We start from the raw sequence: 53,079 nt of genomic DNA, 5'->3' as shown, positions 1-53,079 counted from the left end.
GCCTGGGAAATCGACGCTCCTGTCGAGCACGTGCTGCATTCAGGTAGACAGCCATGCTGACCCAACCATTACTTCATTCCGCCATATGCAAAATTGCACGCTCATTTAATATCCTGCCGCCGGGTTGCCACCAGTTCTCCACCAGTTCACCGGGTTGCCACTAGCTCTCCTCACACCTTGTGCTCAGTGTCTTTGGGTGAAATGCTTGGAAAATAGACCTTTGACCCAAATTTGTATACAGTAAATCACACTTTTCGCCCAAGCTACCCTAACACCATTAGAATTCATCCTCGCCATCATCATTAAATTGCCTTGTTTTCTACGGCAATGTTCAGGCACTTACCAAGCTGCCGGTATCGCCGACACTAAGGGGTATTAGAAGGAGCAGCAATAAGCGAAAACTTACCAAAGAATACACTCCTCTTAGTGAGGAATTGCAGCGTGGGCACAAATACTCTGAAACTGTCTACTTATTCTCGAAGCCGCTTGATTCATTACGATTCAAAAATGCACTATATAGCGTTTTCTCAGCTTAATGCAAACGATTACATCTGGATTATTTGCAACAATGTCGCAAGCGCTTCAAGAACTTACGTTAACATGGCTGAAATGCTAATACAAATTTAATTGCTCTCTTTTGTATGTGATGCAATGCAACCTAAATCATATCCTGCTGCGACATACTTTTCATGATAGGCATTGGTGTCCATTTCGTAATAGATTATCAGTAGCTGCCTGCTATATTTAACTTCTGTTGTTAGAGTTCTTTCTTGCTGCCACGCGTGAATATTTCATGGAATTTGTAAGTCACTCGCATTCACATACTCAGGACTGAACTTTTCAAAAGTACAAAATTTTCGCCTTTATCCCCTCAACGCGATCTGTTCTAAGTGAAGCATTCTTTGTTATCTAGAACAATGGTTTGGGCAGTGTCATGCTCTAGCTCTCTTATGGCAGCGGAGAGGGTCGGCAAGATGGGAGGGTGGGATGGTAGCCTTCCAGGAAGGCTCACTATCGTCCGTCATGCGCAGGTCAAGGCGCCATGTTCATAGCCATGAACAGCTACTCGGTGCACTGGCTCTACTCCGGTGTCTTCTTTCTTCTGGTCCTCTTCGTGGGAGCCAACTCGCAGGCAAGCACTTTTGTTGTCAACGGAAGACAAGCGGACGAAATTTCTTGTTGCTCCAAACCTGTCGCTAAAGGGTATTTGCTGTGCAGTTCTCACTTGGGAAACTGTATGCACCAGCATCCATTCTGGACAGTCCTTAATATACACAGGCATGGTGCCTGCGGTTGCAGCGTAGCATCAGCTGAGCGTCGCGTGATGTCACTCCTTACCCATAGTCTTATCCTACACAGGCTGCCACGAGCAACATCGCGGTCTTTTGAGGGGTGCGCGATTCTATGTGCACAAACATCCTCTGAAATGCGAGGCCTATGCTGGCATGGGCAATTTTCTTGTATTGATATAATATTTATACTCCGATATCAGCGGTTCACCGCGACTAACCTGCTTTATGATCGGCCTTACTCCGAATATCGCGAAGCATCTGACGCCATTCGGGCATGAGCTTGAAAAGTAAAGTAATGCACTGGCTTCCTTTGTTATTCGATAGTTTATACCGGCCGTGTCATATTATTCCCGACAGATTTTTGTTTTGAAAGCTGTTAAAAATATTTTTGTTGAGTCTATGCAGGTTGATTGTATGTTAGGGCGGATATTGTTTGCCTAATAGTGTACAACACAAATACGATTATATACTAAAATTAACTAATGAACTCTGTTAATTATGGTTTTAGGGCGCACAATTAAATCGCGAAGTTTAAGGTCGTAAGTTGAAAAGCGACAGCAGTTTTTAAGTTTTCTTAATTGGCTTTGCGGTTCACGGTATCGAATGTAAAAAAAAAAGTTTTTAAAAGCTGTTGAAGTTGTATTTCCCAAGTTGCATATTCATAGCATGTCGTTGCTTCAATGAAATACAGACGCATTTACGTTTTTGCGACGTAGAAGATAATAACGTAATTCCCGTGACGATACAATGGGCAGTGACGCCATTTTAACAACGCGAAATGAAGAAATACAACTTAGCCTGCTGTCAAAAGCGCATTTTCACGTTAAATACTTTGAACCACGATGCTGATAAAGATATTCTAAAAACTGGGCTCGCCTTCGATGCTGAATGCCTTGAATATTACAATATAATCTTCAACCTTAAAGGAAATTTTAAAAAGTTTATTAATAATTTAAATAATTCAATCACCTTTTATCGCTCTCCATAGCACATACAATGTACGTCTTGCAGTTAAATCCACCTGCGCATGCCCCGCTGACGTACCTTTCAAGGCTTTTCAGATAAGCATATTCATTGAATAACTTGAAACACACCGTATAACGGGGTCGTTGCGCTCGCCAAGTAGTTGGTGTTACAATGTACGTAATTTTACCATGTGTTTGCGGCATGTCGTCATGAACTATACGGTTGATTTCTATGTTAAATGGATGGGCGGCATGACTGGTCTTGAGTAGCAGGTTCTCCTCTCCTTTTCTTTTCTAGGAAGAAATTTGTAGAAAGACACAGAGCAAATTAACCCCGTCCCCCTCCTTCAAACGACTTCCTTGAGTTAGGCATGAATTCGCTCCTGATGAACTGTCAGTGGGTTGCGGAGATTCAGAACATGTACTACACTGTTAGGAAAAAATAGTGAAAAGTCAACTAACTGCACATTTTTGAAGAGCAAAAAGATGTGCGAGTTGGTTTCGCATATACAACGTAGCCCACGAAAATGAGGGCAACAGGCTAGAAAAGGCCCTTGACTCGTCTTCTATTCAGCTTTCATCGTTTTCATGCGCTACTATGTATATACACCTATTTCCTCTCGCGACGAATGGTCAGTTCGCGGGGAGATCAACTGTGCTGGGGATCTCTTTCTGATCAGCATACAAGAGACTAATGGTGCGTCATTTGAGCGACTGGTTGTCGTAGACATTGCAGTTGGTGCCATTTTCAGTTATTCCTTACTTGAGTACACACAGAAGCAATGAGCAGGTGCACATGCCACGCCTTCAGGCTACCCTAATAGAATCGGCGCTGGCTCACTGGACTGACACGTTTCCCGAGCTGGGCGGCCAGCGACCGCCGATGGCTATGGCCCACTGCGCGGCGGGCTTCGTCGCTGGTCTGCCGCTGGTGTCGCGACAGGCGGGGCTGCAGCTACTGCACCTGCTCGACGCCCTGGTTATCGGACCACTGCTGGCGTTCTCGGCGCTCTGCGAGCTGCTTGCCATCACTTGCCTCTACGGTGCGCTTTTCCTTCATTTCTTGCTGAAGCTCCGTCATTATCATCATCAGCCTGACTACACGCACTGCAGAGCAAATGCCTCTCCCATGTCTCTCCAATCAACCCCGTCCTTTGCCAACTGCATCCACCCTTTGCCTGCAAACTTCCTAATTTCATCCACCCACCTAACCTTCTGCCGCCCCCTGCTACGCTTGCGTTCTCTAGGAATTCACTGCGTTACCCTTAAGAACCAGCGGTTATCTTGCATTCGCATTACATGCCCTGCCCAAGCCCATTTCATCCTCTTGATTTCGACTAGGATGTCGTTAACCCGCGTTTGTTCCCTCACCCACTCTGCTCACTTTCGGTCTCTTCAAGCGGCCCGTTTATCCTCAATGCACTTTGCTCTCGTCATGTGCTTTAGTTACCAGTTGGGCATTGAATATCTAGAGCGCTTTATTTAGAGCCTTCTCTGTGTGCTTGGGTCGCATTCAACGCGACCGCCAGTTTTTGGTTCACCATTATGCTCACAACTCCTCGAAAAGAACAATAAGCATGGTATTATTGTCCTTTTCAATCGTGGTTCCTTTTGTTCAAAATCTTTTTCGCATAACCACATTACAGCTCAAGAACATAACCGCTGCACTGAATATGTGATACTAGTTAATTGCACTGCAGCAACTCAGAACGAAGAGCAGACAGAAACTTGCCGCTTCAATAAAACTTCCTGTTTGGCGGGTTGGTAGTTCATCCTAATGTCGAGTTTATAGCCAAAACAAAGACAAGGTCAAAAGAGACGACACCCAACTTGTGTGTGTGTATCGTCTCTCTTGTCCTTGTCTTTTTTGCGCTACAAACCTCTCTACATCAGGATGCACTTTCCACTTACTGCTCCGAGTTATACTAAGGACTGCTGCTGACAAAAGCTTGAAGCAATTTTGGCGTATACGAATTACTCCGGGCCATAAACGTTCAGAGTTTGTACGCCTGTGTTCCAAAAGAACGCTCGCATCTAGAGTTGAAAATATTGCGCTTGAAAAAAGAGGTGCGCGTGAACCTCCACAACAAGCAGACTGCCTCTTACACCCTTTCCCAAAAATATGCATCCATCGTGTCTGCTTCTGAGCCATGCTGCCTGCCTAGTTTCTCATTATTGGCGTTTCAAATAACTAGACAATGAGAGGCGCCCGACTTCGCGTCCTCTCCCCTCCGAAAGTTTTGCAAGAGGTACCCCCTACACAGCTTAGAAGCAAAACTTTTGGGCTATAATTAGTGACAAAACCTGCACATCCTTTATGACAGAGGAATCGGCTGCTATCTTCTAGTGTTTCGTATGCTTCGTAACCCAACTGAGAATACGAGTTAATCCCTCCAATACAGATGGAAGTGTGTGTGTGTGTGCGAGTGCAGGTCTGGAGCACTTCCGGCTAGACGTACTTCTGATGCACGGCGAAGCATGGGCTCCGGTTCTAGAGGCGGCGTGGAAGTGGTTCCTGCCAACACTGCTGTCAGTAACCCTGGCCGGTGGATTGCTCACTGGAGGCTGCGGTGGCGCAGAGGCACCTCAGGACCTCCCTGGAGCTTGCATGGCCGCCTGGCTGCTGATCGCAGTGGGCGTTGCACAGGTACCACTGTGGGCCATCAAAGCCGCCATGTCTAGGCACGACGTAAGTGGCAATGCTTCGCCCGAACAGAAAGACAACTTCGCTTTCAGCAAGCTAAGTCATCGTCATCAGCTTGACTACGCCCATTTCAAGACAAAGACCTCTCCTATATATCTCCAATTAACCATGTTCTGTGGCAGCCGCGGCTATATTATCCCGGCAAACTTCAACCTAACTTTCTTCCGCTCCCTGCTACGCTTGCCGTCTCTTGGAATCCAATCCATTACCCTTAACGACCATCGGCGATTTTTCATTCGCATAACAAGGCCTGCCGAAGTCCATTTCTTCCTCTTGATTTCGACTAGGATGTCATGAACCCACGTTTGTTCCCTCACCCACTGTGCCCTCTTCCGGTCTCTTAACGTCACACCCGTCATTTCTTTGCCATAGCTCGCAGCAATATCCTCAATTTAAGTTGAAGCCTTTTCGTTAGCCTCCATGTTTCTAAGCCGCCAAATACACGCGGCTGAAGCCCTCCATTTACCTGTGTTAGCCATGCCATATTTTTTTTCGTGTTAGCTTAGAGAACAATAGAGCGGATTAGTTAATAAACAAGAAAAAACTTCTACAGGGCACAGCGAAAGGTCAGCACACATTCGGCGCCTGTCTGGTCAACAGCTGTCGTCATTTCGTGCTACGCTACGTGTCCTCAAAACATTCCTATTCACAAACGTTTTTGTGTCGTCCTACGTAGCTGTGAAGTTTTATTTTCTCATACGAAATCGAAGACGCCAGCTGTGCTGTTTTTTTTTCTGCCGCTGAACATCGTGTGGCATTCACTGATAGCGCGTTGTAGTCAGCGCTTTATCTCGTGATTCTATGATGATCAGCGTATATCTTCTTGACACCAAGTGCTCGAACTTCAAGAACTGCGATAAAGGTCTTCGATTTCCTGAAATCTTGGGTTGTAAAAGTCTCGTCTTGTATTTCAACTTTTTCTGCTTTTTTGATATACAAATGAAAGTACAAAGCGTACTACCTTTTTTATTTATATTGCCCTTTCGAAGTAGATTTTGTTCAGTTTTGTGTAACAGTATTCGACAACGTGAACCAATGACCGGATAAACGTCTGCGTGAGAATGCTGCCTGGGTCTCATTTAGAGTGGATAACACTGCGGTAATACGACTTGTGAGGCCACATTAGCGACACTCAGCAACAGAAGTAAAACATGATAAAATGTTATCATGTATTAGAAAGCATTCTGAGGCTGATCGCAAATATGGAACTACAAGTTTCCTCCAATTCATGCCCTTCGGCTCGTTTATCGCCGATTACGCTGATTCAGGCGGTGCGCCAGTCTGCACTCCCTTCAGGTGAAATCTCGTCACCGCTTCATGGTGACCCACGTGCTCGGCGCCATTGATGTTTCTTGCTATATGTTGTTTCCGTCCTCAGCAATATGAGCGCTTGAAAGGAGCGGACTTGGTGCTGGGATCACCGTCACTCACTTATTCTGCGCCTACGAATTTGACAAATGTGGTCATGAAACTACTCAGTATTTACGGCGCTCAAGCGGACGAATCGCCGCTGCCGATCCGCCATGCAACGACTGTGGCAACGAAGGCATTGTCCTGATAAGATCAGCAAGGAGTGTGGTTTTATCCACTATATTTATTTTAGATTGTTTTCATTTTGATTCCCTCGATTCGCAAGTTGAGTTGAGTTGAGGTGTTGAATGCTACAGGTGGGGTTAGCCTTGCTTTATTTGCCGGCAATTGTTCCACCGCAGCGTCCCTTCTATATTAACAATGCCGCATCTACCCCGCTAAGCGCACAGTCTCTTATAATAGCACACATTCTCTCCCGCAGTCACTATCTATGCACACAATCAATCCACACAGTCCACATCACAGTCCACTCCAGAAGTCACCATCTATGCACATATTCAGTCACAGTAGAACATGGGTCATTGTAGTGCCACAAGTACAAGTCGCATAAAGGCAGTTTCCTGCAACATATTCATTGGACTTGAAATTCATGGGTTTCGTTTGTATTTCTGTACGCACAACTGCGATCGTTTCACTCCGTTTCGATAAAGGGCTAATCTCCCCTGTGGAGTGACCGCATGGCATGTTGATTTGTCCTAAAATTGTGTTTCTGACGCGGTATTTTCTCAATTCTCCTTTCTTGCTTAAAAAAAAACGTGGTAACAGCTGCTTTGGCCTTTCACTCTGTTCATACCTTATTTTTAGTGCTGCAGCGCAAGAACAACAACCATGCGAGTAAAGCTCCTGCATCGTTCTTACGCAGAGTGCAGAGGGCCGGTGCCTTGTGCCGTCGTCCATTATGGAGATGCACCACCTCTCGACGTCCGACGCCAGCCCGAGGGCAACGCATTCGCACCCTTGAGCTACGACGTCTACGCTCATGGCAACCTTCTGGGTTCCCTGGGAACGCTTGATTTTTATTTTAAACCTGGTCTCTAGCCCAAACTTGCCGTATTAGCTACGACGACCATAATTAGCAATATCTGCGATTTTGGTTTTAGTAATTAGTAGTTAATCTTTTACACAACCTTCTACTTATTTCGTCCCGTCGTCTTAATTCCGGGGAGAAAATAAACTTCCCAGCGAGTTGCCCGCTTGCACTGCTTACCCTTGTCTTGTGAATATTGTAGTCAAGGCATAACGACGCTCGTAAGAAGTAAGAGTGCTCGGTGGTGTTACAGAATTTGCCTTTGCCCTTCTGTGCGGTTTACTTGCTTTAGTGTTTTCGCTTTCAACGGCCTTTATAGCAAAAGGTGAAGCTCCAGCACTTAAGCCATGTTTCAGTGCATTTGGCATACGTGGGTAATAAGGCAATTCAGCCGCCTAAATTGCGTCACTGTATCTTACTGTGGTTGCTGTGGCTGTGCAACAAACGTTCTGTTCAGTTTGATTACATCGCAGGTTAACAGCCACGCCTTCTGCATGTACAGCTTTCCGAAATTTTAACAGTATCGCACGACTGTCGCCCGTGCGGCATGTCAACGCATTATAATGGCTATTGTCGTGTTAATGTAAGTTCGCACGAGCACACAAATTACGAGTGTCGTCTCCTATGCGAGGACACATGCCATACTAAACGCAATCGGGAAGAAAACGGCCCGAGCAATTTCATGTGCATGACTAAGATGTGTCACTGTAATGCGCGTTCCCTTTTTCTCTCGTATTACGGGACGCCATGCATCAGGAACTGAGTTCAGGAAAAAAAGCGGGAGTGCAAATTAATCAGCAGGAGCAGATTATTGCCTGCAGTGTGAACACTGGTTTGCTGTCTCCCGCTGCGAAGTGGAAACACCGCCACGGGGACGTGAACCAGCTCTATAATCAGGGGTACAGTACTAAGGAGATGTCTAGGAGGCGTCTGTCTTCATCTTCGCTCTGGTGTTCTTTACCCGAAGAGATAGTTGCAGGACGTGCGTCCTGGTGAAGAGAACAGGGTGTATTGCAGACTACGCTCACACTGGAGGAGCTGGTGCGCTTGCGGCAACTCTCGCCGATTTCCCCACTTATCTTCGTTATAAGGTTCTGATATGTGGTACGGTCTTACTGCTGCATTGATTTCTTGGGCCCTAGTCCCTGTGCGTCGTGACCCAGCAGTTGGCCACCCATAGATTTTCTTGCGTGCGGCGTCACCCTCCAGTCAGCCTCCGACGATGGCAATTTATTGGAACCAACAGCACCTGAAAATAGCAACCTAGCATGTGGGTTTTTCGACGGCTCTTAAAAAAAAAAAGGCCACCACCGTCTGGAAGGCGTTGAAGTAACGAGCGTTAGCTGTTTGGCTTACTAGATGAAGAAAGTGAAGAACGCGCCGCTCGTGTCGAGAAACGTAATGTAATACCCTTTGAAACGGGGTGGATTGCCACCATGCTCGGCTACTCGTGCACGCAGGCCACCTAGAGGAACGATCACCGCCTAGCACCATCTATCAGAGAAATTACGATGCACGTCTACCCATTGTCGAGTTGCACCCGCTCAAGATACGTCCCAAACGGCATTTGCTTCGTTTGGGGGGTCAAGGTGGGCCTAGAATTAGGCTTGCGGTGCGATATGGTAACGCTTCAATTATTAATTGCATGTATACAATGTTTACCTATTATGTAATTGTGGTTTCAATTCTATACCACAACCCATAGGGTCTTGTTTGCCTACCAAATTCGGTACACAACTCTCTCCCGATGGGTGCCCGTTGTTGTCAGAGTATATATAGCGGAACGAATGCGCCTTTTCTTTCTATCTTGGCTCTCCTATCCTTCAACTCTCCTACTTTCAGCACGCGGCAGCAAGCGTGGCTCGGCTTGAGCTAGTAGGCAGGACCGTGCACTTTTCTTTATTCGTATGAGCAAGAGCTGCAGCGAATGTATACATGTATAGCGGTCCTTTAACGGGACAGTTTTCCTACCCGTTTTATGATATCTTTTGGGAAGGGGGAAGGGATGAGAGGGTGCAGCCAATTTTAATGTCCGCATTTTCAATTCGAGAAACCGAAACTAGCTGCCATTTCGTCCCCTCACGTCATACTCGCATAGTTCCACCTCTATCCACCATATTGGACCGTGACGTCATCATTGGCACGTGGCGGGTGGTTGTTTCTACAATGCTATTGTAGATGTCGCTACAAGTCTCATTGCGAGATGCGCTGTTTTCTGGTTGCAGCCACAGATGGCGCTTTGATCTCATGGTGGTAGGAGACCTCACGAAATCTCGAAACGTGATGAGTAGTCGGTGCCACAGCTGGCGCTGTGATCAAGGGTCGTAGCAGGTCTCACGAAATCTCGAAACGTGATGAGTAAGAGCTAACGTTCCTAAAAATCTCACCTATCCCACGGCTTCATAGCGCCAATCGGTATTCGTGTAACGCAGCACGAATAAACGATGTGACCTGCCGGTAACATGGGACGCAGAGACTGCGTTAAAAAGTCTGGACGACTGTACAGCCATTGTCCTAAGTATTCTGAGCCATGCTGTGCAGCGTGTTAGCCACTCCCATTGTTCCACATCTCCTTAAGGTGATATGAATTCCCGTTCTGAACCCTCTGGTACTTGTCGTCCAGAGACGTAAAAGCCTTACTGCACGGCAGGAAACGAATTATTCGGCTTACTACCTCTGACAAAGATGAGCATTACACTATAATATGTCTAGTAATTTAATCAGCTAACGGATAGTCCGTTTGTGCTAAATGATTTCCACTCCAGCACTGCCCTTTCACTTCGTACTCTATACTACCATCGATCAGTCATAGCGCCTTTTCTGGAAGTCTTGGTCTGATCTATGGGGGACTTAGCTTCGCGAAGCTGCCTTTGCGTAATTAGGAACGAAGTAGTGGAGGTGTCCACATCATGTTCGACCACCTGAGATTCATTAACGTGCATTGAAATCGCACAGTAAACCACAGTTTTTGCTTCTTCCCTTTACCAAATAGTAGCCTACGCCGCCGGGATTTGGTCCCGAGCCTTGGACTCAACAGCCGAACGCCAAAGACACCACGCCCCCTCGACAGGTTTTTGGACGTCTGATCACACAATGATTGCTCAGTAACGTAGAGTGAACGCCGCTAAAAATCCTAGATGATAAGAACGTATCTAACGGTTACGCCAGAGGCTGGACAGGGTTCAAAATATTCACAAAATGAGGGCAAATGCTCGAGGATAGTTAAAGACGAGGAGCTGAAGTTTATAATATAGGAGGAAAATCTAAAATGATGATATTTGTGAAGTGGTACATTTGGGAACGTGGTAACCGTTGCTTATAGAAAAGGGCACTGAACGGTTGTGCCGATCCTTGTCTACAACTCGCGCGCGACACGTCTAGACGGACTTCTGAGCGTGCTGCCACCGCTTCGCCGGAATGAAGAGCTTGGAGTCCGGACTTTTTCTGGATGTGAAACAGACAGGCTCGTTTGCAACACCAGTAGTCCTCATGCACGTACTAAGCCCCTTTCAAGCCGGCACATTAAAGGGTGAGAGAGCAACTGCTAGAGTTGCAAGAACCTCATCGGATACCATTTTTATTTCAGTAATCCCTTGCTGCTTTCTTAAGATTGATGTTTCATTAAAACTTCTTTCTGAAGGACATCTTGAGAACACAGCGCTTGCAGACAAAGGACCAGAACAAGAAGGACACACACCTGCGCAGGTGTGTGTCCTTGTTCTGGTCCTTTGTCTGCAAGCGCTGTGTTCTCAAGATGTACCCCAACCAACTCGCCCAGCAACAAACCTTTCTGAAGGAGTTGGTACATCCTGATTCTAGAAAAAATAACAGCGTTAACAAATGCAACCGAACAAGGAGAGACGAAAGACTAGACAAGCGCTCACTGTCAACTGAGCTTTATTGACGGAAAGGGAGCACCTTATAAAGGCAAGAGAAAGATGGAAAAATGATTGGAGGGACACAGTCGGGGATAACGGGATCGAAGAACGCACGCGCGAGCAAGCAACACAAGGAAATGAAAACATACCAAAAAAAAGCAAGTTGTTGGCCTCTTCTGAACAGTCCACCTCTGCGCCAAAAAGCGATAATGACAGGGTGCTAAAGAACCTACTGCCATATTTCTTTATATGGTATGTTCCGAAGCTTACGCGCGCCGTCTTCTCGGCACTCCTGCTGAGGATCTTGGTCTCTCTAAACCTAGCTGCGGATCCTTTGCACTTAACTTGCGCAACCAAATGCGCGTACTTGTCCTTTAAATCGCTTAAATTTCGGGCATATTCCCTCATACATTCATTGAAGAGATACCGGGCATGTAGACAAGTTTCGCTAAACGTGACCACTCATCCATTCTTGAAGGTCATATGTACGAGAATAATGTACAGCCGCGGTCAAAAATACACGGCCCACGGCTCCGGCGCAAGGAGCGGCTGCGGGGCCGCACAACGGCGCTGCTACCTGCGTCGGGCGCTCAGTGTGAGGGTGTAGAGAGTGACGACAAAGCTTCGCCCTCACTGTTCCCTGAGCCCGCCACACGGCTGATGAATGTTAAGTGCAGCGTTCAACTGTTTCGCGGCTGACGGTCGGTACGAAAGAGGGCTCTGCAATGCGTGCTACGTAAGAAAAAGTAAGCGCCTCCATCACTATAGGATAGGGCGCATTTCATTTGAAACGAATACTGCTAGGTGTAGCACTCGAAAACGGCTGGCTCTGCTCGTAGTTTTATGCACAGCGCTTCAAAGGTATTCCGAGCACCATTTACGAGCCCCATTGAAGCGGAGAGGTAGTGTGTCACGATTGTGCGATTATGTCACTAGTGCGTTTATCGAAAAAAGTTAGCATAGCTCCAAATATAATGCAGAGGGAGTTCGCTAAGTCAGAGTCTAAGGCGGGACCTCCTATAAATATAATAAACATCAAAAAACTGTTTAAGAAACACCAATAATCTACTTTAAACGTGCCGTCTATGCTACTCTTCGGGTACGTGCCGTAGGAAAACATCCAAAATCAGCCTGGTATAAGAAAAAATGGCGGAAGACAATCTCTCTACCACCTCGTGGACACTTGACTTTATGGTGCTGTCTGTATACTTCTACTAGCGACGATTTTGTGGTTGCGCTGACGCCACCAAAGCTCGTCTCTTAAGTTCCAGAAGTCTTGTGGCTCCCGCACTATAGGAAAGGTAATTGCAAGATTTGGTCTTCTGAGCTGTGTACTCTTTATTTACATCACTGATAAAAGCTGTACAAAGTCTTCACACGCGGAATAAAAATTAAGTACATTCGATAGGAAAAACCGCTTTCGAACGTTTGTCGGCCGCATTCTGTGAGCACATTCTCGTTGAGTATGTAAGTACTAGGCTTTCTCAATCGAGTTTAGAAGATCCATGGCGCCCAGTTGCCGTTATTGTTCTCAGGATAACCCTTGGGATCAATTGTTTTATCGATCTCAGGATGCAGTGTGCTCATATAGCCACCAAGTTTCGCCAGCAGATTATTCAGCAGCTGCAAGTATAAAAAGCAAACTGTCATCATTCCGGCTTGCATCACGCTAATATCTACATATCTTTCAACATCTCTGCATGTTTGCGAACTGTACCACTGGTTACGATCTTTGACACAACACCTTTCTTTTTTTTTATAATGTCGCATGCAATAAAAATTGAAAGCTTCAGTAAACATGTCTGAGTAAAAAGTCTTCACGCACCAATTTTTTTTTATTTCATGTGAATTCAAAGGAAAGAAACCTACACTAACTTGTCAAAATACAGCAGTAGTAGTATTCTGTGATATTTCATGGCCGTTCGTGAGCATAACAACCAGTTTCTTGAAGAGAGCAAACGGACAGACTCCGCAGATATTAGCAGGTACACTCAGCTCGTGACATTAAGGCAGGAACGGCAGTTGGGAGTACAAAACTGATAGCACGTACAGTAGGGGAGAATAGTCTTTGGACCATGTGCTCCGTAAACGAAGCCAAGAGCACTGTTATTAGCCACTTACTAGAGACCATACTTGTACAGGTGGAAGAACGGAATATTGAATTTCACCTGCTCAAGTGGGGCCTTTGGCCACCGGCTAATAATAGAGCTAGCGGCGTTGTTTACGGAATGCCTGGTCCAGGGACTTGTCCGTGACTGTACAACATATGGTGCGTACAAAACTGCGCAGGTTTCTGCCTTCGTGACAGGAGTCTTTTCGAATGTAAGAATCGAGCGACACTACAGACGTCCCCGCTAGTCGTCAAATTCATGCCCCTCTCACCAGTGGGTTCCTGGCAGCCATGTTGCGCAGCTCACAGGGATCGGATTCCAGGTCAAACACGAAGATCAAGATGCCAGTGTCGAAGTTGGTGGGACCTTCATTGCACGTGACTGCCGCTCTGCGCCTCCAGCTCTTATCGTAACCGCGCTGGAAGAGCTGTGGCTTGCCGTAAAGCCTCTTCAGCACTCCCGCAGCCCTCGAGTTCCGTTGCAACGAATCCAGGTCATTGTTGGGGTGCGCTCGCCCGATAACCTGCGAGAGATTTACAACTTTCCGCAACTTTTACTCTTTAAGAATGCTATCCATATGCTCAATATATTAAGGAAGATTCATTCCTAAGCTCAGACGAGCGCTTGATGTTGGTTGTGCATGTTGTTCCGTGCAACGTTGCCACGACAACACTGCTAGTGATCATGTCTAAGGACCGGTGAGTTGCGCTGGGGAGTGAGGCTACTTTACAGCTCGCACTTCGCTTCAGAGGAAGCATTGATTAAAAAAAAATAATTTGCATCCCTAAATGTTTCAAACGAGCACAAAACTTACTTGACCACAGGAAAGTGTCAGAAATTTCTAAACAAGAGCGAATTTACCATTAATAAAGTTGTACTCCTCCTCGCAATATCGGCGGTTAAAGTAGGCAGTAACGTTTCGATCCATGCAGTAACCTTATATCCGCATCAGTTACTGTACTGTACTGCCTAATATCGCACGTTTAATCAAAACAACTTCTGATGCGTCATCTATTTATGCACTTGGCAAGCATTTATGGCAGAGTCAGGAGCGTGGACGGTTCACAGTTGAAGATACACACGTGAATCTTCAAAGCCAGCACACTACTAACATTATTATACTGAGTACTAGAAAACAAGACTTCGACAATATCAGTCCATAGCGGAAATATCAAGGAAAAACGAAATTTTTGATGCACTCAGTTTAAAGCAGTCTGGACTGTCCATACCGAAATTTCGGCAAGTTTGTGAAAGTTCATTATGAATTATAACGCGTAGGAAACACTGTTAGTGTTCCAGGCACGAATCTCCATTGTCCTGTGAGTGGGTGCGTTGGGTGGCAAGGCAAGCATTGTGTTATCATATAAATATATAGACAGAAATTACAAATGAAGGTAGAGCGATCACACTGAGGTATTTTCCGCACTGGGGCATTGGCAAAATGTGACAGTTGAAGGTGGGTACCGAAGAGGCTCGTATTTATCCTTGCACGTGGCCAATGAGCATGTTCACAGCAATGGTCTGAAGCCTGAACTGTGATTCAAATGCAGGAAAGCATCAAGTGATTGGTCAGAGTTTTCTCCACTGGTCAAATATTGGGTCTTCCGGTGACGGCCTGAATGCAAAATGCGCTCAGGAATTTAAAGCTACTACACATTTTCGCTGCGATACATGATGGAAGACAATGATAGCGTAGTTCATCACCTCGGGAACCTGGTTGGTTACACCGCTGAGAGAACCCTCACGACGAAATGCATAGAGCATATGCGTAAGCGGTAAGATGGATAAGTACGAGTGGTTAGCCAGAGGTCAAAGTAGTGTCAGTGGTGATCAGAGTTAAGGGCAGTTAATAATAAGACAAATTCTAGGCTGAGAATTTTTTCCTGCAAGTGCAATTCACTTTGAAGTTTCAAGCATTTTGATTCGTGCTTGTTTTATGTCATTTATTTGGTCATTCCAGCGCCTATAGGTGGCGCGGCGGCAGCACCACATGGCGGACAAGGCGGTGATGGTGCCGATGCCACAGCGTGCGTCTCTGCTGAAGCAAAGCGGCTTCTTTACATTGTGGGACATTTGGAGCGATATTTAGAGTAAATAAGCAGCTGTACATGATTTTCGGTTATTAAAAAGTGCCTATGCTTAAGTTTGGCTGCATTACAGGCGCGAATTAAATTTTTATCGATATGAGCATGGAATCGCTACTACAAAAGTGCCGCAAAAACTCCGAAACTTGCGAACTCAGCATAGTAAAGCGCGACAAACACTTTGATCTCTAATTTTTTGCGCGTTCACATTCTTGTTCTTTGGGCACTCACCCGAAAGCGGAAAGAAACTACTTTAACGACTCAAAAAGTGACTATATTTCGTGCCTACACGAGCGCGGCCCTTACCCGCATAAATACGGTATGTGTATTTATTGCGCGCTGATCTTATAAGGACACAAATGGAAACAAAAAAAAATCAGCAGTTGGCAACGCTGGCAACGGTCCATAGCGTATTATAACTGCACTTACCAATTACAACAGTGATCAAAATCAACTTTTTAATGTGGCTGTATCAATGAAGCCAGAAAGATCAGAACCCTTGAGCCTACAATTTTGACTCGTGATTGGCTGCTTGTATGGGTAAACAAAAGTTTTGCCAGCGGTCTCTATTTTGTCACAGAGGAATTCTGTTTCGGAATTTTGTCCTGAATGTGGGTGAAGCTTTAATGCAGATTTAATTGTACCTGACTACAGTAGCTGTTGTTTGAAGCGGCAGCCAGGGGGTCGTCCGAGCTTTATAATAGTCCAAATTAGCGCTCAAAATATGTTTTTGACTAGCAAGGAAAAACGCCTTGTTAGAGTGAGCAGACGACAGTTGCCAAGAAACGTTTGTGGTTATTCATCCACTTTGCGCATTATGTCCGAGAACTGAAGGTACAATTCTGGAGTTCTTGCCTTTCAAATCGCCATTTAGCAGTCACGTTGTGGCCAGAAAGTCGTGTTTAATCCAGACTAGAATGGACTGAAGCGTCTTTGTTTTCTGCAAACGTCCGCCTTAAAATATGACCAATATACTTCATATTAGCTCAGTGTTTAAGCACTGCACTTCTTTCATGCAACTAATAGGCTACGCTGGCCGAATGAGCAAATCTCCCAATAGGAATGCATTGACACACGGTGTCGTGGCGTCAGCAGAGTACGTCGCTGAGGAACAGACGGGTCACTGGGCTCAAACACGTAATCAACCTGCAGAATGCACTTAACCACTGCTTTTTAAACTCTTTACGTGTTTTCTGCTTGGAATGTTCGCACATCGTAGAACAATAGAATATGCTCATTTTTGACGTGTATCTCCCGCTCCTAACCACTGCGATTGCACGCGCTGCGCAGAGAGATCACCGGCTCGCCGCGTGGCGCCGCCACCGTCGCTGGAATGACCGAATATGCGTCTACGGATGTAGTCCTTCTCCGCAGTCGCCTACTACTTGCTCTTGCTACTCGATGCTGCTCACTTTTCTATGACATTTCTCTCTCTTTGCTGCTCCCGTAGCAGCTAATTGCATTCAATATCGTGGTTAATCCCATTTCGCGGAGGCCCCTGCGAGTCACTTCAGGTATCACGGTAGGGCATCGATTATGAAATCGCGACCAACGGTCTACCCCCTTGGCTGGAGGGCCCCTTGTCGCACTGTGTCCTTGAGTTTCATCTTACTGTGGTAATTAGGAGCGAACTAGTCCTTGGTCCTGTGGTTTCGAGGCCTTCACGTAGTTCTTTCTGCCTGTGCATAATCTATAGGGCGGGAAGATTGGATCAGGGCAGTTTTTTGCATGAAATGTGCGCTTACGGAATTGATGCAACACAACTGGTTTTGTGTTCGCTTAAAAGCACTTTTCTACGATAACGCTCTTGCAACGTGGCGGTTCCTAAACTTCGCCCCACGAAGTCTGCGACGTCATCCTTACATTTTTTCTTCACATTGTTTATTGCCTATTTCGCTTTGCCCTTGAGCACGACAACTCAGACAAACTCGCCAACATAACACAAGATATCTGCGTCCATGCAAGCAGGCACAAAGATGCAGCATGTGCATGCACGTGTGTGTAGGAAATGAACTGTGTATACTGCGCTTTTTGTTGCATGATGGAGCGCAAACCCGACAGCGTGATAACATCGATCCTGGACGCTCCATGCAATTCGTTGCGTTATGACATAACACTTCTCATCTACTCTACTCTTCGAATTCCTCCCCTTCCCCCTGGTGTGTAGTATACCACGGAAGGGCCTTGTTGCACTGGCTGCCTTCTGCCCTTTCCTCTCATTTAAGTTTTCTCTCTCCAGGGTCTCTCTACATACACACCACCATCGATTACGTTTATTTTGTGTTGGTTGAATCACAATATTGCACAGCTCCTACCGACCGCCCTAAACTCGAGCCCAAAGTAGAGGGAGAATTCAAACCTTGTAGCGCTCGCTCACTTCCTCCGAGTAGTTCCCCAGCACAATCTTGTAGTTAAGGTAGCGGAGCGCTGCGATTTCAGTTTCGGTGTTGAATTCCAGCAGCGCTTCGGTGCGTGGTGATGGCGCACCGGTGGACAGAGCATGCCACATGTCGGTTCCATCCAGGGAGCCAAGATTCTGCACATCACCTCCTACAGAAAGCAATTGAGTGTGAAGAGCTGCAGTCAGACCAAGTTCTCTTTCCATTCCACCGGTGTGCCATATTAATAACATATTAATTATGAAAAACAATGAGAAAGCACTGCAAGCCGCATCGGAGAACAACGGTGGCGTCAGTTCGTCATAGAAATAACTAGTCGAGGAGGTGTGACGTCCGAAGAATAGAACTTTAATAAACCTAGCACCTGCGAGGGGGATTCGAACTCGAAACGACGCAAGCTGATCACTTTCGCTCACTGCTGCACTTGACCGCTATTCCATTGCCACCTTTTAGCTTTTTTTGTTTTTCAACATGGTACTCATTACGGGGGTACAATGTTCTATGTACATGAACTACGTACGAACTATGAACAAGTTATGAGGAAAACAATGGCAAATCAAAAAGATGCATAATCCGACACACCTAAATAACTCAGCATTAGGCGAAAAGGCCATGAAGAACACAGCACTAAAAGTGAGTGCCATTCCAGTTCGAGCTCGGTCTCAGCATAGACTTGCTTTAGATGAACAATCATTTTTCTGAAGTTGCCTTTTGCAGAAACAACTTATTCATAATGTCGGTCCACCGTGCGTGTTCTCTAGAAGCTGTGTTGTCCGATTAGAAAGAATATGTCTAAGGGTTCAACAAATGGCAGTGCAGTTAGATATCATATAGAATGCGGTGTCGAATGAAGTCGTTTTCAATGTCCGTTTCAAGATATCCCAGAATAGTAGTGCACCTTTGCTACTGGTGATTATGCCCAATCTTTCTGGAGCATCCCACAGAATGTAGATTACCGATTACGCCATTTTTTAACCGTATTCTAACCGTATTTTAGCTGGAAATGATTCGCTATGTAGCTTATGGAAAAAGATGCCTGTACACGGTTTGAGGGGCGTTTTGCGTATCCTTTACTACGTCATGGCCCGGTATATGTAATACGTCATGGTAATACGTCATGGCCCGGTATGCCGAAATACACAGCGCATCCACGCGTACATGCATGGAGGGCACAGCATACGAATTAAATTATTCTACAACCATTTCCTTCGCACTGAAAACATGAACTCAGTGGGGAAACGAACAGCTAAGTACACCTCATGCATTAACCTCACCAACACGTACTATCAGAAACATTAAAAGACACAACGAGGTTCGGCAAAACATCAACTAAATTCACTTGGAAGAACTAAAGCACGATATGGTGTGTAGTGTCGTGTAAAAACATGAAACGTGAACATATCTGTTGAACATACAAGTGATCTAAACCAAGCCCTGCCAGCGCTTACATGCAGGAAAAGGTTTTCACGCCTCAGATTCAAAAGACAAATTCAAAAAAGAGGTAAAAACTCTGAAAATGATTAAGGAAAAGTTTTGTACAATGAATATTTTAGAATAAATAAGGAATTATAAAGGCGAGGAACTGGTTACGTGCAGCCGCCCTGCCAAAAATCAAGAGACCATGGGGGTCACAGGTCTAAGCGTAGCGCTGAGGAGTTGACAGTGATGTGCACTATGCTTACAGGCACTCAGAGAGACGTCAAGGTACTTGGGCGGCCTACGTGTCCATTGCATACCAGTATAATCAGCAGGTACCGATCCCCACATTCCAAACAAGGAACTGAAACTCTCAAAACACTTAACCCCATCTCCTCAAACTGAATAAATTTCTCCGTTAAACGAATAAGCTCATCGGTGCTTGGTTTATGACCAAGAAAAACGAGAGGTGATCTGCATTAGTGACCCATAACAGAAAAACCACAGACGGCTGTACTGTTAATGATACTTATGCAAGGTGGCTACAAATTTAGTGAGAAAAGCAGCGGTGACAGTGGGCAACATTGCTTCACAGCGCACTGAATGAAGACTGGTTGCGAGAACCATTTACAATCAAGCGCGTGGAACAGTTTTTGTACCAAAGACGTATCCCAAAATAAAGAATTGAACCAAGACTGACGTGGTTTAAAAGAAAAAATGAAATCAATTGCACACTCGCACGAACGTCTTTGTCAGATCAATCTGCTGCAGTGCTGGTTCATGAGTGTCACTGCAATATACTGCGACTGCATTGACCGTCTCCTCAAGCCACATGTTTAACGAGATCAAATCAAAGTAGACATTGAAAGCTGTAGCCGATTTCAGAGTACTTTGGCGAAAATGTTAAAATTAGAAAGCATTATAGGCCTGTAGCTTTCTACAAATCGTAGTTTTTCCTCACCAGTTTTTGGTATTAAGACAAATTGGCTTTTTGTAAACGACGGCGGCAAAAATCCCACATACCGGTCACAAAAATTTGGAGGCGGCCATGGGAGCAAACAGATTTAAATGCCTTATAAAATTCTGAGCAGCTGCCACCTTCTGCGGTTTTCGAAAGTAGCAGTCGATCAATTGCATCTTCTAATTGTCCCAAGGTTAAAGGACAACCTATTAAGGCGCACTAGTCCTCAGAAAACGACGCAATCATAGACACTGAGCGCGCTACATGAACGTCATCAGCAGGGCTTAAAGGGGCCAGCAAAAGAAGGACTGACTTGCGCGCGGATGGAAGTTGATGTCGGCGATAACGTTGCAGGCACAACACGAGGGGCTGGCAGTTGAGCACGCGGTATATTAGGGTCCGGTGATGGCATATAGTTTGCAAATCACTACAGTATGCCATCGCTGCACCCTAAAATCCCGCGTGTTAACTGCCAGCTCGTCACGCTGTGCTTTCGAAGTCTTCACCTTCATCAACTTCCATCCGTGCGCAAGTCAGTCCAGAATCAAAAGAACGCGGGCACTGGCACGTGCAAGCGCAAGTTCGAACGCGTCGCCGTTTTAGTGGATAAAAAGAAGGCGCTTGGAAGTGTCACGTGACGAGCATGTATTCAATCACGCGAAAGATTGGGAGATTTGAACCAATGACTGCACTCATTATTGGCGCGAATGAAGCAAGTAAAAATAATACTATACTATTCACAAGAGGTAGTGATAACTAAGCGATTTTACTTTTATTCCCGAGGGTAAAGAATCTCCAGTACTCTGCGCAGCAAGCTTCCCGAGATGCAGCGCCCCTTTCTCCATTGCGCAAAATTCTGACATAGTAGTAGCTTGTGCGTCCCGGAAACAGTATATAATTATTCCTGTTGCTCAAAGAGCGACTTTCAGTGCACAATCTTTGGCATTTAAAAAATTCCTGACTGAACTAGACTGCAAGCAGGCGAACGATGCAGAAGATTAAGCTTTGCCTTTGGAAGATTACTTCACCTCACCGTAACAGAACCAAAATTATTGTGGGACTGTAAAAAGAACAAAAAATAGTGCCCCTGCCCGTGCAGTGACACTTACTGTGCCTTTCCTTTCCTCATTGCCAATTACTATTCGGCCCAAAGTTATTTCCTGAACGACTCATCAGCTCAGTGGCCAAACAAGTAATTTATTAAAGGCCTCAAACCCTTCGTGGTTACGGTACCATCGTTATATTCCTTAACCACCTGCTCCGCAGTTCTACCTCATTACAACATATAATGGGGTCACGTTTTGATAACCGCTTATAGCACAACGGCCAGATTATTACTGCAAAATTACGCCTACAAACGACTGCAACATGCGCCCTGAAGGAGCCAGTTAATTCATTGCCGGTTGATTCATTGCGGCCAAAAGTAGAAGACAGAATGCTTGTCTTGTTATCATGGTCCCGTAGAAGTTGTTTGCAAAGAAGGGCTTCCATTTTAAGAGCGCCAGTTTCGCAGACAACTACCGTGCTGTGTATCTGCACTACGTCTCCATTGCCTATCGATGTGGTAAGCTGTGGACTATGGGTATTCGTAATAGGGCCACCGCTTCGCCTTTTTACACGCGTACTTAGTCAAGGCTAGCATTTTAGATCTTTGATAGCCCTCATCGTGCGCAGGCTGCCACTACTTCTTAAAGGTCATGTATTTGTGTATATTAAGTACTAAGATTACGCTACTTTTATGAACCAGTACCACTAAAGGTTCTTCCTTTAAGGGGCGAAAAAGCAATAGCTGCTGTGTAGAATGTCACTACGTGATGATGATGATGTTTAATGGCGAAAGGGAAACTTTGGCCAAAGAATGTCATGGCACAAGGTATTCTTCAAAAAAATTTGGGTCTAAGACCCATTTGCAAGCATTCAACCCCGAGAATCCCAGCACCAGGCCTGGAAAAAGCCTGTACCGACTACATCACCGATGGGTGCCAGGCGTCATTGGGAGTCAACACTCCTTTAAACACACAACGAGTCCTTACCTGCGGCAGAATAAAGCGTCGGAAGCCAGTCGGTAATATGCATGAGCTGGTTTGAGACCCTTCGAGTTACTTTAAGGCGTGGGCTCCATACGAAGGCTGTTCCACGAATGCCGCCTTCCCAGACTGTGCCTTTAATTCCACGCAGGGGCCAGTTGAAGCCCCGGTTAGGGTCGTCGCGGGTGTACGGGTGTCCGCCGTTGTCCGTGCTGAAAACCAGCACCGTGTTCTCAAGCATGTTTGCCTTCTCCAGTTCTTCTATGAGAGCTCCAACGGACTGGTCCAAGGCGTCCACCATTCCTGCAAGAAAAAAAAGGAACGGAATCCATTCTGCTACGCTAAACTGCACAGAGACGAAAAAAAACTTTCAAGTATTGCTGTCCCGAAATGTTTGGTATGGGCTCCGCGCTTATGTCTTCATCAACCTATGTGCACTACTCTGTAAAGGAGGCTTACAATAACCTAAGACTAACCTGGTCCTGCGCGAGCTGCAGCCAGCAAAGCTCATCTCATCCACCCGCCTAATTTCATCCACGCACTTATGTGCCATGTGCTGAAGAGACAGTAACAAGGAAAACTAAGATTGCAATAAATTCAAGGACGAAGACACACGATTCAAACCCGCGCAAAAGTCTTGCAAACGTCTTGAGTTGTTAACATGGCAACGTATTTGCTGTCGAAGTATCCCATGCTTGTTGACTGTGGCAACTCCCAGCACAATTGACTAGTTGCCCCCGCGGCTCGGTTGGTATAGTTAGCGGGCGAGCCATATAAGAAGGTTTAAGTTATGGTCAATTTTCAGAACAGTAAACACAAGGGAGGACGTGTAAAGGTGCACAGAATACATACAGCCTTTGTCAAAAGTTTTCAGTCCAGGAGCTTTGCTTCTGAAGCCCTATTGTGAGACTCCTGTTGTGTTTGTAGAAGTCCAACCCACAGGAAGGTGCAAGAGACGATATCTTACCTTCAGGAGATTTGAAACGCTGAAAGGACATTACGAGTCACCCAGCGGGCCACAGAAACACACCCCACTGGGCTCAACTTTTGACAAAGGCTGCATGCACATTCTTAAGAAATGCGTCCACATCCACATACGCTTCCTCTGAACTCCGCTTTCCTGGAATCTAGCAAATGGATAGAGCTTAGTTTGAAGAAAATACTCCGAATATTTTACGCAAGCGAAATTTACACATCGCCAGAGAATGATTAGGAAACCTGATCGCGCGCCAACAACTTTGAAGTTCTTTGCAATATCACAACGCGCCAGAACAGGCATTTTGTTGCTCTTAACTGTGCCGTTTCTTCAACGTCATGCACTCCATGCAAAAGGCAAGAGTTATTGTTTTATTATGTTGAAAACTAATACACTGACAGCGGCGTAAACCTTGGCCCATAAAGCCTTCATTTACTTCAAGGGTCAAGCTAAACTGCGGACTAAAGTGAAATAGCATCTCTTCGGCTGACAGCACATTATAATTGTTGGCTCTTTTTTTAGAATAGCGCTAGCTTGAAATTTAAGGATCACTGTTCGTCAAGATGTATTTTAGTGGCATCATCTTACTGCCAGCGTCTTCACTTTCAGCTCTGGAACAGTTTCTGCACTTCATCACTGATCTTTATCACTGATCTCTATTCAGCATCATTGGCTCAGTTTAAAGTCGTGTCTTACGCACCTGCTAACAGTGTCCTGTTTCGGTCTCCAATGTAGCGAAACTTCTTCACGTTATCCTCCGGAGCTTGCAGGAGCTCTGGCTCGTATGCACTGTGGGCTGCTTGGTGGGCCAGGTACAGGAACAAAGGCTGCGTTCAGTTCGTGTAAAACCAAGTTGAACGCCATAAATGAAGAACGATATCGGTGTTGCCTGTCACATAGTGCTTTCTGTTGGCAACAACGAATAGACACAGTTCTCTAACCGTTGAGCTGAGTATTTAACCACTCCGAAGTATCGCACACCACGCCCATGGAGTCTCCACTGCGATGGTAATGTTGAAGGGACATTGAGGGCAAACGGAAATTGGGTTCTATCGTTAGATTACCGCGCACTAAGGACAAAGACGCTACTCTCACTAAAAACAGGCCGTGTTAGGTATAAAAGTCCCGAATATTACGCATACGTCTTCCTATCGCCGGCATTTTCGCAAAGGGACTGCTGGACGTCAAGCCAGTTCAATGCGCCCAGATCGATTAGGCTTAGCGCCATTCATTTCCAAATGATGAACACGGAATCTATCTCGGTATAAATGTCACCAGTGTGAATTGAGCAGCAGAAAAAGATTCAAATTCCATTTTGTCGACAATAAATGACTTTCTGTCAGACAAACACCAAAATAGCCAGAAAGTCCGCGGTATACAACTAATTTTTATAAATAACAAAAACTCAATCGGTTAGTACTTGTTGCTTCTCTAACCAGTTTCTGTTTTCAATTTGTGGGTTTTAATGTGTCGACGAAGCCCACTTAGTGAAGCCTTCCCACACAGGAGGATTCCAAACTGGAGGACAAATATATCAAAGTTTGGCCGCCGCTGTAGGAAGTCTAACCTGCGACACTGTGTTCAGCAAGTTAGCGTACTCTCAACGTTCGCAATGGCGTGTAACAGTGCGGGTGCAAATGAAAAGCCTGCCCCGCCTCCGGAGTTTGAGATTCGATGCAACGAGCTCAATTCTAAGCTTAACGCACGCAGTTACCGAACTTCAGTGAAGACAGGGGAAATTACTCGAGAAGTTTTTATTTGCAGATCCAGAGAAAACATAACATAACTACATATCCTAACAAGCGAGAATCATGCACAAAAATAAGGATAAAAAATCGCGAAGAAATCTCCTTAATTCCTGCATTTATTAGAAGATTGATGAAAAAAATTCCTTTTGGCATAGCTTTCACCAAATCAAATCAGTGTCTATGCAAATGCTAAACGTTCCGTGGTGGCACTATTAGTGACATTATCTCGGCAAGGTCTGACGTAATCTACAGATGTTATGAACCACCTCTCGCTTCCGCTGCAACAATTTGGGAGGCGGGGGCTTTTAAGACTAATGGCAAGCACGCAATGTTTGTCAAAGAGCCCAAATTTTTGGCTGCTCAATGGACTGGCGATGATCTTATGTGACAGCGCATCTATTCTAAGCTGATATGCTCAGCATTGTTTACTCGGAAAAAGGGAGCCTCGATTCTAAGCAAATGTGTCCCGAACTGAACTGCATGGAAAATTGTCATATCTCGACGCCATTAAATCTTCCTCACTCCAGTCACCCTATGAAGAGTATGTTAACTAAGGAAAGAAGTTGTAGCAAGTCACGGAATTAAGTGAAAGGCGAAAACCTGCACAACCTGACGAGCTCACTGAAACAGCCCGAGGCAACAGTTTGTAAACAAAATGTGCGCGATTCATCGCCAAACATACTGCATAATGTGCAGGAAAGCAATAATTTTACATGATCGACAGCATAACATAGCACTGCAAGATTTTTCGTCTTCAATATTAACGCGTTGAAAACGTAACATTGCCTCCGCGTTTCCTTGACTCCTCCGTGCGGTAATGTAAACAAATTGGTCAGGCTGCAACGTGTGTCCAACACACTATTTCGTAACATATAAACTGTCCGAATAAAAACGGTGGCATGCTTTGAACTTAATCACTATTTAGTATGGCGGCCGCGTTCACACTAGCCAAAAACGAGCTCTTACCTTTGAAGTGTTCCTATTGGTAATGATCGACTTGGCCCGATCCTTGAATAGCGTAGTTGAATATATGCGCTGTTCAAGCGGGAGCGGATGAGTGCCATTCCAGAAATCAAGTCCTCTGCGGCCTTCCTGCAGCCGAAAAAAGACGCACACGATAATCAACTTTTCAGGTGAAAAAATGCATTGGTGCGCTATGCTTTCGTACTACACAGACAGCTATATTTTAATTTTCACACTTATGCAAGATCGTTGTAATTCAATCGTGAATGGCCATTTGTTACAGAAGAAACTACAACGTTCTCAGACCTTTGCACTTGAAAATCTGTCCACACACTGTAAACGAAAACGCCTATTCGTGTAAAAAGGGAGTAAATGATTGCAATGGAAAACACCGATACCGCATAGCCCCCAAATGTAGACGTTAATTTTGATTACTTTAAGTGACAACAACTCCACCTTGGAAGACGTTCCTTAAACACGGTGACCCGACCCATTAAGTAGTTAGGCGAAAGAATGTAGGATACCAAAAAAAAAACTGGTGGAGAGGAAAGGCTGCACATCCGACCAAGCTTTTTAGAGAAATGAGTTCTTAAATTTGCAACAATTAAAGAATTTAATAACCGACCACAGTCAAGTGTTACTGCTGCTCAGGTAGTTTTTTTAATACAAACTTATACCGCGGAGTTTCTTCCTCAGCCTGATGTCCCCTCTAGTCTTCCGTTAATTGGGCTTTTCTTTCCAAGATTTTCCGAAATAATGGGCAAATGTTGCCCTAAACGGCTTCCTCACCAGTTTGAAAGTAACTAAGACATCTATTTTGCCTTTAAAAGAGCAAGTGTCTAGGCTTAAAGCCTTTTGTGCCACAGCCAGGTATGACAACAGGATAATGTTATGGTGAGAAAGCAAGCCCATTATTGAAGTGTGCGCGCAACCGACGATTTTTAATCCCTTTTTTTTAGTCAAAAGAAAAAAAGAACAGCTATCGCCTCGCATGGCTGCCATACTGTGAAAACCAGCCCTTCAACGCTCCCATCAAAAGCTACCGATAGCTAACCAATCCCACGTTATGCTGCCAGAAGCGTGTTTTCGTAGTAATTTCGATACTATGGTCCCATTAGGTCTAAATGAGCGCTTCAGCGTGCTAATGTTATTATGTGCCTTACCAAATAGAAAACAGCCGCACACGCAGCCATTGTTTCCAAGCTTCCACGCCGCAGCATAAACTAAGTATTGCTCTCCGATTTTCCAGAGTGTTCTCTATTATTCACCATCTTATTTCATCATAAATTCGAATCCCTCGATTTAAGAAAGAACCGAGACCCTTCACAGTCTTCAGTATGAGCGAGTAACGTAGACCAATGCTCAGAGTTCCAATAAGCAGCTTCTTTGCTGGTTTAATATTCTACGTTGGAGAAGCGCAGACTTACCTCTGTCGTATGCATGATTGCAAAGTGCGGAAAAACAATAAACTGGGCAAATGATCATTTAGGCAGCGCGGGTTTGTTATTTTTCTGCCTGTACTGAAATCAGCAATCTTGCCTAGAATATTCATGCTTAACTCGAGGCGCACATCTCCTGTGGGCTAAGGAAAGGAAACAACCTTTGCCTCTACACTGGCTCGTTGAAAATATAACGATTTATGATAGTTCTGATTGAGGGGTACTTCTGTTCGTCGTTCGCACTTCGTTAACCTTGAAACAAAAACTGCCCGCGCCCCACCACAAGCCCTATTGCGTTGTCCAAATTGTGCCCGGTCGTACAATTCAGGCATCGCAACAACTTTTTTTGTGCAAAAGGCCGTCCATGCCGGCCTCAACTTACGTTCTTCAGAATTCCGTGGTAGTAGTCATTGGGTCCATTGTGGAAGCCGTAGAAACTGTCGAAGCCCCTGTATGTTGGTGTGTAATTGAAGCTCGAGTAGCCTAGATGCCACTGCAATAAAAAACAGGAAATGTGAGGAAAGTGCTGACTTTTTTTGTTATCTGCACCGCATCCCATCCTCAACTAAAACACACAATTCCAAAGCAACCCTGCCTGTCGGTAAATTAAAAGCACAAAAAATAATCCGTTTCAAAGCAAACAAGGTGTCCCCGAATGTCAAATGCATGTTCGTACTTCATGTAGGCTTTTCTGTTTCTTTATTCTCACCAATACGCTTCTTCTAAAAACAAGGATTACTTAGCAATATAGGCGCAGGTAATTGTGGAAGCAAACTCTCGTTTTAATGAGCTGAAAAAAAAGTGACTTCAAGCGTAAAATTTGTAGAATCCCCAAATCTTCAAGCCATGTTTACTGGTGCCATGAGCTGGTAGCTACAAGCAATGGTCATCATCGTGCACAGCGGTGGCTTTATGTTAACGTAGCCTATGACCAAAACTGCGAACTGACCATGCAAATTCAAGAACGGCCTGTAAGCTCTTCATCTACCCCTTCTCTCTATTTGTTATTTCCACATTGGGCCGAGTTTCTTCGGTATGTTCGGCAACTTTACCTTTCCAACGGCATGCGTCTCATAGCCCAGATCCTTGAGATGCTCAGGCAAAATCTTTAACTGCAGCGGCAGGCCACCCACTTGCGCAGCCATAATGGGCGCCCGAACACCTGCATCAAGCAGGGAGAAGACGGTCTAATTCAAGAATGTCTCCTAGAGGCATCTGCAGCGAATATCGTAGACCCCGTTAGCTTGGTAAGCAGTTTACGTCGCTTCGTTTAATTAGCCAAATTATTTAACGCGCATATCTCGCGCCAATAATACCGTCCTAATAGTATATTTCTGCTCGGCGCTGCCTAAAATCCTTTCCAGTCTTAAAATGCGCTCATTTTTTGAACTGGAATGGCTTTTAAGCGACGCCGAGCAGGGCTAGTGCAGGAGCACTTTGCTGCAGCTTGCCGGAATTCAAAATTCGAAAAATTAAGCTTCTATAGATATGTAGGAAACTTACCCGTCCACACCGGATTCTCTGAACAGCGCAATCCTTATTCGTATATGAGCAGCATCCCTTTTATAGTATACCCGCACCTGCTTCTGGAGTTATTGAACACGCGAGATGCTTCTTCACTCCAATGCCAAAGTTCAGAGACTTCGATGTGGAGCTGCAGCGCCTCCGATCACTTCGACGAAGAGCAGAGAGAAGATACATGCGCACACAGTCGCTGCACGACTTAAGGGCTGCAAGACGCACACAGAAGAGAATCCAGCGCAGAATTCAAATCTTGCAGGCTGACCGTTGGAAAGCATTCCGTGAATCACTCGATCCTCGAAAGCCTTTTACGCATCTGGAGTGTGGTGCGTGGTTTGCGAACATCTCCTCAGCAGCTCCTACCATTCAAGTCTCTCGCACTTCACCAAGGACGTAGCGAAGCGGAGATTGATGAAGCTTTTTGCGCAAGAATAGCGGGTCCCAGGAACCAATCCACAACTCTCATTTGCTGCTAAGTGCCTAGATCTAGGGATTCGCGAATGGACCTTCTTTTCTCCATGGAAGAAATAGACGCCGCCATAGCTGGTTGCAGACTCTTCATCGCAGGGGCCCGATGGAGTAACATACTCTGCACTTGCAAACCTTGGTCCGGAGGCTCGACGTGTTCTTTTAGCCCACTTCAACTCATCATAGTGTGCGGGTACAGTTCCAGACGCGTGGAAACCAGTTCGTTTGGTTCCAATCCTTAAACCTGGAAAATCGTCGCTTGACGTAGCATCGTACCGTCCAACCGCATTGGCTAGTTGCGTTGGCAAACTCAAGGAAAGGATGGTACTTACGCGAATTGAGTGGTATCTGGAGCGCTATCACTTATACCTAGATGTAATGACCGGGCTTCAGCGGGGACGTTCGTCTATTGATAGCGTGATTGACCTGGTGTCATCAGTTCAACATCAGAAGCATCTGAAGCGCTTGACCGCGGCGTTATTTCTGAATGTTAAAGGGGCGTATGATCACGTCACTCATCAAGCTATTTTGGACTCTCTGGAAGCTCCAGAACTTGATGGTCGCATGTTCTGCTGGATACGCAGTTATCTATCCAACCGATCACTATTTATGCTGACTGAAGACGGATCAACATCTTCACATTACACTTCCCGTGGGGTTCCACAGGATGGAGTACTTAGCCCAACGCGTTTCAATCTTGCGCTTGCCGGCCTTCTCGATATACTACCATAATCGGCGAGAGTCTCAGTCTATGCAGACGATATTTGCATCTGGGCATCAGGAGTTACACGACCACAAGTTCGAGGCTTCAAAAGGCGGCAGGCATTGTTGCGGCCTACCTCCGCCTGCAAGGTCTGTAGATTTCTACTGAAAAATGTTCGGTTGTTGCCTTTACATGCAAGAGCATGTCCCATTACCATGTACGCATAAATGGGTCAACAATACCCTACGAAAGAAGCCATCGCTTCCTTGGACTATCATCGATCGTAATCTAACATGGAGCCCACATGTCCCGTACATGAAAAGGCGACTGACACCGATCGTTCACGTTCTCGCCTTTCTCGGAGGAAAGTCGTGGGGAGCATCAGTGCCTCGATGTTCCAGCTGTACATAGCACTGGTTTGGTTTATGGTTTATGGGGGTTTAACGTCCCAAAGCGACTCAGGCTATGAGGGACGCCGTAGTGAAGGGCTCCGGAAATTTCGACCACCTGGGGTTCTTTTACGTGCGCTGACATCGCACAGCACACGGGCCTCTAGAATTTCGCCTCCATCGAAATTCGGCCGCCGCGGCCGGAATCTAACCAGCGTCTTTCGGGCCGGCAGCCGAGCGCCATAACCACTCAGCCACCGCGACTGTACACCGCACTATTTCTGGGATTCCTTCGGTACAGTATCCCTGCAATTGGAAACTTGATGAAAACGAACATACGGTATCTGCAAAGTGTTCAGGCTCAAGCTGTGCGGACGTGCCTAGGAATGCCAAAATGCGCGTCTACAGCCGCAACAGTACCCATCGCTCAGGAGTGTCCTGTGACTGCCTATGTCACAATCGAAGCCTTGAGAGCGCATATTAGCCACCTCTCGGATTCCCGCACACCACTTTGCCAGTCTTCCTGCTAACCGGCCGAGTTCATCGTTTGCGACAATTATTGATGCCTATTACGACTTCCTACCAACCCAATTTACACCGGCCTCTCGACCGTCGTCTCCATTATGGAGTCTGCATCAATCTCGTGTGCTTCTTTCCATACCTGGCATCAAAAAGAAAGCTGGTTTATCGTCAACAGCATTGAAACACGCCACTCTACAATACTTGAATGATAAACACGGACACCGACTGCACGTATACACTGATGGCTCAGTGACCCCTTCCAGTTCCTCGGGCTCCATGGTCATTTTCGTAAGGTCCATAGTTCAGAAAGTGAGAACATCACACCGGACTTCATCGACTGGTGCAGAACTTACTGCTATTCGTGTCGCCATTGAGCATATCAGTGAGGAAACACCCCACCAATGGGCTCTTTTCACTGATTCAAAGCCAGCCCTCCAAACTTTACAATTTGCTCTTCGCCATGGGTCCCATGAACAACTTGTGGCGGAAATCCGAGAGCTCCACCACACATCCATCAACAAAGGGCACGACATTGTTTACCGATGGCTGCCAGGACACAGCGGCATCGCAGGCAACCACCACGCGAACTGCTCACCTTGAGGGCGATTGTGTGTTCATCCCCACCTCGAGAGCAGACGCAGCGGGTAGGCTTAGACCACTGTCGCGGGACATCACGCTTGCCGCGTGGAATTCAGGCCAATTCTCGCATTCGCGTTTAAAATTCTTAGAACCAGGTCTGAAGCTTCTGCTTCCATCCGGCCTACCACGACGTGAAGCAACTTTGTTATGTCACCTGTGACTTGATGTAGCTTTCACCAAGCACTACTCCTTAATAGGTATGGCTGACAGCCCTGCATGTGCCATCTGCTGGTGTGATAAGACTATAGCACACACTCTTTGTGGATTTCCTGCCTACAGCGCCGAAAGACAGTTTATCTGCCTTGCACTGGAGCATCTAGACCTGCGCCCACTGACGGAAAAGAAGATTCTCGGACACTGGCCGTGGAGGTCGTCGGTGGTAAAGGCCTCCAGGGCACTGCTCCGCTTTTTGAAGACTGCTGGCCTGGACGATAAGCTGTGACATTACTGAACGCTGTGAATTTGCATAGTGACTAATTTCCTGCAACAAACTTTTCTCCATCATTTTTTCCCTCATCCCTTTCCCCCCGTGCAGGGTAGCAAACCGGCTATTCTTCTGGTTGACCTTCCTAACTTTCCTCCTCCTCCTCCTGCCTCTGGTGTAGTGCATCCAGGTTGCGCCAACGACTTTCGAATTTAGCAGTGATAACTCAGGATCAACAACGATCAGTGCATTTCAAATTTTAGGTTTTGCATATTGATTAATAATAATAATAATAATAATAATAATAATAATAATAATAATAATAATAATAATAATAATAATAATAATAATAATAATAATAATAATAATAATAATAATAATTGGTTTTCGGGGAAAGGAGACAGAGAGAGACTCTTTAATGAAAAAACAGAGAATTTAGCCGGCGTTTCAATATCGCTGGCATGCTACTCTGCGTAGGGGGGGGGGGGGGGAATTTGGGAGATAAAGACTGAAAGAGAGCAGCGTGAAGAGGTGGAAGGGAAAGGAAATGGCGCAGTACCTGTCTCATATATCGTTGGACACCTGAACCGCGCCGTAAGGGAAGGGATAAGGGAGGGAGTGAAAGAAGAAAGGAAGAAGAGGTGCCGTAGTGGAGGGCTCCGGAATAATTTCGACCACCTGGGGATCTTTAACGTGCACCGACATCGCACAGCACACGGGCGCCTTAGCGTTTTTCCTCCATAAAAACGCAGCTGCCGCGGTCGGGTTCGAAGCCGGGAACTCCGGATCAGTAGTCGAGCGCCCTAACCACTGAGCCACCGCGGCGGGTTTGATTAATCTGGTTCAAATTGATTCCGGGCGCCCTTGCTATTGCTCTCCGATAAATATTTTTTTCTCTTCAACCGCCCATTAGCGTGGGATCACATCATGGGTAAGATCACAAACATCAATAATGTGTTATATTTGTGAATTCGACGTGATATACGTCACATACAGATGGCATGAGTTTCAATGAGGCTTACATTACGAAACCTTTTTAATTCTTTGATTTTACAGCTTCGGTCAGCGTAAACGTCGACGAAGTTTATTTTACTCTGTTACAAAGCCTCTGCTCGATAACACTCTGAATACCCGAAAGCTCGTCTGTCCTGGAATACATCAGGATGCCTTAAATGCCTGAAGTGCATGTTTATTTTCTCATATTAAACGTTCTCTACTTCCGAAGAACCGTCAAGTTAGCGGAAAGAGCCACACAGTCTATTTTTCCGATGAACAAGAAATGAAGTTTAAGCAGAAAACATCTTTCTTGTACGTGGAGAAAAACCGGAGCTTATCCGCATTGGTGAAAACGTGTGTTCGGATGGTTCTTGCAATCTTCTACACAGCCTTACCGTTATGTGCTGGATAGAGTCCTGTCATCAATGCTGCTCTCGAAGGCGAGCAGAGCGGCTGCACGTAGTAGTCATTCAGTAGCACACCCATGCTGGCCAGTGCATCTAGGTTAGGCGTGGGGATCTGGGCCGATCCATGGAGGCTTGTGTCAGCCCAGCCCTGAAAAGTTTTGAATTGCGCGCAGAGGTTTCAGGTAAATAGCAGCCATAAGCTTTACCGGAGAAAAATTCAACGTTAACTCTGACCATGCAAAATATTCCAACTAAGCACTTGTACAAATATTTCATAGCAAAACACCCAACAATGCTTACACATGTACTTGCTTATGAACAAGAACTCTGACTGAACGCGAAATAGCCTATGGCTGATGGTATGGTATGGTATTTTATGGTATGGTATGGTATGGTATGGTACGGTATGGTATGGTATGGTATGGTATGGTATGGTATACGTGGGTTAAGGTCTTGAGGATATGAGACGTTGTGTGGAAAGCTGTGGATTTATTTACCCGCCTGGGGTACCCAAGAATATTGTTTTAGTTTGGTTTTTGGAGGTTAAAATTCCTAAGCGACCCAGGCTATAACGGCCGCCGTAGTGAAGGGCCGTGGAAATTTCGACCACCTGGGGTTCTTTAACGTGCAGTGACATCGCACATTACACGGGCCTCCAGAATTTCGCCTCCATCGAAATTCGACCGCTGCGGCCGGGATGGAACCCGCGTCTTTCGGTCAGCAGCCGAGCGCCATAACCACTGAGCCACCGCGTCGGCACAAGAATATTGATGTCACACACTGGACGCTCATTTTTGCATTTCGCCGCCATCCAAATGCAGCCGCCGCGACCAGGATTCAATTCCAACTCCTTTGGCCCAGTAGCCGAGTGCCATAAGCACTAATCCACTGGGAACGGCATTCCATGCATCACTTATAGTTTAATAATGGCCGGCATCTACCGTTTTGCAGTCGAACGAGGTGTTTTCTCGCCGTGGAAAAAACGAGGCTTTGCATCATATCCTAATACTAGAAGTCGACGTGGAGAGATCGCATTCAACTACCCTTGTGTGAATCGACAAAAGCGCCTGGCACGTGGCGTACAATTTTCGGATGCTTAGTACAAAGCTCTGGAAACTGTAGCTTGTCTCGTTTCGACAGCGGCAGGAGCTAATTTTATTGTTCCCGTTTTCTTTTTCAACGATATCCTTTCTAAAATTGGGATAGCCAGCCACGCGCATGCTAGCGATATGCACACAGCTTTACAATCGGATGACGTGGAAGCCACTCGCTCCTACCGCGTCCTGTTCAGCTGAACCCTTGCAACTGCCCATGCCAAATGCTGTAACCTACATCTGAGAAAGCAGACTCATGGCTGTGTGAAACCCAGGCACGAGCAAGCCGGTGCTATAAACGAAAGGATTTTGCCACAAATATTTGCAATTCATAGACACGTTACTCTATATGCTTGAAGCTCTGGCGATATTTTCTGCGCGTTCGTTTTGTGCTAAAGACGTGAAATTTGGGTGTTTTTTTATTTTATTTTGCGTGGAATTACACAGCAGGCTTCTCAGAATGTCCGTCAGTGAGGATAAGGAGCGCCGAAGACTTTTTCTTTTAATTAAGGCAGTGTGGTGAATAAGCAGGCCCCAAGTCTCATTCAGAACCGAGTACACGTGGTAGTGCCTCGAGAACAACAGATGACGGTTTACCGGACATCTACTGTGGCAGCTTTAGAGATTCCGTGCTTTGAAGCTGCAAACCGCTGCCAGTATGCACACCCTTTTAGGAGATAGCTGTTTTATTTAATTTTGGGGGGCATTACGTCGTCAGAATTTTATTTCGCAACCGGGATATTTTACATGTTTTATTGCTTATGAATACTGATAAATGTTTCATACCTTTAAAATTGTCCAAAAAACTGTCAAGAAAGGTTTCTTAATCGCTGTGCAAAAATGGTCGTTCCGTTTTTTTTTTTTTACTTTTGCAAAAAACTATTTCCTCCTACTTAAGGGATAATTAATTCTTATAAAAAGTTTTATAGAACGTAGAGTAAGCATCTGATTTTATTTTCTGCGAAAAATACATCCGATGCTATAAAAAGAAACTGGGGAACAAATTTACGAAATCTTGAAAGAAGAGTCAATTTTTAAAATGAAGCTGCGCGCCCTCTGCGCTTTCCTCCAGGCATTTTTAGGCACCTCGAAAAAAGATATTTCAATCTATTAAGAACTAAGACTGGAGAAACATATGTGCATGAGCGTGACAGTGCTCACGTTTCGGATCAAACAATTTTTGTACTTCGCGAGTTTTTCTCGACTAACAAGCGCATATTTCGTATTCCCATGTGTCCACAGGCGACAGCAAAAAAAAATTAATAAACGACGTCATGCAGCCGCTCTTCGCATTTTACCTGAAATGAAACCCAATCCTCTGAGACGGCTACACTATAGCGCTGGGCTGTTTTCCTTGTTTACTTAATTTCGGTGCATATATTTTGGTTTCACTGACGAAACAATTCGACTTTGTTTCAGCAAGCAGTTCTGTAGCTGAGGTTTCGGCTCTACAACAGAGTTAGACTCCCCTGTTACCCAGAAATGCTTAATATAGGCAATTCCTGCATTGACTTCCCGGTTACAGCTTCATAAAAAAACGAACTTGTAAAGGCCAGCCGAGGCGGCGGTGAAGCTACTGCGAGTGCCAAGGAAATCAATTGGCCGCAAACATCGATTGTACGACCCTGCAGGCAAAGCATACAAAAGCACTCCCGAAAAAAAAAAGCTTGCGACTGCAACAGTACAGAAGAGTCGCACGTGTGTCACGGACTAATAAGGGGAGAGGCCAGAAAATATAACGAAGAAAAACGAATGAGGCTTCCGCCTAAGACGCATTGCTACTCTGGCACCGCACCAACACGCGCTGCAAACCACGCGTGGAGGGTAAAGAGTCTGCTGTTTGCAAAGAACGAAGTAATACGAGGAAAGCGGCAAGCAGTTTTCCAAACTCTCAAACGATCACCTTGTAAACCGGCTTCCAACAAACAGATACCGCACGAGCAGGATACGACTCTACTCGTGTGCGGAAGGCTTAGGAAATGAGCACATACTAACAGCACGTATATGCGAAAAGGGAATGCGTGCTGTCCTGAAGCGCCATACATGTCTAACAGGTTATCGTCGCAGGAAACAAGTTCGCTGCACGATGGAAAGCAACAAGTGACTGTCTGGCGTAGAGTTGTGGTGTAATAAGGACCAGTCTTGTGCGTTTGTAGTTGTGTAATGAGGATAAATAAATATAACTAGTACTTAAGTAATGTGAAAGGCAGTGAAAGCGAAGATATGGGAATAGATAAAATAAAGAGTTGCCGCGATGAAACCGTAAATATTCATTTATTTAGTTACTTATCATACACCGCCACAAGGCCAGATGCACTACAGACAGTCACACGAATAGAAAAGGCAAATAGGAGAGAAAAATACCGAAGGCACACAGGATTAAAAATCGCCCAAATACGCAATGTTAGCGAATGTTTCATGGAACTGCTCATAATGGTCAATACAATTTCTGCGGGAAGATAATTTCTGAATGCAGAACGCTCGAGGAAAAAACTTACTGGTAAAAAGTTTTCACCACTGGTGAAAACCGGTGAGATTATTGCTGAGTGCGCAAATTGGGTAGAATTTGTCCATGACAGGTGTCGCAGACAAGGAATTAGACTTGATAGCAGTTTTTCTATAGCAGCCCGGCTATAGTGGTGAGAATTGAAGGGCCTCTGTTCAATTGCCCATTGCGAATGAAGTAAATATATTCTCATAGTTGAGCTAGATTCTAAGCCTTAGGGCTCCATAGATGTGTCTCATAGCCCAGTTCGGAGCCAATTAATATCATTGTAGCTGCTCCAAGGTTAAAAGAGCACCATAAAATTTTTAATTCAAGTGGCTTAACTGCGGTTAAGCACCTTTATATTTTCTCATTAAGAGGTGGCTACCTTAGGCTGGTTGTGATCTAGGCGCCAAAGTTGTTAACAGAAGTTAAGAGTGTTTAACAGTGGTTATTGCTTGTAGCATGCTGGCAAAGTGAATGTTTTCATGCACAATTGCACGAATTTCGATTTGCTCTTATTTACCTGAATTAACCATCCATTACACCTGTTTGTCATTGAGTAAGATTGGCTCTGGGCAGGGGGGATGTAGGCTATTATCGGTAGTTCTGGTTATTCATGGAAATAAATGCCGCACTGCTGTTCGTGTTTTCCTAGCAGACATAAAACGCTAGCGAACGAATATGCACTCAATCTCATGAATAAGCAAGTCAGCTGCCTTAACCAAATGAAACTACCTTTTCCGGTACACGTGATAATACTAACCACACGTCCGCCGGAACGGAACGTATGCTTTTCCCTGGCTACGTCATACACTACATCGGCTCACACTCACCGCGTTCCTGATACAGCGCGTTTACAGATATGCGTAGACACACAAGCTTCTACGATTACTTGTCCACACGAAACACACGACGCTTGATCTCATTGCATCACAAAACATTACCCAACAAGCACAGCGAAGGACGTTGTTGTGCACAGCGCCATGCAGCTGAAGGCGGGAAGATAAAACCGCCCGCCGTCGGCTCACGGGAAGGAGCACATGGGAACGATGCAAGGCCGCAACGCAAAAACTATTACAAAGCAAAAACCAGTATCTACTACTCAATCAGTATTTCGCTGTGAAGTGCTCAACGAAAACTTTGCGAATTCATAGTTGAGTAAACTCAAGGACTTCAGATGTTTCATTAAAAAGTCATTCAGCCAAAAACGGCTCAACAAAATGTCAATGGAAACTCAAGGCTCATTTCTGTAAAGCACATAGGAGGTTGCGGCAACCTGCGCAAGTATACGAAAGGAAAAATGCTTTCTGAGTGCAAGACCAGCAAGGTTAAGAAAAAGGCAAACTAAATTATTAAATTATTGAGCGGGAAATATACTGCGGCAGGATGCTACGATATCCAGTGACGATAAAAAAGAAAGACAATGTTAATTTAGCTCGAGCAAAGTTATTCGAAGCAGCGCTCTCGGTGGCAGAACTCAAGTTACTGTCGCAGAGCGCAGTAGCGGTTAAAATGGAAATAGTGTCAAACGATGGTGCTTGCTCACGCCACTCACCAGATCGTCGGCGATAACAACGACAATGTGTGGCGGTGTTGCCGGCGGTTTCTTCACGCCAATACCGGCAACGCACACCACGTTGATCACTAGCAGCCACAGAAGCATGGCAGAAAGTTTCGGACTCCCTGCGAGCGAAGATCGAAGCGAAATAGGCGGCACTGTCAAGCGCCGGCAAAGTTTTGTAGTCGCGGAATCGGATTTGCAAAGGTTTTCGCAACGCCAAAACCAGCTCCCGGCAAACCGACTCGTGGCGCGGTCTGGCCAGATGCCATTCTTAGAAAAACCCGGCTCACAAGGAACTGGCGGTACCTACGTAGAGCTTTAAAGGTTTCGTCCGCGTTTTTGTAGAAACGTTAAAAATTGTCAAGGCACAACGTGCTTGTCCTTCAAGATTGTTACCTCCAGCGAGGCTAATGCTGTAGTAGATTTTTTTTCCAATCCATAAGCGCTGGACACATGGCTACTCGAGCTTCCAGGCTATTCCAACATAACGCTGTCTGTGGCATCGCCATCAATAGTAATGCATTTCCGAGCTAATTCACTCCTCACCGGACACTGACGTAGCACGTTGCTTTATCCCCACCCACTTAGTCGTCCAAGCTATGCTTGAAGCATCAGGCAAACCATTTACGAACTAGCTACTGTGGTACATAGGAGTCGGTTCGCGTGATATCGCTTATGGTTTATGGGAGTTTAACGTCCCAAAGCGACTCCGGCTATGAGGGACGCCGTAGTGGAGGGCTCCGGAAATTTCGACCACAGGGGTTCTTTAACGTGCACTGACATCACACAGTACACGGGCCTCCAGAATTTCGCCTCCGTAGAAATTCGACCGTCGCGGCCGGGATCGAACCCGCGTTTTTCGGGTCAGCTGCCGAGCGCCATAACCACTGAGCCACCGCGGCGACGTGTTCGCGTGATATCGTTCTCAGCAAGCAGGCGTCCCGAGTTGCGGCAAATGCGCGGGCCGTTAATGAGGCAGATGAGGTTTAAGAGGGGCGTGCTCTGCTACCCAATAGGACATATATTCACTCCCTGTATAAGCAGTGACGACCGATGGGCCCACAACTGGCAACCACAGTGCAACTTGACTAAGCATTGAGGAGGACGCTCAATAGGCTTCCGCACGACATAGCCGCTATCCGCACATGAACCTAACTTTGGACGGCTGGGGAGCAGACGACAGCGGATGGTACCAAGGTATGTAGGGCAGGCGTGTTACAATGAGTGGCAATGATTCCGTTTTGTTCAGAAACGCTCGGAGCAGAAAGCGCAACCGCCGTAGAGTGACGACTGTGTTGCTAAAACCGTGAGCCGAATTGTGCCAAGGTACACACAGTTGGATGCAGGCCCTGCCTTACACTAAAGATAGCATCGTTTTTGCGGCGTAATTACCGACGGTGTTGGAACTGAAATCACACCTTTCTTGCAGACGAGCCTCCGCCTGTGCTAACGCCCAAAATTTCAAGAAAGGTAGACTTAACTACCGTGTGCAACTTAACAGTGCATTGAAGAGGTGCGGAAACAAGGTTGTTCGTGACCCCATTCAAATTGTAGACAATGTTCTTACCTGCGAAAGCGCTGTCGAGTTTGGATGGCGAGACCGACCAAGAACCCCCCGCACCAAGACACTGCTGCCGCCCGTCTGAGCAACGCACAGTGGGAAGAAACACCAATTCACCGCCTCGCTTGCATTCGCCGCAATCGGCTCTGCGTTGACGTCATCAGCAGCGTCCACGATTCAATGCAGTGGGTTGCGATGCCAAAAGCACGTGCTGTATTTCAGACTCGTCATCTGCAAGGATCAAAAATTTTATCGCAGCGGTGGTGCGCTGATTCTGTGCGAAAGTGTCCATGTAAATTCTGTTAGGCTGTATTACTTTTTAGGAGTCATGCGGTATTTTTTTTCGTTGCTTTTGCTGGCTTAGAAAGTATTCCGCGTTATAGGCGAAAACATTTGCGAGCATTAATAAGAAAACAACCCTTGATGTCTGCCAGAATAAAGAAAATTAAAGATTAACTCTATAAGCTGCTTTCTACGAAACTATAGGCTTTAGTATGTATGTCTATGGGTTCAACGTCGTGAAGCTTAATGTAAGTTAAGAAGCACACGATGTGGAGAGCTCCGAACTTGTTGCGAACACCCCTGGAGGTGTTTAACATGCACTAACATGGGATTTAAATACGGCATGCACAAGCATTACCCTAGTTAATAGCTACGAGTCACGTAGCTTCCAACTCTCAGTCAACCTCAAACCACTCCGAGCAGTAGGTCAGGAGTACCCGAGTGCGAACCAGACCACGGTGGCCGCGTTTCAAGGGAGGCGAAACGCAAAAGGCGCAATTGTGGTTTGTGGCTTATGGGGGTTTAACGTCCCAAAGCGACTCATGCTATGAGGAACGCCGTAGTGAAGGACTTCGGAAATTTCGACCACCTGGGGTTCTTTAACGTGCGCTGACATTGCACAGTACACGGGCCTCTAGGATTTCGCCTCCATCGAAATTTGCCCGCCGCGGCCCGGATCAAACCCGCGTCTTTCGGGTCAGAGCAGCCGAGCGCCATAACCTCTGAGCCACCGCGGCGGCTTGCCGCAATTGTGGTCTGCGATGTCAGTGCACATTGAAGACCCTCAGGTGGTCGAAATTATTCCGGAGCCCCCCACTACGCCACCTCTTTCTTCTTTCACTACCATCTTCCTCCATTTCTTTAGAGCGAGGTTCAGGTGTCCATCGATATGTGAGACAATTACTGCTCCATTTCCTTTCCTAAAAAAAAACTGATTTTAATACAAGGAGTATCAGCCGCATAGCGTTCAAGAATACCAGCAGGCTTTGAAAAAGCTAGCAGCGTCACGGTCTGTTCATGCGTATATCATTATGCTGGCTTCGTTCGAGCGTAGATAGAACTTTTATCAACGGCAAAGCTGGCGTTAGCAGCTATCTCAGGGGAAAATCAGCTTTATTATCGAAAAAAATTAGGGCTACATGTGCTCATGCATGACATTTTATAAACCCGTGCATGTCAGCCAGTATTAAACTGGACAAAATTTTTGAACAAAAGATATGGTCCTTTCACACGTGAATCTTTTTGCGTTCTGCATCAGCAAGAAAAAACGCGCATAAGAGAGCCTTAGATTATCTTGCATGACAATCAAGCTCTATTTTGGAATAGCAAATGAATCCTAGGCTATCACATGAATGAGTAAATTTGTGGCGCATGTGACGGACATTTAATATATGCGTGCTTCCGAGAAACAATTCTTGCGATTCGCGAGTCTTATTCCCTGCCTATGTCCTTGTCTATATGCCCGGTACTCAACCAACTCACCTACCCAAGGTAGATGTAGAGTGAGCGTTGCTTGCATAGAAGCGCATACATTTAAAACTTGGCGGCTTATGATAAGGGGGCAGCGCCGTCTTCGAAGGGTTAGCCGAGCTAAACAATGACGTCAAAAATACTTTACGTCATAACAACGTGTTTTCGGCAGTAAAATAAATGCTCGAATGACGCAAGGGTCTTTGCGATGTCGCAAGGCTGCTTCGACACACGATGAATGCCGACAACAAACGCCAATCTTTCGGCAGTTACTTGTCATTGTGACTTTTTGCTTTGCCCTTGCCTCGTGTGTCTCGCTGAATGTCAAGGTGTTAACGTACCAACAGGACCACCTATTTGACTTAATTCCAGAGAGGTACATTTTTGGTATATTCGTAGCTTATTGTTCGAAAGATGTTTTCTGCACCCAAAATTGCGAGCAATGCGTTGTAACAGTATTGTGTTGGTGTAGTTTTCCTCACATAAAGAGACAACAATAAAGTCTGTTTATTCGTTGAAAACTACAGCACAAACTCAGACTCTGAATAGTGACGCAATAAAAGTGGCTGATCTAACCCACAAGACAAGTTGCATGTACAGAGAATAACCTAGTTGCCTGGTGTGCATAACAGCCATAGGAATGCTGCAAATAGCACTCCACTTTACCAGTGGAATTACGGCTGCCTTTTAGTACGCAGTTCATCAGTACGATTGAAGACAAAGTTAGACTCTGAATAGTGACGCAATGAGAAGTGGCTGATCTAATCCACGAGACAAGTTGCATGTACAAATAACCTAGTCAAGGCAGTCCAAAGAGCGGAACCTGACGGCACGCCTTTTGCTCGAGTCATCATTCATCCAAACGACGCCTGATACTATGAACCTGAAGGAAAGGACGATGCCACCTGTGTACATATAACCATTACGTCATATTCTGCGTATTTAAGTTTCGACCGCTTGCCATTTTAGCCTCATTGTGAACAAGGAACCCGTACGGGTTCTGAGACGTCAAATAGTTTTTCTTTTTACATCGTCAGTGACTGTAATACTTTTGCTTCTAAAAATAACCTAGTTGTCTGGTGTGCATAGCTGGCATAGGAATGCTGTAAATAGCACTCCCCTTTACCAGTGGAATTACGGCTGCCTTTTAGAACGCATCGAGCACGGATATTATCATCAATACGATCAAAACCTACGCAACCTAGGTGAAACATGCAATCGAGTGTTTCACAATGAGGAAGCAAGGAGATGTACGGGGAAATTGGGGTGTACGGGGCAATGACTAAATACAAATAGCAACCACATGCTCCAGGTGAAAAATGAAGGTTTCAATAAAACGAGTGACCTCATTACAGACTGCTCTGGGCCTAACACATAAATAGAAATGATCTGTGGACATCCGAAATTTTGTAAAGGGCAATGATATGTGACATTCAAATTTCTTAAAGATCATAACTTTCTTATGATCATAAAGTAATACAAAATGGCAGTATCCCATCAACATGACATCTACTAACTTCAATGTGTACAAAATCCTTCGGAGTTCCAATTTTCAGCGCTCAGTAATATCTTTGTAGCGTAAATGTTCAAAGCAGCATTCAGTTCGCATTTTCAAAAGATAGGTCGATAGATATCTCCATTATCAAAGCGTTCTTCCATGTTTAGACGGATATTAATCTAAAGTCTTCAAATCACTACCTAGTGCACCTTGACCATAGCGTTTCTTGACCCCAAACAAATAATTCGCATGCAACATTTCGTCAGCACAGTCAACAAAAAGCACAATCATTCGACCCCACTGCAGATGCCAGCAAATTAACAAATTTCACTGCCGATCATACGCTTCCATACAAACTACAAAGCGATCATCCGAAAGTCACATCTGACACCTCCAACACAGTTGCTATAAGACACATTTATGGCTATAGTATAGGAAATCAGTCGCAACGGCGTACCACAGTTCAAAAGTGACTGCAACACCCTACCACTGCAATGTGATGCCAGTTGAGCAGTTTTCACTTTCCTATGCAGCACCAGTTATTTTGGGCGCTGTGCGCTCTTCGTATCCAGCTCGTCTGAAGGCAGCAGCGTCAAAAAAGTTCGACTGGAACTGTGGCTTGTGAGACACAAAACAAGCACGCACACGTAGCCGACGAGAACATAACACGAGGGCAAAAAGTAACCAAATACTTGAAACTAACGCTGATAAAAGGCAAGCAGCCACACGCAACGAAGTCACGAGATGACGAAATACACCGGCCAAGGGCGGCAGCAGCTAGTGTTAAGCAAGTCGCGGAATAGTGAAGGCGGATGTCAAAGAGCCGCTGCTAGCTGCTTATATCAAACATGAACATAATTTTTAATAAAAAAGTGGTGTACTTTCCAGTCAAATGCACACAACTAAAACATTTTAAAGCCAGTAAAATTAATGGCGTCTTAAATATATAGGTAAAAATGCCCTACATATATAACCAATTAGTTTTCTCTTGTTTCTGTCGTCCTCACCGACAATTTTCGCGCTTCAGTTCCACTCCCCAGCTGATGTCGATGGCGCTTGGTTCTGGACCGCCATCGAGCTCCACCTACGCGACCTATGTCAATTGATCCTGACCCGTCGTCGTGTCATCTAGAACATTCAGCGCTGACTATTAGCACTTTCCCAAAGATGGCGTGCCAACAGAGCAGCAAATAGCAGCAGCTGAGCAACGATGCGTCCGTCCCTCATTTCCTGCCTGATGACTTGGCTAATTAAACCACTCAGCTGTGAACCTCAGTCGGCAATGTTCCCGCTTTCTATGTCACAACGCGCTGGGGGAAGCAGTCATTTCCCTAGCGCGCTAAAGGATCTTTGTGAACACAGCATGCACCACAGTTTCCTTTAATGATCCCTGAACCAAAACGAACTAATTAACGACAAAAATAATTGCTTACCTTATACGAGGAGTGGTTCATCGCTCCAAGAACCCTTTCAAACGTAGCAACAGACATAGAGGGAATGCAGGATTTTTTTGTCGTTATTGAATATACCAACAAGCTCAATATTTTGCCCCATCTGTCCAGCATCTGCATGGTTCGACAAAGATGCATGGCCTGAGGTAACAGGCATCGGTCGTTATGATGTCATTGCATTTTGGTCAAGACGTTTCTCAATACACTAACCAGCCTTCAAAACGCGGATGATCTTTGGCGAAAGGCAGCCACCGTGGCAGGCATCGAACCCGCGACATCCGGCTCAACAGCCAAACATCGTGCACATTCTATTACCTACCACAATGGCCAGCCTGCCCCCCGATTTCGCTCACTGAATGTCATCGGTATATACTGTAGAATGAACTGTATTTGAGGGTTTAACGTCCCAAAGTGATTCGGGTCATGAGGAACGCCGTGGGACGGGGCTCCGGATTAATTTAGACAAGCTGGAGCTCTTTAAAGTGAGCTCACATCGCATCGCACGCGGGCTTTTTTTTTTAATTCCGCTTACATCAAAATACCGCCGCCCAAGCCGGGGTCTAACCCGTGGCCTTGGTACCAGCAGCCGAACGCCAAAGCCACTGAGACACCCCGGCGGGTGTGTAGCAAGAACTGTGGCGCACATGGGATCTGAAATTATTTCGGCAACGCCAGATTTCAGCTAGCAGTGCATTTCGAAGAACCTACAACCGACTGACTTTCTCATGGAAAGTGTCCACAAGCTGATTTTTCTCAATAACTACGTTCCGAACCAAGTAAAAAGTTACAGTATTGTTGAGTATGATAGGTTCAAAAACTTACTTCTGATGTCGCTGTGTGGCCCAGAAAAGTATTCGTGAAAATCATTTCAGGAGTTTTTAGCGGCACCTCGAAAGAGTTGTCTCAAGTCGTCCTTATTGAAGAACGCTCGAAGTTTCCCCACTGATCCTAAAAAAGATTGAAACCATATGAAAGCCATAATTTGCGGGCAAAATAAGTTGACTTGCTTGATTTTGGGGTAATAATACTACGAATTACTTAGATTTTTAACTTCGGATACAGTCCGGATAAACCGTCAAGGGCTCTTTAGTTTTCTGGCCTTCAATGAGTCTTCACTTTTTCGCCGAAGGCAAAAGCCCAGCTTACCAGAAAGCTGTCGAACGCGCGCTTTGTCACTGAAAGCAGCGATAAGAAATTTCACGAAAGCGCATGTAGGGAACAAAAAAGTGCTGACATGCAAAAACAGTGCATACAACGTGACCTAAGATCAAAGCAAAATGATCACAGAGCATTGATGCGCGTTGTCGAAAGAGAAACCAAGACTTGTCCTTATTGGAAAACAGCACACTTTAAATATCAGGGCGAGGCACAAAAGCGCATTGAAGGCTATGAAACGGCGGCCAAAGGAAGGACACGCCGTAAGCTTCGTCTAAACGCTGCATGAATTTCCACTGAACTGCGTCATTTCAGCTTCGCATAACTAATACCGTAACTAACTACCGTAATACCGTAATTGCGTAACTACTAGCGGGAATTTGGGACAAGCGCTTCTAGTTCTCTTGGCTGCCCCATTGTGGCGCATGGATTATAACATTCAGAAATAGCGCGTTGACATCATCCGTGACATAAGAAAGAAAGAAAAATGACCGAGTGGCATGCAGAACAGAACGTAATAAGCCGATAGGCTTAACGGCACAGGCTGGGCGCTGTCCCGTTCTCCTCGTAATAAGTAACAATTGAAGCTCATTAGAGCACCGCTGCAGGAGGATTTAGGCGCTGGATGGCGGAGCCGCTTAATTCAAAGGACCTTTGCAGACGCGTTCTTTCAGGTCTGCACACATTTAGCAGTTTCCGGCTGCACTTATAAACAGGCGAAGTTAATCATTTCTCCAAGTCTGTAATGAAAGCACCGCCTGAAAGCAACTACTAAAGCTACACCTCACCCCACAGGATGGAGAACACTTCCAGGGAGCGAGAGGCCGCATTTTTCTTCACTAGAAGCGAGCCCTGTCAATATTTTTCGGCACGGTATATGGGGCAACCCTAGCAGGGGGTGGATGAGTAGGAGAAAGAGTTCTCAATGGTGCTGAATGCTTGTTTCGCTTCATTAACAGAAAAAAGGAGGTAACTGAGGTTCCTAAACAGTATACTTTTCGTCTCCACCATCCTCCGTCCTTAAATCCCTCTCCAGCGCACATAGGAGAGGTCTTCGGAGCACTTTCAAGCACTTCCGCGCTACTAGCGTTTGTTCATCGCAGAGGCCTGCTTGGCTACAACACGAGAGCAGCTATTGATTTGAAAACCAACAATGAGCCTATACCTTTGCAGGTAAAGATAGTTCTTCTTACATACCCTTCTTAATGAGCTGTTTGTGAATGAGTTGAGTTATTATTCAATCAGCAAGTTCGCAACACCAGTTTTTCCGCTTGTTAAAATCAATGGCTCGCTGAAGCTATGCGGGCACTGCAAACTCGCAATGGGTCAAAATTCAGACACAGAGCATTACGCGCTTCGAGAGCTAACAGGCTCTTCTCCATACTTGCAGAAGTCAGAAGTTCTCGGAACTTTGCCTTAACCAAGAATATCAACACGTTAAACCAGACGACCTTCAAAGAGCTAAGCAACACTGAATACGCATAAAGAAATATATGTTACTAACCATCTCCTATTTTTCGTAGCTTCAGATGCTGCGATATTCAGAAGGGTAATAATTCGAAAACTTCAGAGTGAATACGATTCGTTTGGAAGTTTTTGAACATTGATTATTTGTTTCGTACAGAGAATCGAATACGAGAATACTCCATTCGATATTAGAAAACTTGAAATATTTGCACATCCTTAGCGCTTTCTCGATTAAATGAAGAGAGTTCCCCAACAACTCTTTGGAGTGTGCTCTAACCGGTCCTCGCTGCCGGTGACGCTACGCTCACATGGATCGCACTGGTCACATGATGTGTTGCGCCAAAGCTTATGCGAGTAGTGAGCCACTATTATGTCGCTGTAAAATTAGGTCGCTGAAGCTAGCATGTGGGCCCTTCTGTCGGCAGTATACGTAACCTAAAGCAAAACAGAAAGCATAGCTACATAGGCGCAACTCTTGTTACACCCCACAGCTCGTCCTCATGACTTGCTTATTTAGAGATATGACCAAAACATTTAATTAACGGCGTGTTCATTATTATTTACGTAGTTATTTTGGGGTCACTTGCTACGGAGGACAGCAAGCCAGCGAGCTAGCCATCATAAGGGGAAATAATATCGCAGCTTCGTGCTGCCGTTACATTTTGCTTTCAAGATTTCATGGCTACCCACATTCACAATAGCGTGCATGAGCCTGCGTTTGCTTTTCAGTGTTGTTCAGGCTAAAATCATTAATAGTAATGTGTTATTTGACGTCTCTTATCTATGCCATCTGACTTATCGTTTTCGCACTACTGAACCCGAGTCAAGCGCAAATACGGGAGCGCCTGACTCTGTACAATCCTCGCTGAATATAGACGCACTCGCGATGAGCAACTGACACGTGGGCTGGGTTCTTGCCTCCGTCGGCTTCGCCAGCTTCATCCTGAGCCTTCGTGTACGCAGCCGTCACTCGGCTCAGTCTTGGGATCCCTCTGGCGTGTTGTTCAACATTCTTTCATTCTTGCGCCTGCTGCCGTCCTGCTGTGCTTAAGTATGCTCGGGCAGGGCTTCTTTATTTTTATTTCTTCCTGTTAATCCAACTGCCAACGCCGACCAGTGACGAAGAATGACAATGCGTTTGGCGCCCCTGATGAGCATTATCGGCGTTAATACACTGGGTCACTGTTTGCCTGACCGATTGGAGCAGGGCGGTTCGCGTCACTCACCTGAACTGCATCCGACGGCAGAAGGCTGGTAAGATAGAGACGGCACCGCGACGAAATCCTCTCTGTATATGATTGGCCGCTTGCTTCTCCACGTGCTGTTATTTCGGCAGGGTTGACGTCACGGCAAAATGAAATGACACGTCCAACATTCTTGAGCAAAAATTTTTATTATTGAAATATTGTAATGTATTGTCATGGGAATATTGAAAGTATACTGGTTCATTCTTCGGATGTGTATAAAAATATTTCGTTTAGAGTGTTTCAGGCACTCGCACAAATGGGGAACACTTTTTAAAACAGCAAAAGCGTTAATAGCAAAAAAAAATTCAAGCCTGACAACAGGAGATCTGCGAATATATTGATTGGTATAGGGATGTTATAGTGATTGATTATCTTTCAATATATGAAAAAATTGCGTTCATAAACTGGCTCAAATTCAAAAATGCTTTTGTCCAGAATTGTTGCGTCTGTTTTTTTCAGAAAGGAACGCAGTTACAGGGAGCTGCTTCCAAAACTACATTCGATATTTCCAGCTTCTTCTTTTCACCGTCGACAGATAGCGCGGGTGGAAAAGGAAACAAAAACGACAGCGATGTCCTGATCGTCTGGCCAGCTCGTTTATTTGTTTGTTTGTTTGTTGTTCAAGGTTGTAAACCTTCAGTGTTTACCCTTGGTTCCCTGTTTGTAATGGCCTACAGACACGTGGAAAACTGATCTCCCGTTCCTCTCTTCCCTTTCTATCTCTCCCTCCATTCCCCTTCCTACGTTTACGATAGCATACTGTGCATCGCTCGGTTAACCTCCCTGCCTTCCCGTTCATCTTTCTCTCTCTGTTTGTTTGTTTGTTTGATTGATTGTTTGTTTGTTTTTGTTTTTTTGTTTCAGAACAGCAAAAAAAGAGCATTCTACATGCTTTACAATGATCGACAGGGGTTTAGATCTATGAATGTGCTTCCGCGATGGCGGATTTGAAAAGTCGAGGTTGATGACAGTCGAGGCCATTACAGTCGCGCTGCGGGCTTTAAAAAGAATTGCTGGATTGTTATGTCACAGGCCCGTTCTGGTTTCAAACCGTCGAGTAGGTTATGGCGGGAAATGCGTGTACGCAAGGGATGATTTGATTAGCTGCTCGAATGTTGGGAAAGGACTTTTGAACTCTGGTGGCCTGATTGTGAACTGACTCAATGGTATTAATCAGGCCAGTCTGATTGGGATCCAAAATATAGATTGCTTATCATATTTTAGGTCTAAAGTAGGCCTTGTAGTCCAGTGGTTTCATAGAACTGGATGCTAAAGCTAGTTTGCACCAAAGGATGCCAAGGGCGCCATTTTTGCAGATTCAGTTATGTAGGTGATTTGGTCAGTCTAATTTAGATCGCGTGAAATGCGAACGTCTAAGCACTTATAAGAATCGACGGAGGAAATTGAAAAGTTATGAATATTAATCGTTATCTTGCCGGGCCAGACACATTACGTACCGCGTCGAGAAAGGGCTCATAGCCGGCAGCGCGCCGTCCTGTCCGCTTTTCTCGTGTCCGTTTTATGTTGCGCCTTCTTATGACCAGAGAATGTGCAAACTAGCCCCAGCAACAAGTTCTAATTGAGTACCTCTCTTTATTGTGGGCCCTTTTCTATGTGTTTCATCGCCCTCATCTCAAGTGTCGGCCACTGTCACCCTCATCACATGGGCACCTTGCCGCGCCAGACACATTACGGGCGCGAAAAATTTAGGACGACGTTGAAAGGAAACGTGTGAGTTCTTTGAAATATTAATGAGAATTGAATATTGAATGAGATCCTTGGTGAATGAAACTGAATAAAATTGGTTTCGAAAATTAAATAACAGCGTTGGTTGTGTTGTCATTTGAAGCAGTGTATACTGAACTATACTTTCTCTTAGCTTTGTTTTGTCGCCTGCATTTATGTTCCAATATCTTGTATTTCCACCGGCTGAAATCCCTTTTTTAGACTGCAATGTCTCTAAGCAAAATTAAGAGACATAAGGCACGTGTTTACAACAATGTTGCACGTGTGAAAGGTCATTTTGGAGGATGATATATCATCTGATGAATTTCTCACGGGGCTGTATATGAGGCTGTCATCAGCAAAATGTCCAAAGTTAGAATTAATACTTAGTTGCAGATCATTACTATGCTAAGAAAACAACGAGATCAGTACAATAGCCTTGGGGCTCCAGAATTCACCCGTGAAAGGGATGATGAGCGCCGTTATCGATGGACTCATGATGGTAAGTTTAAAAGGCAGGGATTCAACAATGATCGATAAGTGCAGATTCGCAAGGGATAGTTTGTATATTAAGCGACCATAAGGAATTTTATCTAACGTGTTTTCGAAATTGAGGAATAGGGCCTCACATATAGTATTGCGGTCTAAGTAGGAGTGTCAATTTTTTAGAAGTGAAACGAGCTTAGGCACAGTCATGGACAAAAGTTTTCGGGATGCGGATTCGCGGGAAAAAAATTATTGCGGAGTGGATAGATACAACCGATCAATGAAAAGTATAGAAGCGTAAGGAGACATGCACGTTTCATCTGGTAGAAGAATACCGTCTGAATGGCCAGCGAGGCAACACAGATATTAATTTTTTTTCCGCGAATTTGCATCGCTCAAACTTCTGTCCATTACTGTACGCATATGGCAAGTGTCGAAATGAAAGCAGTAACGTCTTGCATGGCGCCACAACAGCGGGATCGATAAACTATTTATTTATTTATTTATTTAGTTAGTTAGTTGGTTAGTTCGTTTGTTTGTTTGTTAGTTAGTTAGTTAGTTAGTTAATTAGTTAGTTAGTTAGTTAATTAGTTAGTTAGTTAGTTAGTTAGTTAGTTAGTTAGTTAGTTAGTTAGTTAGTTAGTTAGTTAGTTAGTTAGTTAGTTTTATTACCACAATCTAGGTTAAAATAAATATCATGAACAAATTCAGATAATTGTGTTATTGTGCTAAACCCTCGTCTAGCCATGCTGAACACTAGATGAAATGTTGTTTGTTTCAAAAAACTGTGAAATGTTTGTCAATGATATGTTCCAACATTTTGCATGATGAGTATGTTAGCGATATGGGCCTATAGTTGCACAGAAGCTGTTTTTTACCAGATATGAATAAAGGGAGCACTTACGCCAACTTTAAACACGCAGGAATAGAACCAGAAGCTAAGAAGTATTGAATATGCTGCGCAAATAGCGAGCTAAACCATCCCCAACAGTTCTGGACAAAAACATTTTTCAACGAGAAGGAGTTTATGAACGCAAATCTTTCACATATTGTAAGGTTTCACGATAACAATCAACATCTGCAAAAATCTCTCGTCAGCAGGCTTGCATGTTTTTAGTATTAACATTTCTGTTTGTCAAAAAAGTTAATGGATTTCTATGGCAGTCTTACGTGCTCGATGCGAGCGATGGAAAAAGAAAGATTTTGATACGCATCAGAAAAATAAATTATTACCTTCAATATTCTATTAACATTACTTTACACTATTCCAATATTGAAACTTTTTGTTTAAGAATGCTGGACATGTGTACGACGCTCACGCGCAGAAATTCTGGAAACGAAGCCACGAATCCAGCGCGTATGTCGGGAAGTTATTGTGGGCGCTGCTAAGCGGTGCGGGTTGAACCACGCAAGAGCTAAGCGCTCCATGGTCGCGTTTCATTCCGATCCGGTATCATATCGCAAGCATCCATTCATCTTTCCTGATGACAATGTGGAGGCCTCATGAGCAGAAATTAACGGGTATATCTAAGTGTCCATATAAATATGAAATGGTCTCGTGCACTCTCAATGACCACAGTTTGATGAGGGCCTAATTTTTTTTAGTTTTTCTCAAATCGATTCCAGCTACCAAAGTAGGTACCGAGAATAATTTCGGCAAATGTCGATTCATATTGAGCAAAAAATGGCATTGAGAACAACGCACTGTCCCTACCTGCAGAAGTGGGAAATGCAGTGGTAAATCCCCGCCGGCGGGTCCGAAGAGAAGGCGCCGTGCTTTCTACACAGGACTCTCTTCACTTCTCGCGAGCGGGTGGTGAAAGGGAAGCGTTTAGACTCTGGAAAGTAACTTTCCTAGCCAATCACTTGAGTTCCAGGTCGTTTGCTCGCCCTTTGTATCTTTCGATCCTTGTGTGAAGCCCATCTCGTCTTCGTGAAATGCTTGTTACCCAGCTGCGAGCACAAAAGCCGTCAGAGCTTCTGACGATTTCTACGCATATCGTTCTGTATTCGCCACGTAATCGGAGTGAGTTAATGAAAAAGCAGGGATGTTAGGTCCTGGCTGACGCCGCCTCATTCGGCAAGCGTTCGAATTACTTCCATAAATGTTCTCTCCAGGATCAACAGCCATTAGTGCGTTTTCTCTGTCCACTGCTCAGACCCC

At 45.3% G+C, this 53,079-nt stretch overlaps 2 protein-coding genes across 2 annotated transcripts; one reads left to right on the top strand and one right to left on the bottom strand.

Annotated features, from left to right (window-relative positions):
- Positions 1-3,043: 3,043 nt before the first annotated feature.
- On the top strand, positions 3,044-7,479 carry LOC144118937 (sodium- and chloride-dependent glycine transporter 2-like). Its single transcript, XM_077651701.1, has 3 exons — positions 3,044-3,300; positions 4,690-4,946; positions 7,195-7,479. Exons 1-3 carry the CDS (start codon positions 3,054-3,056, stop codon positions 7,291-7,293), a joined length of 603 nt encoding a protein of 200 aa, XP_077507827.1. The 5' UTR covers positions 3,044-3,053; the 3' UTR covers positions 7,294-7,479.
- A 5,072-nt stretch (positions 7,480-12,551) lies between these two features.
- LOC144121736 (arylsulfatase B-like) lies at positions 12,552-40,239 on the bottom strand. The gene is made up of 11 exons (XM_077655103.1): positions 40,141-40,239; positions 38,568-38,695; positions 33,419-33,578; positions 28,414-28,523; positions 27,744-27,854; positions 25,926-26,051; positions 23,912-24,038; positions 22,242-22,538; positions 17,792-17,982; positions 13,620-13,871; positions 12,552-12,860 (listed from the first exon to the last, which is right to left on the bottom strand). The coding sequence occupies exons 2-11, from the start codon at positions 38,673-38,675 to the stop codon at positions 12,732-12,734; spliced, it is 1,611 nt and encodes a 536-aa protein (XP_077511229.1). The 5' UTR covers positions 38,676-38,695; positions 40,141-40,239; the 3' UTR covers positions 12,552-12,731.
- Positions 40,240-53,079: the final 12,840 nt, after the last annotated feature.

This window comes from Amblyomma americanum, chromosome 2, assembly GCF_052857255.1.
Source record: "Amblyomma americanum isolate KBUSLIRL-KWMA chromosome 2, ASM5285725v1, whole genome shotgun sequence".
In the NCBI taxonomy this organism is placed as follows: domain Eukaryota; kingdom Metazoa; phylum Arthropoda; class Arachnida; order Ixodida; family Ixodidae; genus Amblyomma; species Amblyomma americanum.
The sequence above is the reverse complement of the archived record's forward strand: the minus strand, read 5'-3'. Positions and strand labels throughout refer to the sequence as shown.

What these genes read in the sequence shown, in the direction of transcription:
- LOC144118937 (XM_077651701.1), top strand. Translation starts at nt 3,054, where the DNA reads ATGCCACGCCTTCAGGCTACCCTAATAGAATCGGCGCTGGCTCACTGG. An exon ending in TGCCATCACTTGCCTCTACG is followed by an intron (nt 3,301 to 4,689) that starts GTGCGCTTTTCC and finishes GTGCGAGTGCAG; the next exon opens with GTCTGGAGCACTTCCGGCTA. An exon ending in CCGCCATGTCTAGGCACGAC is followed by an intron (nt 4,947 to 7,194) that starts GTAAGTGGCAAT and finishes GTTCTTACGCAG; the next exon opens with AGTGCAGAGGGCCGGTGCCT.
- LOC144121736 (XM_077655103.1), bottom strand. Translation starts at nt 38,675, where the DNA reads ATGCTTCTGTGGCTGCTAGTGATCAACGTGGTGTGCGTTGCCGGTATT. An exon ending in AAGTGAGCGAGCGCTACAAG is followed by an intron (nt 13,872 to 17,791) that starts GTTTGAATTCTC and finishes AATCTCTCGCAG; the next exon opens with GTTATCGGGCGAGCGCACCC. An exon ending in TGGCTGCCAGGAACCCACTG is followed by an intron (nt 12,861 to 13,619) that starts GTGAGAGGGGCA and finishes TTATACTTGCAG; the next exon opens with CTGCTGAATAATCTGCTGGC.